The 72089-nt window shown below is 42.2% G+C and overlaps 2 protein-coding genes and 1 pseudogene across 5 annotated transcripts; 2 read left to right on the top strand and 1 right to left on the bottom strand.

Moving 5' to 3' along the window:
- The first annotated feature begins 21447 nt into the window (after positions 1–21447).
- Positions 21448–29021, top strand: PSMC4 (proteasome 26S subunit, ATPase 4). Its single transcript, XM_046683856.1, has 11 exons — positions 21448–21600; positions 22518–22616; positions 22741–22927; positions 24388–24534; positions 24617–24726; positions 24821–24914; positions 27724–27891; positions 27978–28054; positions 28197–28365; positions 28536–28591; positions 28779–29021. The coding sequence occupies exons 1-11, from the start codon at positions 21565–21567 to the stop codon at positions 28890–28892; spliced, it is 1257 nt and encodes a 418-aa protein (XP_046539812.1). The 5' UTR covers positions 21448–21564; the 3' UTR covers positions 28893–29021.
- A 6560-nt stretch (positions 29022–35581) lies between these two features.
- Positions 35582–51717, top strand: LOC124250901 (zinc finger protein 546). 4 transcript variants are annotated; one of them, XM_046683189.1, is made up of 5 exons: positions 35583–35656; positions 40074–40149; positions 41505–41631; positions 42711–42806; positions 46203–51717. In XM_046683189.1, exons 2-5 carry the CDS (start codon positions 40141–40143, stop codon positions 48317–48319), a joined length of 2349 nt encoding a protein of 782 aa, XP_046539145.1. In that variant the 5' UTR covers positions 35583–35656; positions 40074–40140; the 3' UTR covers positions 48320–51717. The 4 variants fall into 4 exon arrangements, with proteins under 4 accessions (XP_046539146.1, XP_046539145.1, XP_046539147.1 ...); XM_046683190.1 differs by lacking the exon at positions 40074–40149 and having other exon boundaries at positions 35582–35656; XM_046683191.1 differs by lacking the exons at positions 35583–35656; positions 40074–40149 and adding an exon at positions 44866–45018 and having other exon boundaries at positions 41613–41631.
- A 3696-nt stretch (positions 51718–55413) lies between these two features.
- Positions 55414–55907, bottom strand: LOC124249726 (thioredoxin, mitochondrial-like; annotated as a pseudogene).
- Positions 55908–72089: the final 16182 nt, after the last annotated feature.

The following is a 72089-nucleotide window of genomic DNA, read 5'->3' as shown; positions in this document are numbered from 1 at the left end:
GGACTGTGGTGGAAGTTGTCCTTCTCACAGCGATAGTGGAGTCGGGGCATAGACGCTTTGCAGAGGCAGAGTGGAAGAATTGGCTGCCCAGTGTGACTTCAATATACTATACTTTGAGTACATAGCTCTGATCAATGGTCTTTCCGTTGACCATTCCCTAGGCAAAGTGATGGCTGGCTATTTTCAGGCTCAGTCAAATTTTGCTCTGATGCACAACATACATGTATGAGCCAGATCTGAGTAAACACGGACCAGGGGACTGCATATCTGAAATTTACAGAAATATTTAAAGACAATAATACAAATGCCAGGGTGATTAAGAACCTAAGACCACCTAGCCAGCTAGTGTGGGAAAGGGAACTCCATCCAACTCTCTGGGCTCCAATTGCAGTGCTATTTCCACACTGTTACTGACTCACAAGCCCTTTTGAGGGGGGACATATCAAATATTACGGTTTTGCACGTTGATATTGGAAAAGTATTCCAAGAATTTTGAACCACTTAATTGTTGTAGTTCCCACTGCCTTCCAAGGCAGCCCAGGATCTACCTTGATGGACACCTATAAGGCGCCCTAAAAGCTTTTAAATTGCTTTCTTAGATTTGCAATAGTTATACGTGCTTGTTGAGCATTTTTCAATCAATGCAAAATTGTGGAGATCCAAAGTATAAGGATTGCCCACCCACCTTCCTCACTCCCCACCATTTCCCAGAGGGTAACCCCAGTTAGCAATTTGATGTGTACCATTCAGTCCTTTATCTGTTCATAGACACACACACCCAGTTATACACACATATGCATATGTGCACATGCATAGCTTTTCTAACAAGAAAAAATGAGATCATTGTTATGAGTTGAATTGTGTCCCCCCAAAATTCATATGTTGAAATTCTAACCGCCAATTCCTTAGAATGTAACCTTATTTGGAAAAAAAAGGTTGCTGTGGATGTAAGTAGATAGATGAGGTCATACCGGAGTAAGGTGTGCCCCTAATGCAATATGACTGGCGTCCTTATCAAAAGGGGAAATTTGGACACAGAGGTAAACATGCAAACAGAGAGAGCACCATGTGAAGATGAAGGGAGAGATTAGGGCGATGAATCATCTATAAGCCAAGGAATGCTAAAAATTGCCAGTAAACCGCCAGAAGCTAGGAGAGAGGCGTGGAACATATACTTGCTCACAGACCTGAGAAGGTGCCAACTCTTCTGACTGCCTGGTCTTGCCCGTCTGGCCTCCAGACAACACATTTCTGTTCTTCTAAGTAAAGAAAAAAAATTTTTTTCAGCATGCAGATCCTGAACATGTTCAGTTAGATTTATATCTAAATATTTTATTATTCTTTGGAGCTACTGTAAATCACCTTGTGTCTTAAATTTCGGATTCTACATTTTCATTGTTAGTGTATAGAAATGCATCTGATTTTTCTGTGCTAGTCTTCTATCCTGCAACCTTGCTGAATTCACTTATTAGTTCTAAGAGTTATCCTGGAGATTCTTTGGGATTTTCTGTGCAGACAATCATGTCATCTGAAAATAGGGACGATTTTATTTCTTTGCAATCAGTATTTTAAAAATATCTTTGTTTTGCTTTATTTAGCTGGCTAGAATTTCTAGTACTATGTTGAATAAGAATGGTGAGACTGAACATACTTGCCTTGTTCCTAATCAAGGGGAAAACATTCAGTCTTTCATCATTAGGTGTGATGCTAGCTGTAGTTTTTTGAAGATGCTGTTTCATCGGGTTGGGGCAGTTCCCTTCCATTCTTCGTTTGCTGAGAGTTTTTATCACAACTGGGTATTGATTATTGCCAAATGATTTTCCTATGTCGATTGATACACTCACATAATTTTTCTTCTTTAGCTTGTTAACATGGTGGATTACACTGATTTATTTTTGAATATGGAACCAGCCTTGCAGACCTGGAATAAAGCCTACTTGGTTATGGTATATAATTCTTTTTACACATTGCTGGATTTGTTTTGCTAATATTTTTGAGGACTTTTGAATCACAGTTCATGAGAGATACTGTCTAATTTTCTTTCTCTCTCTTCCTCTTCTTTGTCCCGCTCTTCCTCCTCCTCTTTCTTCTTTTCGTAATGTCTTTGTCTGGCTTTAGCGTCAAAGTAATGCTGGCCTCAAAGAAGGAGTTGGAGAGTGTTCCCTCTTCTATTTTCTGAAAGAGACTGCATAAAATTGGTGCTAATTCTTCTATAAATGTTTGGTAGAATTCTCTGGTGGGACTGCCTGGGTCTGGAGATTTCTTTCTCTAGAGCTTTTTAATTACAAGTTCAATTTCTTTCATGACTATTCAGATTATCTATTTCATATTGGCTGAGTTTTTATAGTTTGTGGTTTTTGAGGAATTGGTCTATTTCATCTAAGCTGTGAAATTTGTGAGCATAGAGTTGTTCATATTATCCCTTATTATTATCATTTTCATGGATATAGGGTCTGTAGTGATGTCCCATCTTTCATTCTTGATATTGGTAATTTGTGTTTTCTCTCTTTTTATCTTTGTCAGTTTTGCTAGATGTTTATTAATTTTATTGATCTTTTCAAATAACTAGCTTTTCGTTTCATTGATTTTTCTCTATTATGTTCCTTCTTTCAATTTTATTAGTCTTTGCTCTTTATTCTTTCCCCTTTCCTCTGATTGCTTTGTATTTATTTTGGTCTTCTTTTACTTGTTTCTTGAGTAGGAGCTTAGATTATTGGTTTGAGACTTTTCCTTTTTTCCCGTGTAAGCATTTAGTGCTATAAATTTTCCTTTCAGTACTGTTTAGCTGTCTCACACATATTTTGGTATGTTATAGTTTCATTTTCATTTAATTCTATGTATTTTAAAAACTTTCTTGAGACTTCCTCTTTGACCCATGGATTACTTAGATGTGAACTGTTTAAAATCCATGTGATTGGAGATTTTTCCTGTTGTCTTTCTGTTGTTGATTTCTAGCTTATTCCATCATGGTCAGAGAACATACTCTACATAATTTCAATTATTTTAATTTTGTTGTGGTTTGATTTATAGAGTCTATCTTGGTAAATGTTCCGTGAGTGCTTTGAAAGAATGTGCATACCGCTGTTCTTGGGTGTATGGTTCTATAAACGTCAATTCAATCCTGTGGATTGATGGTGTTATTCAGTTCTTCTGTACCTTTGCTTATTTTCTCTCCAGTAATTCTATGAATTGGTGAGAGTGAGGTCTTGAAGTCCCTAACTATAATTGTGGATTTGTCTGTTTCACCTTTCAGCTCTATCAGTTTTTGCCTTATGTATTTTGAATCTCTATTGTTTGGGGAGTATACATTTAGGATTACAATTTCTTCTTGGTGGAATAATCCTTTTATCACGATGTAAAGTCCCTCTTTGTTCTTAGCAATTTTCTTTGCTCTGAAGTCTACTTTTATATCTACTAGATAACATAGTAACTCCTGGCTTTTTAAGATAAATATCTGCATGGTATATCTTTTCACGTCCTTTTACTTTTATCCTACTTACGTCCTTATATTTGAAGCGAGCTGTTTTTGGAGATAGCGTATAGTTGAGTCATGTTTTTTAAATTCACTCTACCAAGCTCTGTCTTTTCTTGTGTATTTAGACAGATTCTTTACATCTAGAGTAATTATTGATAGATTTGGGCTTAAGTGTGACATTTTATTATTTATTTTCCATTTGTTCCCTCTGTTTCTCATTCCTCTATCTTTTTCCTGACATTCCTGTGGGTTTCACGATCATGTTTTAGAATTCCACTTTGATGTATATTCTTTTTGAGTATATTACTTTGGATAATTTTCTTGCCATTCACTCTAGGTATTACAACATGAATGTGTAACTGATCACTTACGTCTAGCATTGATATTTTACCACTTTGAGTGAAGCGCTGAAACTTTACTTCATGTAAGTCTTTTTACCTTCCTTGCTTTAAAAAATACAATTGTTTTAACTCTTTTCCTCTATCAACAGTGAGCACCACATCAGATGATGCTGTATTTTTTTCTTCAACCAAATATGATTTTAAAAACTCATGAGAAGGGTAGCCTATTATATTCACCCCTGTTTTTACCCATTTTGCTATTTCCTTCCTTTCTGAAGTTCTGGGGCTTCCTCTGTTATCATCTGGAGTTTGGAGAACTTCTTTTTAACCACCCTGTAAGGGTAGTTCTGCTGATGACAAAGTCTCTAGTTTTCCTTCATCTAAAAGCTTTTTATTTCCCCTTTGTTCCTGAGGGATGGTTTTACTGGATATAGGATTCACAGTTGACAGCTCTTTCCTTTTGGCACTTGAAAAATATTGTGACCTGTTTTCTTCTCCATGGTGTTAGATGAGAAATCCAATGTCATTTGATCAATATTTCCCCACAGGTAATGCATCATTTCTCTCTAGTTGTTTTCAAGATTTTTTTCTTGCCTTAGTTTTCGTAAGTTAATTATGCTGTATTTTGGTGTGTATTTCTTTGGATTTGTTCTCTTTAGCTTCTTGAATCTTTAGGTTTATGTCTTTTGCCAAATTTGGGAAGGTTGAGTCATTATTTCTTCAAAAATACTTTTCCAGCCCCAATCTCTTTCTTCTCTCTTTCTGTTACTCCTGTGACACAAATGTTAGATATTTTATAATTGTCCTGCAGGTTCTCTGAGGCTTCGTTTGTTTTTTTTCCCCAATTTTCTCTCTGATTTTTTTTAAGGATTGGCACCTGAGCTAACATCTGTTGCCAATCTTTTTTTTTTCTTTTTCTCTCCAAAGCCCCCCAGCACATGGTTGTATATTCTAGTTGTAGGTCCTTCTGATTCTGCTATGTGGGATGCCACCTCAGCATGGCTTCATGAGTGGTGCTAGGTCCATGCCCAGGATCTGAACTGGCAAAGCCCTGGGCTGCCAAAGTGGGGCGCATGAACTTAACCACTCAACCATGGGGCCAGACCCTCTCTGATTTTTTTTTGATTGAGTAATTTCTATTGTTCTATCTTCAGAGTCACTTATACTTTCCTCTGTCATATTTATTCTTTCTTGAGTCCTTCCAGTGAGTTTTTTATTTTAGCTACTGTAGTTTTCAGTTTTATCACTTCCATTTGGTTCTTTTTTATATTTTCTATTTCTTTGGTGAGATTTTTATTTTTTCATTTGTTTCAAGGGGATTTGTAATTGCTTGATGAAACACTTTTATGATAGTTAGCTTAGATGTTTGTCGGGTAATTCCAACATCTAATTCATCTCAGTATTGGCACCCGTTCATTGTCTTTTCTCATTCAAGGTTTGATTTTTCTGGCTTGTGGTATGATGTGTAATTATTTTGTTACATCCTGGACATCTTGGATGTTATGATAGGAGACTCTGGATCCTATTTAACTCCTCCATTTTAGCAGACAGTCACCCTGTTTACGTTTAGCATGCAGGTCCTGGCCTACTTTTGTGTGCTGTTCTTCCAATAACAATTTAGTTTTCAGAGCCCTTGAAGTGTTAGTCCGGTCTGCTTAATATGCCCAAGGCTGGCTGGGTTTGCACGCAATTCCTGTTGGTACCACCAATGGAAGCTGAAGGCATTTTCTTGGGCCCACATGGTGCTGCCATGTTAGGGGTAGGAGACACCGGCATGAAAGGGTGGAGAGCACTTTCCTGGACTGCCCAGTGCCACGGGGGCTCCTGCTTGATCTCTGCTGGTGCCACCCATTGGGGAGAAAAGCACCTACCTGGGTGCCTTCTGCTGCGGGATGGGGTTAGGGATCCACTGGGCCTGGGCCACCTCCTGTCATTGGGTGAGGAGTTGAGAGATGCTGGTTCACTGTGTTGTTTCTCAAGTCCTAAAGCCCCTAGCTAGATTGCCTTCTTCTTTCTATCTTTTGGAGTCCTCTTATGAATGTCTGTTGTATTATTTCCAGAGTTTTTCATTGTACTGAGCAGAGAGGAGCATGGAGAAATGAGTCTCTGCCATCTTTTCTGGAACCAGAAGTCACCACTTATTATTCTAAACATTTATTTGTAGGTTCTTATAGATTCTCTACATACAATCATATTGTTGATGAATAATGAGTTTAATTCCTTCCTTTCTCATCTTCTTTAGCCTCTCTAATACATCATTGAACAAAAGACGTGATGGGGTCATCCTAGTCTTTCCCCTGATCACAAAACAAAAGCTTTCAACATTTTGCTATTAAGTATGATGCTTACGTAATATTTTTGTAAGTACACATTATTACATTAAAGAAGTTTCCTTCTATTTTCAGATTTTTAATCATAAATGGATATTTAGTTTTACTAAATGATTCTTCTGCATCTACTCAATGATGTTAATATCCATTGTTGGTCAATACCTAGATCCAGGGCTGCCAGATAAAATACAGGACATTCAGTTACATTTGAATTTTAGATGAACAACAATTAGTTTTTAGTATAAGTATGTCCCATACAATTTTAGTATAATTTTGTAAGTATGTCCCATGCGATTTATTTGCTAAATCTAGCAACCTACAAAATTCATTATTTCATTAGAGGCTTTGCAAAATGGAGATTTCTAATTTATCATTCTTCATTTATTAGCTATTATACCAAGAAACATCTATACTCTACTATATACTATATACACAGATGACTATATAGAGAAACATCCCTCATTAATTCTTTGGTCGCCCTGAGTTGCAGTTATACAGAAAAAGCAACTAAAATGCTTCCGTTTTCAGATTTAGCCAGTTCTCTCTGAAGGTAAATAAACATTGTGTGTACATGCGTAATATCACTATGAATGCATGGATTTTAAACATTTTTGAAGTGTTTCAATCCACTGCAGTTCCTCCTGAGGCCAGTGGAAGCCCCCTTAATTTATGGTATGAAAAGGTGTTCCAGGCTCATCGTTGGACATTTCCTGACCACATCCAGAATCAACCGTTTCTCAAAAGAGCCTTAATTCCTATTATTACCACATTGTATTTAGAGACCATAATTTGGGCATGAGGGGAGGAACTGCCTTTTTGTTTATTTTTTAAAAATTCTATAAGACATTTGCATAGTTCCAAAGCCAAAACTTTATAATGAGGTAACTTCACAGAGGTTTAACTGCCATCTCTGTGCTCACCACCATGTTTTCTCTCTTCCCTTAGAAGTAATCATTTTTATGGTATTTTTATTCATCTTCCCATCATTTCTTTTTGAAAATATATGCAAATACATACATATGTGCGTATTTGCATTTCCCTTCTTTCTTACACAAAAGTTAGCATATCATATACACCGTCTTTCACTTTCCTTTTTTTTACTTAACACTTTATCATGGAAATCACACCATAACAATATGGAGAGATCTCCTCCATTCCTTATGAGTTGAATATTGCTCTACTTTATAAATATATCTTAAGTTTATTCAATCAGCCCACTACTGATGGATATTTGGGTTTCAAGCATTTTTCTATTACAAAAAGTCTACCACAAACAGCCTTGTGCATACATTATTTTGCATTTTCCCAGTGTATCTTTGTGATAGAATCCTAGACATGAGATTGCTGGGTCAAAGAGCATACATAATTTTTGTTAGAAGTGAGATTGTTAGGTAAAACGGCATATATGGATTTGCTGGAAATTGCCAGACCCTCCTCCATATGATTTGTACTATTTTTCATTCCCACCAGCAAAATGAGAGTGCCAGTTTCCCCAACAACCTTGCACCAGAATACGCTGTTAATCTGTTAGGTGACAAATGATATCTCAATGTAGTTTTATCTCACATTTATAGTATTATAAACAAGGTCAACCATCTGTTCATTTGTTTAAGGGCTCATGTTTTCTGTGAATTTTATCATTTTACTTTACTCATTGCGTTTTTCACCATGCAAAAATTTTAAATTATTATGTAGTCAAACATATCAATCTTTTCTTTTACGCTTCTTTATTTTGAGTCATAGAAAAATTTTGACTACTTCCAAGTTATAAAGGAACGCATTGTGCTTTCTTCTAGTACTTTTACACTTTCATTTTTTAAAATTTAGATCTCTGATCCCTTTAAAATTTATCTTGATATACGGTGTGAGGAATGGATTTAATTTTGTCTTTTTCCATAGAGTTATCCATTTACCCCAGTACCACTTATTGAAACGCCTTTCTTTTCTCCAATGGTTTGAGATCCAACCTTTATCATCTACTAAATTTCTATGTGCACTTGGGTCTGTTTCTCGATTTTCTATCCTGTTCCTTTGGTCTATCCATCCATGCGCTAATACCACAGTGTTTTAATTGTAAGGGTTTTATAATACATTTTAATATCTGGTAGGGCCCATGGTGTTTCCCTATCATGGTCTTCTTTCTCAGCTTCCCTGGCCATTCTTGTTTTTCTTTCAAATAAGTTTCATAATCAACGTTTCTAATTCTAGATAAAAACCTGATGGATTTGGGGGGATTACACTACATTTATAAACTAACTCTGAAAGAATTGGTATCTTTATTATATGAGTCTTCTATCTTTCCATTTGTTCATGTTTGCTTTTGTGCCTTCCAGAAGTATTCATAGTTTTCCTCATATATGTTTCGTACATTTCTTGTTAAGCTTATGTCTAGGTGTTTTATTATTATTAATATTTGCTCTTGTAAATAGGGTCTGCTCTTCTATTATTTCTTCTAACTAGATACTGTTGAAGGCTGTTGATTTCTGTATATTGATTTTATGTCATGCTCCTTAACTAAATTCTCTTATTTGTAGTTACTTTTCCATTGATTGTTTTATAATCATATAATCATCAAATGGAGATAGCCTCTACTTCCTATGCTTCTGCTTGGTATTGGTTAATAGTTCCAACACAAAGTTAAAGAGACTGAAGATAAAAGGCCCGCCCCCTAATTGGAATACTATTCTCCCTCTATGTCAAGACACTGGCTCCACCAATTAACCCCATTCTCTCAATTTCTGCTTCTGCACATCATCATATAATCGTGATCAAGTCTCTTTAAAAAAGAAAACACATGGACACATCTTCCTAACAACTCATTCTGCCATAACTGCAGCCCTTGTACTCCCCTCTCCATCAGAGTCAAGTTTCTTGAAAGGACTATGTACACTCAGTGACCCAGCTTTCTATACTCTTCCACAACCTACATTCATTCTTTCTACATTCTTTAGAGCCCTGAAGCCTACCTTCCACCCCACCGCTGCACTGAGTTTACACCAGCCAAGGTTTCCAATAGCCTCCTTGTAATTAAATCCAGAGGACATTTTCCTGCTCTCGTGTGATCTCACAAGCACCTCTTTGTTGAAGTCCCTCCTTCCATTGGCTTCTCTGACAGCACATACCTAGGTACACACACACACACCTAGTTTCCCTTCAACCCCTCCAACTCCACCTTTTCAAACTCCTTATTCTCCGTCACTTCTCATCTCCAAGCCTCTGTCATTGCTGCCTCTTCTTACATTCGACGCTCTTCCTAGGCCTTCTCAAATCCTTTTCTGGCTTCAGACACCCCAATAAAGTGACACCTGCCCTTGATGGTCCTAAAGGGCCTCTACTTTTTTAATATTTCTTATTGTAAATAAGGCCACCCACAGAAGTTACTGGTACTCATTGCTTACCACCATATAGTGGCCGATATCAAGGACTAAACCTGCTGGTGCTGGGCCAATGTCAACAAGAGCAATAAGGAACACGAAACGGTTACTCCTGATAGCCTAGGTTATGAGTTCAGAAGAAAAATCCATAATTATATACCAGGTGAGGATTTTGAAAATTGTAAGAACAGACACAGCTCTCCTTGGAGTTCCCCAGGGTGTGTCCAACTGCCCGCTTGATACCTATTGCATGTCTCAAAGGCACCTCGAACTCAGTATATCCCAAACCTTGCTATCTTCCCACACCTAACCCAGGTCTTTTTCTTGTTCTGAATCTCGGTGAACGATGCCACCATTGGCACCAGTTCTGCAAGCCAGAAACTCAAGAGTACTTTGCCTGTTTTATTTTTTAAGTTGACACACAGTAAAATCGCCATGTATGGATTTATGTTACCACTGCCACAATCAGGACACAGATCCATCATCCCCCAAAACTCCCTCATGCTTTCCTTTTGTAGGCACACCCTCCCTTTCCCCCTCACCCCTAGCAACCACTGATCTGTTCTCCGTTCTTATAGTTTTGTCTTTTTGAAGAATGTCTTATAAATGGAATCAGACAGTAAGTAACCTCCAGTCCCATCTCTTGATATAGGACATTTCCACTTGAATATCTTACGGGTAACTTAACTCAACATCATTACTCTCCTTCCACATCTGCCCCTCTCGTCATGTCTTCTCAGTGAACAATATGCCATCATCCAGCAGCCCAAGCTAGGAGCGTCATACTCGATCCCTCTCTCTTGCTTCGTCCTCACTTCTAATTAGTTCCTTAGTCTTATCACTTATACTTCCTTTGTAGATCTCAAGTTCATCTATTTATTTCCAAGTCCACGCCATTTTACCAATGGATTCAGACAACCATCTCTCACCTGGATTATTGTGCCAGCTCTCTGGGGTTTTGTTCAAAGTCTTATCCCCTTTGAATCCATATCTACATTGCAGTAAGAGAGATCATCCCAAACAAACACAAAATCCTGTTAAGTTATCCCCCCGCTTAAAACCCTTCAGTGGTTGCCTCTTATTCTTAGGATAAATTTTAAACTCCTTAGATGACAGTGAAGCCTTTCCATAATATGCCTCCTGCTCTCCTCTCCTCTCTCAGCCAATTATTCCTGACCTTACCCCATTATCCCTGGCCTTACCCTATATGTCTCCCATCCATCCTCTCACTTGCCCTGCGTCTTCTTTTGGTCTGGAATGCCCTTCTCCTCTCCTGATCTGGCTAATTCCCACTTGTTCTTCAGGTCTGTGTGGCTATAACCTCCCAGATGGGTTAAGCGCCATCTGTTTTTATTCCTACAGGAGAACCTGGAACTCTTCCGTTATCTTTACCCTGAGTAGAGTGGTTCTCAGAGTAAATCTGCAGACCCCTGCATGTCCCCCATCCTTTCAGAGGGTAGCTTTGGTCAAAATTTTCCTAATGGAACTAAAATGGTATTCAGATTTTTCATGTGTTGAAATTTACACTGATGGTGCAAAAACCATAGTGGGTAAAACTGCTGGCCTTCGTCCTAAACCAAGGCAGCAGCACTAAACGTTCTAGAAGGTGTATTCTTTACAACCACTTGCGCCCAGCAAAAAACAAGCATCAACAACAAAAACCAGTTTCACTTAAGAAGGTCCTCGATGAAGCAGTAAAAATATTAATTCCATTAAATCTTAGCCTCAAGTACATGTCATTTTAATATTCTGTGTGACAAAATGCAAGTATGCATAAAGCTGCATATCGATGCATGATGCCAAGAAAAACATTTGTTTGTTTGATTAAGTTATGAACTGTAACAGCAGCCTTTTTCATAGCATAACTTTTTTGTGTTTTTATTTATTTATTTATTTATTTTTGAGGAAGCTCAGCCCTGAGCTAACATCTGCTGCCAATCCTCCTCTGTTTGATGAGGAAGCCTGGCCCTGAGCTAACATCCGTGCCCATCTTCCTCTACTTTATATGTGGGATGCCTACCACAGCATGGCATGCCAAGCGGTGCCATGTCCACGCCCAGGATCCAAACCAGCAAACCTCCGGCCCCCGAAGTGGAACGTGCGCACTTAACCACTGCGCCCCTGGGCCGGCCCCCATAGCATAACCTTTTTTTTTTTTTTTTTTTTACATTGAAAGAACAATTAAAAAACTATAGTTATACAGAGGCAGATATTCCCTCAAAAATGAACAAAGTAAGCCTGTTGTTTTAAGAAAAATAACTGACAGAATTTGTTACAAATGAGTAAATCTGAGCCTTCAAGGGAAAAAGAACACATCTGCCACTAGCATTTGCTTGACAGCTTTCCAAATACAGCTTTTCTGATGAGATCCATGTGGATATTTGTAACTATGACTTTTTCCACATTATGTAATGAAATGTGTCAACATTTGGAAAGCTGAATAACTTAGTGAACCAATACTTTCTGAATGCATGATGTTATAAAACCATGAGGGGCCAGCCAGGCGGCGCAGTGGTTAAGTTCACACATTCCGCTTCTCAGCGGCCCGGGGTTTGCCAGTTTGATCCCAGGTGCGGACATGGCACCGCTTGGCAAAAGCCATGCTGTGGTAGGCGTCCCACGTATAAAGCAGAGGAAGATGGGCACGGATGTTAGCTAAGGGCCAGTCTTCCTCAGCAAAAAGAGGAGGATTGTCAGTAGTTAGCTCAGGGCTAATCTTCCTCAAAAAAAAAAGAGAAAAAACTATGAATAGGTAAAAGATCCATTCAAAGTGCAAGACAGACCAATGGATTTTAAAAAGTTTGTTGTTACGATTTCAGACTCCACATTGCAACTACCCTTTAAGAAATTATCATTTGTAGAGTTTTGGTGTAGTATTTTCCAAAAAAAGAAGTCCCACATTTATTTGAAAAGACTATTAAATACACTTCTATATTACAACTACTTATATGTGTGAGGCCCGATTTTCTTCGTATACTTCAACTAAAACAATATGTCATAACACATTGAATGCAGGAGCAGATATCAGAATCCAGTTATTTTCTATTAAGCTGAACGTTAAAGAGATTTGCAAAAGCTCAAAACAATGTCGCTCTCTGTGTGTGCTTACGGTTCTCATTCAGATCAATTAAGCCTACTTCTGTAGTCTCTCACTGATTACAACGGAAAGCCCTGGCCAGAAAACATAAAGTAACTACCTGAGGACACTGTAAAGCAATTGACAGCAGGCAGATTGGGGAGGGCAGTCAACATTTGAAGAGTGACCGATACAGTGGTAAAGTTTCTATTGTTTTTTTTTCCCTCCTGTATCTCCCCACCTTAACCAGAGGGCAATGCAAACACCAGCACTGGGCAGCAGATGCACATAGAAAAATTCTGAGAAACACTCCTTCTGGTCGGAGGAGTGGGAAGGAACACCTATAAAGAGAAAGTAGGGAGAAGGGGGTGAGGGAGAAGCCAATAGAGAAACTAAATGAAATAAAATTCAAGTCCAAAAGAAGGCAGAAAGGGGGCAAGAGAGGAACAAAACACAAGGGACAAACGGAAAACAAATAATGAAATGGTGGAACTAAATCCAACTTATCAATAATTCTATCACATGTAAATGATCTTAGCGTACCAATTTAAAGACAGAGATTGTCAGGTTAGATTAAAACTATATGCTGTTGGGGCCAGCCCAGTGGCATAGTCGTTAAGTTCATGCACTCTGCTTTGGTGGCCCAGGGTTCGCTGGTTCAAATCCCAGGCATGGACCTATGCATCACTTACCAAGCCATGCTTTGGCAGGAGTCCCACATATAAAGTAGAGGAAGGTGGGCACAGACGTTAGCTCAGGGCCAATCTTCCCTAGCTAAAAAGAGGAGGATTGGCGGTGGATGTTAGCTCAGGGCTAATCTTCCTCAAAAAAAAAAAAAAATATATATATATAATGATAATCATGGGTTAAAAATAAAGAGATGGAAAAAGATATACCACCTAAATATTAATCAAAAGAAAGCAAGAGTCATCCCATTAATTTCAGACACAGTAGATTTCAGAACAAGGAAAATTACCAGGGACATTATATGATGATACAAAAGTAAATTCACTAAGAAGATCTAACAACCCTAAATGTGTATGCACTAACAACAGAGTTTCAAATACATCCTTCAAAAACCTGATTAACTTAAAGGAGAAAGAGATAAATTCACAATTATAGTTGGAGACTTTAACGCGCCTCTCTCAGTAGTCAATAGTACAAGCAGACAAGAAATCAGCAAGAAAAGAGAAGATTTGAACACTGCTATCAAACAACTTGAGCTGAGCGATATTTCCAAAACATTACACCCAACAATAGCAGAAAACACATTGTTTTCAAGGACACATAAAACATTCACCAAGACAGACCATTTCCTGGGTCATAAAACAAACACTTTAAAAAAATTTAAAAGAATTGAAACCATACAAAATACGCGCGTACAAAGTATATTCTCCGACCACAATAGAATTGAAGTAGAAATTAGTAACAGAAAGATATCTGGGATATCCCCAAATATTTGGAAAACGATCACATACTTTTAAATAATCCATGAGTCAAAGAGGAAGTCTGAAGAGGAAACAGAAAACATTTTTAACTGAATGCAAAGAAAACATATCAAAATTTATGGGAGCAATGAAAGTAATTTTTAGAGATAAATTTATTGTAGTAAACACATATAAAAGAAGTTCTCAAATCTAATGTCCTACCTTAAGTTCCTAGAAAAAGAAGAGCAAATAAAACCCAAGCACTGAAGGAAAAAAATAAGAAAGAGCAGAAATCAATGAAATTGAGAAAGGAAAGACAGTAGAGAAAAATCAATGAAACTAAAAGCTGGCTTTTTGATAAACCTCTAACCAGACTGACTGAGGAAAAAAGAGAGAAGACAAAAAATTACCTTATATTAAGAATGAAAGAGGAGATATCACTGTAGAAACTACAGGCATTAAGAGGATAATTAGATAATACTACACAAAACTCAATGCCCATACATATGAAAACTTACATAAAATGGACCAATTCTTTGAAATACACTAACTACCAAACTCACCAGAGGTGAAAAAGATAATCCGAGAGGTCTTGCCACTATTAAAGGAATTGAATTTATAGTTAAACATCTTCAAAAAAAATCTCCAGGCCAATGAAGACTTCCTGGAGAATTCTATCAAATATAGAAGAAAACAAACCATGAATTTTTAAAAAATCTCTTCCAGAAAATAGAAGAGGAAGGAACACTTTCCAATTCATTTTATGAGACCAGCATTATCCTGATACCAGAAGCCAGACAAAGACATTATAAGAAAAGAAAACTACAAATCAATATCCTCCATGAACACAGATATGAAAATCCTTAACAAAATATCAGTGAATTGAATCCAACAATATATAAAAAGGATAGGATATAAAAAGGTCGGGTAGGGCTTACTCTGGGAATATAAAGTTCATGCAACATTCAAAAAGCAATTAATGAAATTCGTCATACTAATAGACTAACGAATAAACACACTGCCTGATCATCTCAATAGATACAGAAAAAACATTTGACAAAGTTTAACATCCATTTATGGTGGAAAAAAAATCTCAGCAAAATAGAAATAGAAGGAAACGTCCTTAATCCGCTAAAGGGCATCTGGAAAGATATCTAATGTTAAAAGTCTGAATGCTTTCCACCTAAGGTTGGGAACAAGAAAAGGATGTTTGCTTTCGCCACTCCTGTTAAATATTGTACTGGAAGTTTTGCCAGCGCAAGAAGGCAGGAAAAAGAAATAAAGGGCATATAGACTGAAAAGGAAGAAATAAAACTATCTCTATTCATTGATGACATGATATGTAAAAAATTCCAAGGGATCTACTAAAATACTCTTAAAACTAATGAGTGATTTTGACAAGGTTGCAGGAAAATGTGCAAAAGAAAATCAAATATCTATATGTTGGGTACCAAAAATTGGAAATACAAAAATTTTTAAATATCATTTATGAGATCATCAAATATGAAATACATAGGGATAAATCCAACAAAAGGTGTGCCAGAGCTGTAGACTGAAAACTGAAAAACAGTGCTGGGAGAAATTAAGGAATACCTAAATAAGTGGAGAAATATACCAGGTTCATAGACTGGAAAATTTAATGCCAAGATGTCAATTTTCTCCGAGTTAGTCTATAGATCCAGTGTATTCCTGAATACAAGCCCGTCATGATTTTTTATAAAAATTGAAAAGCTGATTTAAAAAATCTTATAGACATGCTAAGTACCTAGAATAGTGAAAATAATTTTGAGAAAGAAGGATAAAGTCGGAAGACTTCCACTACCAAATTTCAAGATTTCTAAAGCCACAGGAATTAAGACAATGTGGTCTTGATGACAAGATAGGAAAATAGATGAGGAGAACAAAGAGTCCACAAATAGATCCACGCATGCATAATCAACTGAATTTTGGCAAAGTTGCAGGGCAATTTGGTTGGAAAAGATAGTATTTTCAACATACGGTGCTGGAACAACTGGGTATTATATGCAAAAAGATGAACTTTGATAACACTTTTCCCTATATAAAAAACCCCTCAAAATGAATCATAGATCTAAATGTAAAATGTGAAACTACAAAACTTTTAGAAGAAAACGTAGTAGAAAGTCTTTGTGAATTTCCATTAGGCAAAGATTTTTTAGATACAACACCGACAGCATGATCCATGAAAAAAATTGATAAATTGGACTTAAAATCAAGAACTTCTGCTCTTCAAAGACACTAGTAGAGAATGAAAAGGCAAGCCATATATTGGGATGATATTTGTAAATAACATATCTGATAAAGGACTTGTATAAGTGTTATGAACTGGATGTTTGTGTCTCCCCTGCAAAATTCATATGTTGAAGCTCTAACCCCCAATGTTACTGTATTTGGAGACACGGCCTGTGAGGAGGGGAGAAGAGACTAGAGCTCTCTTTCTCCACTGTGTGAAGACACAGTGAGAAGGCAGCCAGCTATAAGCCAGGAAGAGAGTCCTCATGAAGCTCCAAATCATCCAGCACCTTGATCTTGGACTTCTCAGCCCACAGAACCGTGAGAAATAAATTTTCATTGTTTAAGCCACTCAATCTATGAAATTTTGTTATGACAACCCAAGCAGACCGAGATACCAGGAGAAATAAAGACTTTTGAAACTCAATAATAAGAAAGCAAATGACACAATTAAAAATGGGCAGACGATTTGAACAAACACTCCACCAAAGAAGATATTTGAATGGCAAATAAGCACAGGGAAAAAGGGTCAACACTATTCGTCATTAGGTAAATTCAGATTAAAACCACACCTATTCGAATACCTAAGATTGAAAAGACTGATTGGAAAGTCAGGGAGCGTTTGGTGAGGATGTGGAGTATCTAGACTTCTCTTACTGTGGATGGGAATGTAAAATGGTGCAACCACTCTGGGGATCAGTTTCGCAGTTTCTTAAAAAGTTAAACATACGCTCACCACATGACCCATCCCTTCCACGCCTAGGTATTTATCCAAGAGAAATAAAAGCACGTGTCCAACTTGGACGTGAATATTCACAGCAACTTTACCTGTAATAGCCAGAGACTATCAACCAATACAATGGAATCCTCAGCTCTAAAAACGAATGAGCTGTGGACACACGCAATAACATGGATAAATCTGAGAATAATCATTCTGAGGGAAAGAGGACCTGTTTATGATTCCATTTACATAAAAGTCTAAAAAATGAAAATGAATTTGAGTTTTCTGGGCCGGGGGCAAGGAGAGGCAGGAAGGAGAGAGTACAAAGGGACGTGAAGAAACTTTTGAGGGTTATAGATAGATTCTTGATTCTGCTGATGGCTTCATGTGTGTATACATATGCCCAAACTTAGCAAATTGTATACTTTAAGTACATGTGGCTTGTTGTGTATCAATTATACCTGTTTTTATAAAGGTAGTATTTGAAATAGCTTGAAAAATGAAATAGGTGTAAATCTACCAAAAGACGTGCAGAATCTGTATACTGAAAGGGACAAAACACTAAAAAGAAGGAAATCAAAACACCAAATAATGGAAAGACATACCACGTTCATGGATGAGAAGACTCATTATTGTTAAGATGCCAGTTTTGTCCAAATTGATCTAAAGATGTAATGCAATCCAGATGAAAATCCCAGCAGTGGTTTTTAAAGTATACATATATATAGCTAGACACATGTACAATATGTCTGTGCACACACACGTATGTAAGACTGCATGCATAGAGACAAAGAGAATGATAAAGCAAATGTGTTAAAATGTTAACATTTGGAGAATCTGGGCTAAGAGTAGGTATCATTCTTAAAAATTTTCTGCAACTGAAATTTCCAAATAGATTTTTTAAAAGGGTTTATACTTTATTGCTTTGTCATCTGTTTCTTCTCTTAGGTATTACACATTCTGCAAACACATTGCCTATCATTAAATACTCTCCATCGCTTTTAAAAATTATGTCATAGTCCATAATGGAGGGATGGTGCGAAGTTTATTTAACCCGTCAGCTATTGTTTGACATTTAAGTTTGTTTTTCCAGGAGGTTAATCCTTATTCTTCCCTTCCCTTGTATTCTTGCTGCTTTCAGAATGGGTCAGACCCCGCCCTCTGCTTTCACCCTGGGACTGAGGGAAGCTTTGCATTCTTTGGCCTTCGATAGCAATGCTGGGGACAGGCTGAACCTAGACCAGGGGTCATCTATCCACTGCATGAAGCCACAGATGGGTTTTGTTTGGCCTGAAGGGCGTTTTTAAGTGTTTGAATTCATTGTCAACATTTAAAAATTAGAAGATTTCACTTGACAATCTGGATTCTTGACTCCCCTTGAAACATCAGATCCGGGAACAATGGGCTCACCTTCCAGCGTGGCTCTCGTGGCTGGAGTTGAGTTTCAGCCACTGTCTGGATGGGGAATCCCTTCTCTGCCAGCCCAGCTGTCTTTACTTACTTGTGTGTTGTCACCTGTATTCACTCAGCCTCACCCAGGGCTCTAAAGGCCCAGATCTGGGAACACCCTCTCTCAAAACAAGAGCTGCTCAGGACTTCTGTTAGAAAGCAGTGGAGGCGAGAGGAAGAAAGCCCTGGGTCTGAACCCAGAAAGATGAATTTTAGTCAACGGAGCCGATCCTGGTTCTAGTTTGCCCATCTGTTAGATGAGTTAGATAGGTGGTTCTTAATTGGGAGATGGGAGGGAGAGTCATAATGACAGGGTACAAGTAAAGGTGGGTCTAGCTTGAAAAAACTCCCTAAATGATTTGACGTCCTCCTCCTTGAGAATGACTGACTGGCTTACCTGTGGAAGATCGTCTGCAAATCCAAGTGACAACCATCACAAGAGGTTAAGAGCTCAGGCTCTGGATCTGAATGCCAACTCTACCATTTACTTGCTGTGTGATCTTGGGCAAGTGACTTCACCTCTCTGAGACTGGTTTCTCACATACAACCTGAGAAAGGAGGAAGTCAGGCGACAGTTCCCACTTCAAATCCCACTTTGATATGAAATTAAATCGGATGATATGTATATAGCGCTTAAGATTGCGTAGCACAAAGTAAGGACTCTATATATATCGATTACTTTTACTACCCACTTCCTAAGGTCGTTTTGAGGATTAAATGAGATAATGAGGTAAAGTGCATAGCAAAGAACAGGGTACATAGTCAGTGTTCAGGAAATGGTTACTTACGATTATTATCCATAAAAATTCCAAAGGGATACACTGATTTATCCTTGCCAAAAGCGGCAGAGAGAACATGGTGATGATTTGACTGGGCGTGGGCAATAAAAGGCAAGGCACTCACAGAGGTTTGAGTCTGAAGTCTGGAAACTAGGAGGATAGAGAACAAGAAGCAAGGAGCAAGAGGATGGACTCTATTTTAAGCCATAGATTCTCAGACTCAAGTAGAAATCTGGCATACCTTTGGGGCGTTAGCTGGAGATCTAGAAGACAGAACCAAGAGTTGCCAATGCCGAGAAAAAAGGATGGATTTGTTGTTGTCATTGTTTTCCTTTTTTTGTGGAAATAAAAATACTGGGACCTTAAACAAGGAAGGCAGGACTCCGAGCTGGTTAACCTCCGGGTTCGCCTGGCATAGGGCCGGCACTGAGCGGTAACCACTAATTCTCTTTGTGGTTTACTGGAAGTGACTTTCCCCTGTCTGAGTCTCAATTTCCTCATCCGTAAAATCAGGAAAAGCAGACCTAGCTCTGAGGGTGTTGTAAGGATTTGAGGTCATGGGTTGGAAATTGCCTGGCTGCAAGTAAATGCATAAATGGGGTCTGGTGCGACAACCCACAACACACCCACCAGAATGGAAAAAAATATTTTAAAGACAGACAGTATCAAGTGTATGCACAATTGGCGGGACTATATGTAAGCAGTTTGACAGTGTCTGCTAAAGCTCAGCACATACCTGTCCCGTGACCGGCAATTCCACGCTTGAGTATATTCCCGTGTTTCTCAAAGAAATGTACCAGAATATTCACAGCACCAGTATAGCCCCAAACTGGGAAATATCCAGTTTCAAGCATATTTACACAACAGAAACCACACATAAATGAAAAGGAAAACTATTCTATTTTTTTTTTAAAGATTGGCACCTGAGCTAACAACTGTTGCCAATTGCCACTTTTTTTTCCTGCTTTTCTTTCTCCCCAAGTCCCCCCAGTACATAGTTGTATGTTTTAGTTGTGGGTCCTCCTAGTTGCAGCATGTGGGACGCCACCTCAACATGGCCTAACGATTGGTTCGGTGGCCGGGCCCAGGATCGGACCGTGGGTCCCTGAAGCTGAGCGCGAGAACTTAGCCACGCAGTCACGGGGTCGGCCGCAAGGAAAACTATTCTTACATGCCGTGTGAATCTCACAGACATATTGTTAAGCAAAAGAAGCCAAATACACAGTACACACTTTATGGGGCCATAGAGAGTTGGAAACAGACAAAAGTAACCCACGCTGTTAGAAATCAGGTAAGTGATAACTTTCAGAGGGAATGGGGGCGGCAGAAAGAGAGCTTGCGCCAAGGCTTCTGCGGGCTGCTAACGTTGGGTTTCTTGAGCTGAGTACTGGTTCCACGTGTGTTCACTTTGTGTAAAGCCGTTGAACTATACAGTAACGATTTGTACACGTCTTGAATAAAAAGTTTACTTAACAAAAACTGTAGCTGGTGTGATGAGCAGCAGTGTATCCTGGGGGCTAGATGCACAGGCTTTGGGGACAGACAGATCTGGGACCCGGTGCCCTGGCCCTTGAGAGTGGCAGTGGCTTGGCCGCTCTGAGCCTGTTTCCTTTCCGTAAAAGAGGGAACGTAGTGTCTGTTAAGATTCAAGAGGTGACGCACGTAAGACTTAAGCACAGGGCCTGGCACAGGTCTGCGTGTCTCCTGCGTGACCCAACTCCTGGCCCCACTGCCTCATTTCCTCCAGCCCCGACGCATGGGTTCTACCTGATTCGCTGCTAATGGTAACGCCGGCTTGGGGCCCCTCACCCTGGGGTGGAGCCCGGTACCGACTGTCACTCTCAGGAGCAGCCAGGGCCTCCACGTCCCTGCGCGGGGGCCAATCCTCAGGCACAGCCCACGTGGAGACCCCCTAAAACACCTCCTTTGCTGACCCCGGCCCACGGCATCTCCAGCCCTGCCACCGAACGAGTGCGAAGAGCACTTGGCCACCAATCTCTCCCTGACGGATTGGTGAGTTCCTTGGTCAAAAGAGCAATAGGGCAGCGCCGCCCACTGGCGAGAAAACTCCAGCCCGAGGGGGCTGCCCGAGATGGCGCCACTGCGCACGCGCAACGCCCCGGGCCCGCCCGCGCGATACGGAGAGCGCGTGAGCGAATCTTGGGGGCGGAGCCTAGGGAAAGGCCTTCCCTTCCCTCGTTCCTATGCGGCCTGTCTCGCCCGCTCTCAGCGACGTCTTAAACTACATTTCCCAGAATCCACTCAGGCCCAGGGCTTCCGGTAGCGTCAGCGGAAGCGGTGACTGGATCTGGCCCGGCTGCACAGAGACCGGCTTGGTCACTATGGAGGAGATAGGCATCCTGGGGGAGAAAACTCAGGTCCGGGGGCGCGTGGCTCGCGGGGAGAGGGCGGGGCGGGCCCGGGAGGGGTGCTGAATGACTGCGGGGGTCCCGGGCCGGGTCTGGGTGATTTCGGAGGCCTCGGTGGAGAGCTTGGTGCCGTCCCGAGGCCTGGCTGGGTGCCCGAGCGATGTTAGCCTGGCAGTGAGGCTGGGAAAGCGGGGCTGCGGGATGAGTGACGTTAGAGGTGCTTGGGACTGAGTGATTCCGAGGTCTAGCTGGGAGTGCCTCGTGCCATGGGTGGCCCGGCGGGCTTGGGGATGTGTCGGGGTGGGAGTGATGTTTGGGGCTCGGCCGTGGGGCTGAATGATGTCTGAGGCTGGGCTGGGGAGTTGACTGATGTTCGGCTAGGCCGGTGTGGGGTGCTAAGTAATATCTGTGGTCTGGCCGAGTGATGTTTGGAGGCTCCCTGGGGAGCTGGATGACATAAAGGGGCTCATGTGAGTTGGGGTTCTGTGACATGAGGGATCTTCCGGGGGAAACCCGGTAATGTTGGAACTGTCTGAAGGCATGGTGACTTCTCTCTATATGAGAGAGCCATATGACATTAGGAACCTGTTGAGGGGGGCTGGGGGCATTGGGGTCTGGTAAGGAGGTGATGTGAAATTTAGGCCCTAGTTGGGAGTTGGGTGACTTTGGGGACATGTTACAAGTGGCATATGATAGCAGAAGATCTGTTTGGGGGGGGCCAGTTGATAGAAGGGGCCTTTTAGGGGCTGGATGACAGTAGGAGACTATTTAGGGGGCTGAGAGGTTTCCAGGGTCTGTTTAGAGGGGCCAAATGGTGTCAGGAGTCTGTTAGAGGCTGAGTGATTCATGGTGAGTGGCGAGGGGGCTCTAGATTCTTTCATGAAGGGACCCTCTTCTTCCAACCTGAGTTTCTCCCCTTGTTCTAGGATGAGATGCCAGCCCTGTCTGTGTCACGGCCCCAGACTGGCCTGTCCTTCCTGGGACCCGAGCCAGAGGACCTGGAGGACCTGTACAGCCGCTACAAGGTACATTCAGCCCCAATCCAGATGGTGCACAGGACCCGACGTCCCGTCCTCCACCCACCGTCCACCGCTCTGTGGCTCAGCAAGGCCCGGAGCCGTCCCTCACCTCTCCGCTCTGTGCCCACAGAAGCTGCAGCAGGAGCTGGAGTTCCTGGAGGTACAGGAGGAGTACATCAAGGATGAGCAGAAGAACCTGAAGAAGGAGTTCCTCCACGCCCAGGAGGAGGTGAAGCGCATCCAGAGCATCCCGCTCGTCATCGGACAGTTTCTGGAGGCTGTGGATCAGAACACAGCCATCGTGGGCTCCACCACAGGTGCGCGGGTGGGTGGCGAGGGCGCGCCTCCTCCACTCATCTGTTCGTTCAATGACTGGTGACTGTTTTCTGCCACGTGCCAGGAACAGTGCTAGGGTCTTACAGCAGCAAACGAGGCAAGACTGTGTAAAGGGTGTTTTGCAAAATGTTTCACATTCTCTCTCTCTCTCCATACACGTGTGTATTTTTTATATATATGTATACATATATACATCTGTATACACTAAACATATACAATAAGTTTCACCAAATCATGTTTAGCCCTACTATGTGTGACACACTCTGATGTTTCCTGTTCTGCTTTAGTCTGTTTTTGTTTTAAACAATGTTCTGGCTATGACCCTATAAATTGACCTCATGACTACTACTGAGTTGGGACCTGCAGTTTGAAACCGTGGGTGAAGTGTTAAGAGATTGGGCTCTTGGAGGACTCAGTATGTGGTAGCTGCTGTTATTAGCATGGGTCCAGGCCTGCCCTTAGGATGCTCGTTGTCTCTGCATCTTCTCTGTCTTTTTTTTGCCTCTGGCCTCTGTTCCTTTGGTCCAAGCTCTGTTCTTATAAAGGTGGAGAAAGGGGTGTGACCAGACCTGGAATTGGACTGATGGGCTGGTGGTGAGGTGGTGAATGGTGGATACCCGGAATGAGGCCTGTGTCTTTGACCTGTAGGACTTAGGGGGACAGTGGGGCTATCCCTCAGATGGCGACACGGGCAGAGGAGGAGGTCTGGAGGGAGACAGCGAGGGCAGTCTAGGCCATCACAGGGAGGTGTCCGGCAGGCTGCTGGACCTGGACAGCCGGGCCTGAAGGTCAGGAGAGAGATTGAGACTGGAAAGAGATGTGTGTATCACCACCATATATGTAGAAGGTGGATCGGAGAGCTGGCACTGGAGGCTGGGTGAATAGGGCGGAGTCCGGTGCAGAGACCTGGACGGGAGAGGACAGGGCTGGATCAGGGCAGGGGCCACGGGGAGGAGAGGAGAGGGTGGTGGAGAGACATTCGGGAGGCTGGGTGGAAGGTCACAGCGACTGATGTACTGTGGTGGGAAGGAGAGAAAGGTCCAGCACGAGGCTTGCGGCTCTGCCTGGTGACCCGGGACTGTGGGCCTCCCTGAGCCAGACAGGAGGGGCAGCCCAATTTGGAGGACGATCCCGAGAACGCATTGGGATGTGGTGAACGAGAGAGAGACGGGTGATGTCCAGTGGGGGCATTCCAGGAGGCTGCTGGTCCCCCGGGGCTGGGCCTCAAGAGAGATTTGGAGCTAAAGATAGATGCTGCTGTTCATGTGGATGTGGGGAATGGACTGGAGGAGGCAAGACAGAGGCCAGGAGGGCCAGTTGGGGTCTGAGTGAGAGATACTGGTGGCCTGGAGGGTGCAACTGTGAGGTGGCGGGGAGGGATGAGTTTTGAGGCTCTGGCTCTTCTCATTTTCCCCTCTCCCTTCCTGTCGCCTTCCCAAAGGCTCCAACTACTACGTGCGCATCCTGAGCACCATTGACCGTGAGCTGCTCAAGCCCAACGCCTCCGTGGCCCTCCACAAGCACAGCAACGCCCTGGTGGACGTGCTGCCTCCTGAGGCCGACAGCAGCATAATGATGCTCACCTCAGGTAACGGGGCAGCCCAGGGCCGGGGAGGCCCGAAGGGACCCTGTGGGCCAGGCTGGGAGCCCCGGCTCTGCTCTCCCACCAGACCAGAAGCCAGACGTGATGTACGCCGACATCGGGGGCATGGACATCCAGAAGCAGGAGGTGCGGGAGGCCGTGGAGCTCCCGCTCACGCACTTCGAACTCTACAAGCAGGTGAGGTGCTGGGTGGCAGGGAAGGGAGAGGCCTCGCTGGAGTGGGTGACAGGACTCCCCGGCTCATCCTTCTTTCTCCACCTCTGCATTCCAGATCGGCATTGATCCTCCCCGAGGCGTCCTCATGTACGGCCCGCCTGGCTGCGGGAAGACCATGTTGGCAAAGGCCGTGGCCCATCACACGACAGGTGAGCCGCTCGGCGCCTCTCCCGAGCTCTGTCCTGGGCTCTTCCGAGGGCCTCGCCCCGTGTCTTTCATTCTGCCCTGGAACTGACACAGCACAGTGAGTAAGAACACGCGCCCTGGGGTCAGAGCCCCGGTGTGCGTCTTCCTTACTAGCTGTGCCGTCCTGGGGAGGTGACATCACCTCCTCGTGCCTCAGTTTCCTCATGTAATGGAGGACTCACTTTGCAGCCTGATTGTGAGGAGTGAATGAAATAACGCACTGTTCTTCCTCCGGTGCGTTGTGACCCGTTAGTAATAATGAATTCAAATTCATGAGTTGCCACCAGCATTTTAAAAAATGCAACAGAACCAGAAATGGCGGAATCTATCCCACATAGTAAGCACTCGTCTTGTTTTCTGAAACGTTGCACACACGTGGGCACACACATACATGCTTGTGGTTGTTTCTAAATGTATTTCTTAGTGTAGGTTCCAGACAGAAATGTCTGAAAGTCACTGTATTACTGTTTGTAAAGCCTGGGGACAGGCCTTGGCACATCTTAAAATCCTAATACCTGTGGGTCAGGGAGTTTGAAAGCTGGCTCCCCAGCACTGCTGAGTAAGTCAGTTCATGTGACCAACTTATGTAAGGAAGTCAGTTTATGTAACTGCTCAGTGAATTAGCCTCTCCGTGACTCCAATCCCTATTTTTCTGGGTTATTCAGAGGATTAAATCAATATAAAGCTTCTAGACCCATATGTGGCCCGAGGTAAGTGGACAGTAAATGTTAGCCACGGTCATGATCCATTTGCTTAGCAGTTCACTGGGCTTCTGCTCTCGCAGGCCCTGGGCTGGGAGACGGCGATGCGTCAGACGTGTCCCCTGCGTTGGAGAATCTCCCAGTGTGACTGGGGAAAGGACTGATACACACTTAGAACTCAGTCATTGAGAGGATATTTATTGAGCACCTAATATGTGCCAAGCTGTATTCTAGGAACAGCGAGGAGGCCCCTGCAGCTAAAGCCAAGTGGGCACGGGGGCTCACGGTTGGAGGGGAGGTCAAGTGGGGAGAGTCTGCAGAGTAGCAAATGCTCCAGGGAAGCAAGGAGGGTAGTGGGATTGCCCTAAAAGGAGAGTGTGTCAATCCACGCAGACTAGGCCTCTCTGATAGGGGTTCCCAGAGGAAGCGAGGTGTGAGGAGTTTGTCAGGCACACAGTTGGGAGAGGGCATCCAAGTCAGAGGGAATAGCATGTGTAAAGGCCCTGGGGTGGGAAAGAACTCAATTAGAGAATTGTGAGTACACCCTGACTAAACTCTACAGGTCAGGGACCTTGTGCATTGGTTCTTTTCTATGTTTCCAGGGCCCTCCCAGTAACTGAACTGTGGTAGGTACTGAGAAGATGTTTGTTGAATGGCTGGCTGAGGGAGGGGCTGTGCTTTGAAAGACTGTTCTGGCAGCTGGAGGTGAACTGGCAGGAGGAGAAATCTGGCAGCCAGTTAGAAGACTAGTGATCCGGAGGACAGATAAGGGTGGCCTTGGGTAGGGGCCTCGGGGATGGACTGAAGAGAGGTAGGGTTCAGGGGTAAGAGTGATAGGATTTACTTGTTGACCAGATGTGGTTGGCAAGAAGGGGGCGTTAGGAGCAAGTCCCGGTCTCGGGCTGGCGCCATCGAGTGCTGGTTGATGACCTTCACAGGGCTGGGGAACAACAGATTGGCGTAGGGGGAGCTGGAGTGGGACACGCTGCATTCCAGTGACCAGGAAACACTCACTGAGACGCACTGAGAGACCGGGAGGACAGGGAAGGCGAGCGTGGGGCGGGACTGCAATGATGGAGGGGCAGAGGCAGGCCGAGGGGCCAGGGTCAGATCTGGGAATCCCAGGATTTTCAGCTTGGACGCCTGCAGAGCAGCCAAGTAAATGTGGGGCCAAAAGCAAGGCGGTTGGGGTGCGTTTAGGGCAGGAAAAGTCAGAAAGCCCGAGATTTGGATGTTGAACGAGCCCTCAGGTGACGCAGGTCCTCGGGAGGAGGGACCCCTTGAGCCAGCTGTGAACTCTGAATTTTAGGGCGTGTCGAGGCAGGACCGCAATTTGCACAACTCCTAGTTTATGGCATTAAACCACCAGCTCTACACAGTGGCCTGTGTGACTCCCTCCTCTGTGGTGGCTGCACCGAGGGTCCCGGAGGTTGCTCTGGGCAACACAAAGCCACATCCAGTCACTAGCAAACCAGCTGAAATTTAAGAAACAGGTTACAAAAGAGAGGCCTGGAACAAACCTGTCTTCAGCCTCATTGCCACTTGCCGCTTACGCCAGAACATGTGTTTGGGGTCCCTGACTCTTGCATAATATTCACAAGTGGGTCCTTGTAGCCAACAGAACTCGGAGCCTTGCTGAGGCAGTATGATGCCCTAGTGTGTGGACAGCCTCTCTGTTTTCTTACTGATTTTTCAAGCCCTCTGGAAATCCAGATTTTTTTGTATCTTGGTTTCCACGAACGTCTCTAGCTCTTCTCCATACGCGCATGTTGGAGCACAGATGGATTTGTTTTTTCTTTTTTTAATATCCTGATTTTTTAATGTTGGGCCAAAAAACGACACGTGTGGGCAGGATTTGTGATTGGGCTGCTGGGTCGCTGTGGGGCACGAGCAGATGGCTGGTCTTCTGGCGGGATCTGGGACCCAGCCCAGCGCATGAGAGAATGACCTGGCTGCTTGGAGTGGGTGTCCAAAGAAAGGGCTGTCCTCAGGGGATCCTCAGTGTCCGTTAAAGCAGAATGGGCCCCACAGGGGGCCCATCCTCATCTAACCCCTGTCATCCTGCCGTCAGCTGCCTTCATCCGGGTTGTGGGGTCCGAGTTTGTACAGAAGTACCTGGGCGAAGGCCCCCGCATGGTCCGGGACGTGTTCCGCCTGGCCAAGGAGAACGCACCTGCCATCATCTTCATAGATGAGATTGATGCCATCGCCACCAAAAGATTCGACGCACAGACGGGGGGTGAGTGATGCCCAGACAGGACCTGGGGTCTTGGGCAGGCTTGTTGTACGGCATGCCATGGACTGACTGTGTTGCACGCTCTCCAGCGGACAGGGAGGTGCAGAGAATCCTGCTAGAGCTGCTGAATCAAATGGATGGATTCGACCAGAATGTCAACGTCAAGGTTTGGGGTTCGGGATGGGCAGGGGGAGGTGGAGTGTGGGAGTCAGGGAAGGAGGGAGGCTGGCATGGGAGGGGGCAGGCATCACGAAGGAAGGAGGGTGTAGTGCGGATGGAGGCCTGAGCCGGGCTGTCCCCAATGCCAGGTGATCATGGCCACGAACCGAGCAGACACGCTGGACCCGGCCCTGCTGCGGCCGGGACGCCTGGACCGGAAAATTGAATTTCCCCTCCCTGACCGCCGTCAGAAGAGATTGATTTTCTCCACGATCACCAGCAAGATGAATCTCTCCGAGGAGGTTGACTTGGAAGATTGTATCCTGCCCTGGACGTGAGGGAGGGTCCCAGCTGGGAAGGGGCGTGGATCTTCAGCTCCACCTCTGCCATCGCCACAGCCAGGGCGGGGGCTGGGGATGGAGAGCCCAAGGATGGCTTCCAGCTCTAGGCTTCCACCTAGAGTGCTTTCCTTAAGTCACACGCTGCAGATGTGGCCCGACCAGATAAGATTTCAGGAGCCGACATCAACTCCATCTGTCAGGAGGTGAGTGATGGCTTCTCTCTGGATCCGGGCAGGGGCCGTGTGAAGACCTTCCTCTTCGAGACCACTCTGCTGCAGTCCTTCGGCCCCTCATGGTCTCCCTGGGGTCTCGGGCCCCGTCTGTCTCTTCCTCCACCATCCCTAGGGTGGGGGGCACAGGGAGTAGATTGTAACTGTCATCCCTCAACAGAGCGGAATGTTGGCCGTCCGCGAGAACCGCTACATTGTTCTGGCCAAGGACTTCGAGAAGGCGTACAAGACGGTCATCAAGAAGGACGAGCAGGAGCATGAGTTTTACAAGTGACCCCTGTCCCCACTCCCAGGGGCCGGGGACTTCCCTCACCTCCCCAACCTCTGTCCCAAGACCTAGTTCTCATTTCTCTTTACCCGGGATTGGTTTATTCAATAAATATACAAAGTTGAATCGGTTTAATTTCCTTGTAGCAGTTTACCTCCTTCGGAGAACCTGGGCCTTGACTAGGATCCTCTGTGTGCCTCCTGCTCTCCTCACAGATGAGCTGCTGAGACACATGGCCTGGGTTACAGCTTGAGAGAGAAGCAAGAATTCCAACCAGATCATTTCAGAAACTTGGGGAAAGAGATGGAAAATGAACCTCAGTCCTCAGCCCTTGACCACAGAATAAAGCCCCATACGTCTCCCCAACCCCGTTTCCTACAGGTAGAAAACCATTTGAGTCTTTGGCAGTTCCTGCCTTTGTCACACTCAGAGGGAGTATCAAGGACAGAGAGCTGACCCTGCAGAGTCGCCAGAGCATGCTGAGGGCGGGGGAAGGTGGATGCCTGGGGTCCGCGAATGTCTCTGGCTCTGCTCCACACGGTCTCGTTGGGGCACAGACGCGTTTGGTTGGACCACTGCGCACTCTCTGTTGAGGTATGTCCGTTTAGACACCTCGGCAGGGGCAGCCTTCCCTGGTGCCCCAAGTGGGGCAGGAACTCTCCCCTGCGCCCCCCCAGCCCTGTGCACGTGCCCTGCTTGGCACTGCTCACGTCCCCTCCTCCAGAGCGGAGCCCCCTGTGGTCAGGGATCGTACCTTGATTCCAGTTCAGGTCCCAGCGCCTGCACATGGTGGACATTCAGCTAATGTTTCTGGAACAAATATCCAAATGTCATTATCTATTCAGAGTGAGATGGGAGGAAGATATAAGGAAAAACAGTCGGGGAGTCACAGGTCCTGGAAGGGCGGCGGTGATTCCTCCAGAGAAGCCTGGCAGGTTGAGCGGGGAATGAACTGCTCCCGCTCCTGGAACCTCACTGACACAGTAAGGAGGTAAGAGAGCGAGGCGTGAGTCACAAGGACAGGAGCAGAGGAGACGGCAGCAACACCCTTTTGCAAAGTGGCAGATGCCTGCTCACTGAGTAGCAGACCTGAGGAACACAGACCTGGACGGAGGGAAACCCAGGCAGGGTCCCATCAGAAGTGAGAAGTGCCCGGTTCTGGGGGTGAGGGCTGGAAGAGGAGGACTGGGTAAAAGAAAGGCTATCTACAAATCAGAGTTCCTACGTGCAGCGTGCTTGGAACCTGGTGTGCAGTCAATCCACGAGCTGTTGTTAGTCCGGGTCCTGTGACCGTCTCCGGCCTGGCTGAAGACCGCAGGTTTACCCTGGAAAGGCTGGACCGCGGTCTTGGCTGGGGCACGGAGCGAGAGGGTGCCGTGCTGAAGATGGGAGTAAGTGAGCTCAAGCAGGCAGGGCAAGGAGGAAAAAAGGGGGTAGTGAAGCCACCTCAAGTCATCTTTCACATTCAGTAGTTACTAATATCTAAAACTGATAAGTTGACAAAAGCCTATCACTTAGAAATAATGGAAGTAAATTTCCAAAGAAACAAGAACTGGAAGTAGTCGTCTCTTGGAAGTAGACAGAAATATGGGGCGGGGGTGCCACGGGAACGCTTCGGGTTTGTTACACACTTTCTACAATATCTGACCTTTTAGATACTTAAAAAAATGACAATAACAAAACCACGGGGGAAAAAAGAATCTTAAAGCCAGTAGACATTTGGAAGGGGGAGGGTAAAGGAGGGAAATTGCTGAAGTGTCGAAACACACCCTCAACATCAGTGATGGAGGGCGAAGAGACTTGGGAAAGAGAACAAAGCCACGTGCCCCAGAAGTGACAGCAAAGAAAATAATAGGGGGAGGGAGGGTAGCAAGCCCCGTGGCCAAGTGGTTGAGTTCGTGCGCTCCACCTCGGCGGCCCAGGTTTTGCTGGTTCGGATCCTGGGCGCGGACGTGGCACCGCTCGTCAGGCCGCGGTGAGGTGGCCTCCCACACAGCACAGCCAGAGGCACTCACAACTAGAATACACCACTATGTGCGGGGGGGCTTTGGGGAGAAGAATTAATAAAAGAAAAGAAAATTGGCAACAGTTGTTAGCTCAGGGGCCAATCTTTAAAAAAAAGAAAAGAAAAGAACGGGGCCAGGCGGGGGAGGCGGAGGTGGTGGGGGAGGCGACAGAATATTGCCACCACCTGAAAGGATCATCCGTCTTGGGGTCAGGATTGTGGGTTCCGGCAACTTGAAGCATCTGCCTTACACTCTGTCACTCAGAGTCCTCATCTGTTAAACAGGTGTCATGCCCCCGTCCCAAGAATGGCGGAGTGCGTGAAATACAGACATGAACAGCAGAAAGCACCAGCTAACGGGGAGGGAACCCCGCAGTCCTTCGCAAGAACTGTGAAGACCTCTCTGGCAAGATACCCTCTCTGAGTCCATAAAACAGACTGCTCCCTCAGCAGGACTGTAATCCGGTGCTTTGGTTGGTGTTGCCGCTGTTGGGACGTGTTCGCTCGCGCCCCCTTCCGTGGCCTCCATTCTGGAGGGAGTCACGTTTCAGAGCTGAATCAGACCCGGTCCCTTTGTCAAGGACCTCGTGGTGCAGAGCGGAGGCCGAGGAAGGAAACGCTGAAGTTCTATTCTAATGACGGGGTCGACTTTCTCTGCTTGACAGAGCTGGCCTTTAATCGTGGTCTCAGAAAAATATGAAGGAACCTGAAAGATGATTAGGACGGATTGTTCTCTAGGGTTTTCGAGTCATTTTTACATTTGCCCTGACCCCTCATCCAAGTTAAAGCTCCCGGAGAATCTTGGAGAAGATCTGGAGAGCCCGAGGCGGAGACCATTTGTTTTCTCTAACCATCCTCATGACACTTTACGGGGCCTTTCTCCATTTCCTTTAGGTCAAATGACCCCAAAAAACTAGGCAAGAGTGACCTTGGTTAATACAATTTCTCCAGGGGTTCAAGGCCTCCGGAGCAGCGCTCTGCATTTCAAAGTCACTTTCTGCATTTTGAAAGTAAGCAAGGGGCCGAGACCAGTGGGAGCAGAAGCTGCCACAAGAATAACGTTACAATTAACTACATGTGTTACGTCAGCGCCCTCCAGCCGCAGACCCCAGGAACACGCCTGTAGCTGAATAAACTGGGGTTAGTGCTTACAACAAGGAGGGACACACACCAGGGGAAACTGCTGGGCGTCTCAGGAAGAGGGTGTTAGAAAAGACTTATTCAAGTTTTTGGGGTTGTGTTAGGTGATTTGGGGCGAGTTTCAGGAAGCAGGACTTTGCTCTGGGTTGGATGCTGTCAGGAAGCAAGAGGAATTTTATGACGATCGGACAGTCATCAATCTTACCCATAGTGAAGGCAGACCAGAGTGAGGAGGCTAAAGCTGTGACTGGTAAGAAGCAGGGGCCACCCACATTAGTGGGGGGAGGGGGCTTGGGGTATATTGTGTGGGTTGTCCAGAGACCTTGTTTTTGTCTGTGCTTAGACAAAATTATGAAGTGGCCTTGCTTCCTCTCCCTTCATTATGGTCTCAGAGTGACCTTGATCTGAGAGTTCTGTGAGATCGTTTATGTCCAACAGGAGCATAACGTGACCTAAATGTGAGCACCAGGCCGGCTTTCAACACCACTGAGGCCTACCTGTAAGTGTCAGACCAGTTCCTAGATGTCAGGGTTTCCGTTCTCAATTATATACTACTGTGTAAAGCGATTTGCTGAACAGCCTGGGCACTCTTACATCTTAAAAGTGGAATCTTTTTTTTTTTGGTGAGGAGGATTGGCCCTGAGCTAACATCTGTTGCCAATCTTCCTCTTTGTTTTTTTTCTCCCCAAAGCCCAGGTACACGATTGTATATCCTTCCTAGTTCTTCTATGTGGGATGTCACCACAGTATGGCTTGAAGAGCAGTGTGTAGGTCCACACCCAGGATCCCAACTGGCAAACCCTGGGGCTGGCAAACTAGAGCGTGTGAACTTAACCACTACACCACGGGGCCAGCCCCTTAGACGTGGAATCTTTAAAGCAAGTATTTTCCTGCCAAGGGAAATACAGATCTCTTTCCTCTGTTCCACTCTGCAAAGAAGAGGGGAAGAAAAAATTTAAATATATGTAAACCTTTTTGTTTATTTGTTAATTGTAAAAAATAACACATATAAAGGTGCCCAAAATAGAAATGTATAATGTAACAACTTATTATAAGTATAACACTTGTGTAAACATTATCCAAGGACCAGGGGGAGGTTTCCACTGAAACAGAAATTCCTACACCACTGTCCGCCCATAGGCAGTGACGATCCATTTTCTGAAGATATGTTTGCGATCACTGCAATAAAGGTTGCCCCCTGGCTTTATGCAGCAACACTGTGGACACATGTCCATCATCTCTAGCATTTTTGCAGGTTTCACGATTCTTTAGTAATATTTCCTTTGGGTACTACCCAGGATCAGTAAGCCTGTGTCAGATGAGATGACAGCGTGTGTACCATTAGGCAGTTAAAAATGACTGTTGATTTCGGAGTACCAATGCAGCAACATGCCAAGTGTCACCACAGTCCGCAGAGACCAGAAGCCATGTCATGATGGCACGGATCACACCACAGCCATCCCAGATGACTCAAACACTGTCTTCCACGTCAGCCTCAGAGGAAGCGGAGGAGAATGATAACTTTCAGCCAGAAGAACGCCGTGCTCAATGTCCTGATGGCCACATCTTTTTTTCACTTGGCCTCACAAATTATCTCTAAACATTACTTGGACATTTCACCTTTTCTTCAGGATCTTAAGGTGCATATACTGTCTTACGTGATGGGATAGGTGGCCCAAGTGGAGTCGCTCAGCACAGTGACTCCCGCTGAAGCAGGAAGCCATCAGGCCAGGCAGATGCTGGAACCCAGACACCTGCAAGGGACAGCAGGGTGGCACAACCCCCAGAAATGAGCCTGGCGACCTGAGTGGCCCAGTACCTGCTTATATTTATATCTATCGATACAGATAATTGTGAGTTCATACCATTACATCTAGTTTCAACCTAACATCACAAGGTTCATTCTTATTTTCTCCTTTTCCACATCTGAATTCCTTGCTCCGACAGCGAAAAACCTGGCTCCCATTGCCCTTAGCATATTTACTTACTTGATCAGCCCCCCTGAGTGTAACAAACTCCCATCACAGCTGCCGCCCCTCCCCCACGCAGATACTTTCCTCCCCCTACTTGGGTTCTGACCCTCACCACCTCCTACCTGACCCACAGGAATGTCCCCAATGCCCCTGTTTGGGCGCCAACACTCGATGCTAGGCGGTTCTCATACCCAGATGCCCTCTTCACCCAGCTTGGGCTCTGAAGTCGCATGCAGGGCAGTGCTCCTGTGTGGACACTCTCCTTACCCTGCTGAGAGTGACACAGCCATGCTGGTCCATCCCACCACTTGGAATGCCCCCTCGTGAGCTCTGTCACCATGCACCAAGCCACCCTCTGCACGAACACCTCCTTATCCTGCTCAGGCCCCCAAACCCTGCTCTGAGCCCATCTTATGACATTAGGAGTGAATTGTGCAGAAAAGGAAGGGAAGAGGAAGAGCAAAATGTGTTATAATTTGAAATACAGCAAGCCATTCTCTGATGGACTAAATGTGCACGGCCTTACACATGTCCCTTGCCTTGATGAGCCCAGGTTTTGTCTTCAGAACGTAGGACTAACAAAAGTCTGACCCACAATTCAGGACAGCTGACGCTAGTCGTGGGCTCACTATTCTCTGGCACACTGCCTTTGCAAGCAGAAAGCGATTTCCTCAGCCCAAGATTCTCAAACGGGTCCACCAAAGACCCCTAACAGCAGAGAAGAGTGGAAAAAATTCTTTCATATTCTAGCAAAGGTACTATGATTTGCATTTTTCTCTCTGAAAAAATTCATTTGATTCTATATAAAAAGACAAAATTATTTGGCAGATAAATTGCAAATCTTTGGGCCAAGTCTTCCAATAAAGCTGATGCTGCAAGAAGATGCAACATATTCTCTTCCCGCAGCAGAAGCATAGGCCTGTGGTTGCACGTGATCATACACACAATTCTACCGGCACCCACGATGTTCCAACCCAAATACTCAAAATCCCACACCCCCGCCTTCCTACAGCCTTGCCTGCGCCCGGCCACTCAACGATCCCAGTGGCACAACGACCCACACGCCCACACCATCACACACATATCACCACGCTCACGGTCCAGCACAGCCACAATCTCCCACCGAGCCCGTCACCTCACTGCTCACAGCCACGCATCACACTCCCAGGGTACTTTCTGTGGCCTCCCTACCGTCAGATGCCATCTCGCACCCACAGCATTGCACACACGCAGAACAGCCAGAGAGGCGCAGTCAGTCCCCTCCCTCACAGTGACACACGCACGCTCTCAGGACAGGCACCTATTCTTTAAAATACACATATAAGGCTCCTGCTGTGTACCAGACGCCACCCAAGCGCCGGGACTACCTCAGGGGAAGAACTGGACCGCCGAGCCCGTCCCCGCGTGCGACCCCGAGGCCGAGCGCATGCGCTCTGGGGAGGCTGGCACAGCCGGTCCCTGGGAGCCGGGCTGGAGCCGCCAGTCCCGCGTGCGCATGCGCATTCGCAGCCCAAGTCCACTGGCTTCCGGCTACGGACTACATTTCCCAGAAGCCCCAGGGGCAGAGTTAGCCGCGACCCAGGGCCCTCTGCCTGTGTTCTGGGTGTTCAGCTGCCGCAGGTGAATTGGCCGCAGCCGCAGCGGGGGAAGAGGTGGGTGCTAGGTGAGGCGGCGCCCGCCTCGTGGGGGTGGAGGTGGGGACGGGCTGCTGCCCAAAGTCTGGAGCCCTGGGCGCGTCGTGCCTGGAGCCGCAGGCCTGTGTGCGCGTGAGGAGCAGACGAGGGGGAGTGTGTGATTGAGTGTGACGGGGGGCGGGTGTGTGTGTGATTGAGTGTGACAGGGGGTGTGTGTGTGATTGAGTGTGACAGGCGGGGTGTGTGTGTGGGATTGAATGTGACAGGCGGGGCGTGTGTGGGATTGAGTGTGACAGGCGGGGTGTGTGTGAGATTGAGTGTGACAGGCGAGTGTGTGTGGTTGTCCTACTGTTACCACATATGTTGAACCAGTTTGCTTCCAGATTTTAAAATATTTTAAAATTGGACTTAGATTTATTGTATACTTAAGACTATGGAATTAATGCTCATTTTTTGCAAAAAGCATCAGTTATTCAGTTATGTTGCATGAGAGACTTATGAAGAAGAAAGTTAAAAGAGCCTCAGCATCACTATTAATCTTTTGGGGAGGCGTAATTCAGCAGAATTTTTCTGTGCACCTCTATATGTATGGGGGGGGTGTGTGTTTCTGCAGAATAGAAATTGTACTAATTGTACTAATGGAACATACAAAGGACAGACACTTGCCAAATCCTGTTTAGAAAAAGTAATTCTACCTAACCATAGGTTTCTCATACTTCCATGAATATAGGAGGAAGAAGAAAGTGCCAATAAACCCCTGTAATTGGATAAACCTTCTCGGTATTTACCCCTTTTAGGGTTATACGAATCACTTGAGAGAATTATTATGGCAAAATTTATCAAATAAGATAGGCCTTCAAGATTACACTTTTTTTAGATTAAGGCTGCACTCACAGGACATAGCAATACCCTCTCCTACCCAAGTACCTTTTGAAGCTCCCTTATGCAAAGAACATTTTGTAAGACAGATTTGTAATACTAGAACGCAGAATAAGACGGTAATAACTGTAAATATTCATGTATTCATGCAAATCTTTCCATCGGACAGGAGAATAAGATTGAACCTCTTATTAAAGTTCTCCTTTTTGATGCCTCATTAGATCCTCTTGGCTAGTTTTATGTTGAAGAAGGGTGTCCTCTCTTTGACAACTGTGGAGACAAGGCGAGATTTCCTGCTTAGCTTTCTGAGAGTCTCTTTTGCCACTGTTAAAAATAATTTCACTTCCAAAGTTTGGCTCTAAAATATTTTAAATGTCATTATAAAACAGAGTAAACATGAGACTCAAATTTGATTGCAAAAAAAGAAGCAGTAAAAAATAATTTTATTTAGTAACAGTGGAATAAAGGACGTGGAATGTCCTTTATGTTAATAATACTATCTGACTCTTATTAAGGAATTACATGTCATTAAGCGGTATATATGTAATAACTCAGTCTTCGTGACAACTGGATGACATAGGTGCTGTTCTTAACCCTAGTTTATCAGTAAACTAACTGAAAAGTTAGTGGCTGTCGCATTCTGAAAGTCTAACAACAGAGTCCGGTATTAATGAAATTACAATCGCTCCCATAATCTTACATCTTTTTAAATTTGCCTGTATCAGTCAGTAATTCACCGTGAATGTCTTTCTCCAACAATAAATATGGGCCAATGTAATCCGTATGAATAAGGCCTTAGTGTGCCGTCATAACTGACCATAATTTGTATCACCTGTTGACTCCTGTGGCTGTTTATATTTGTAATATTTGCTTATTCTGAGTTGTTACATGATAAACATCTTATGTCTATATCTTAATGTGCTTTTATAGCCATTTCCTAAGAAAAACTGCCTAAAAATGGAATTTTAGTCAGATATCAGACATAAGGAGGGGCCGGCTAGGTGGCATAGTGGTTAAGTTTCTTCTGCACTCTGCTTTGGTGGCCTGGGGTTTGCAGGTTCGGATCCCGGACATGGACCTAGCACTGTTGGTCAAGCCATGCTGTGGCAGCATCCCACATAAAGTAGAGGAAGATTGGCACAGACGTCAGCTCAGTGACAATCTTCCTCACCAAAAAAAAAAAAAAAAAAAAAAATCAGACATAAGGACACATAGTATGCTGGGTCTTATGATAGAACTGTATTCTGAACTCAGGGGAACTCTGTGGCAATAAATGGATTTTATGCTTCATACCAGTGCTGCCATACCACATACAGATATATCTTCTCTATCTCTATTCTCCAGTATGGTAGCTGCTAGCCACATGAGGCTACTGAGCACCTGAAATGTGGCTAGTGCCACTGAGGAACTGAACTTTTAATTTTCTTTAATTTTCCTTAATTTCAATTTGGGTTTATCTAGCCCTGTGCGGCTCTTGGCCCTCATATTGGATAGCACAACTTCATACCTCGCAGTTTTTATTCTGACGATGTTAGATTGAAAGTGAGATTAATGGGACGAGATTATTCAGCAGCAGTTTGGAGGGTCTCGGCACTGAAAGAGCAGTTTCAGAGCAAAATAAACTGCCCGGAACACATCTGTCAGGAGCACGCGAAAGGAAGCCTCGTGGAGGCCAGGATCTGTCCCTACGAGACACTGCCGTACATTCATAGACAGGACGTATACAAAAAATCAGAGAGCAGTTCAGGTGGGAGGAGCTAACGGAGAAAAAGACGTTCAATAAAAATATAACAGCTGAGTTTAGATTGTCTTGAGCTTTTTCTCCAAGTTAAGAGAATTGTTTAAAAGAGGAAGAGCTTTCTCTGAAAAAAAAAAAATGAAAGAAATACATATATATGCCTCTGTGTATATTTAAAATTGTTTTAAAAATTATGGATTATACTTAAGCAAAAAGAATATCAAAAATATGTAGATCAGCAGTTTGGACATAGGGATATATAACTTTCTGGACTTTCTCTGTCTTGATGTCTGCCTGTCTGTCTTTCACTCTTTCTTTCTTTTTTTTTTTTAAAGATTTTATTTTTTTCCTTTTTCTCCCCAAAGCCCCCCGGTACATAGTTGTATATTCTTTGTTGTGGGTTCTTCTAGTTGTGGCATGTGGGACGCTGCCTCAGCGTGGTCTGATGAGCAGTGCCATGTCCGCGCCCAGGATTCGAACCAACAAAACACTGGGCCGCCTGCAGCGGAGCGCGCGAACTTAACCACTCGGCCACGGGGCCAGCCCCGTCTTTCACTCTTTCTTTCTATATACGTGTGTGTGTATTTTTCACAAATGTAATCATATTGTATATTCTGTTTTTTTAAGCTGATTTTTCTGTTTACAGTATATCCTGAATATTTTCTATATCCTTTAAATATTTTCTCCAGTTTAGCACAGTACTTAATATCTTCTTAATAGTTCATTACCTAGGTGGTCTGTCATTTACGTAACCAGTGAGCTAGTGCTGGACTCAGAATGCTGACCACTCCCTTCTCCGCATACATCTTAATACACATTTACAGTCATTTTCTTTGGACAGAGTCTCAGAAATAGGTTTGTATGGTTAAATTCCTTCACATTCTTCTATATGCCCTCCTGAAAGGTTGCACACATCCATACCAGCTACAAAATATCCATTTCCCCGGGACCTCGTTCATAAGGCATAGCATCAGTCTTCTAAATCTGCCAGTTTAAGAACTGTCAACTCATATTTCCTTATTTCTTTAACAAGTATCTCCCGAATGGCATTGAAACTTAGTAACTTTGGTGGAGGGTATGTTGTTATTTCTTAGCGCATTACCTGTGCTCAAGTTTCACTCAGAGGAAGAAATCCTGGGATTCAGAGGAAGAAGCCAGAGTTGAGAGAGAATTGGCTCGAATTCACACCTCTGCAGCCTTGATGTTGAGAGATGGGGGTGGTCGGTGACTTCCTGCAGGAAAGCAGACAGATGATCCTGCTTAGGAAATAGGAGTTGGTTGGGAACAGAGCCCAGAGGGTGCTGGGAGCTGTAGTTCTGGCCAGGGAAGGAGCTCACGTGGGCAAGTGCATTTTGCAGTGGGAAATGTCACCTGCTCTTTTCTGCCTGTGTGTCTGTGGAGTCCAGATACATACCTGAGCCATCAAAGACATTTGGACTTGGATGGGGCGGCCTCTTCTCGGCTCTAGAGGGTGGATGTGGATGGAAGAGGATCTGCTCAGGGCAGGACTTGACAGTTTGGTCCCAGCTACAGATCAGCATCATCAGAAATTGGGGTGGGCCAGAGACCCTTCTGCTGGAGTTCCTGGTCTGGCTTCATGCAGGAGGCCTCTGCTCTGTGTCTAGACTCGCACAGGTGGTTCTCCGTGGCCTAGGGAGGGTTTGGCTTTATCCAAACTCCCTCTTATCTCTCCTGATTGGTATATGAGGCACTGTGGGAATGGAAATAGAAAGAAGGCAAAACACAGTAATATTACCTTAAGTCGCTTTGGGATTTCTGAGACACGCCTGGTCTCAAAGCCTCTCGTCCCTCCCCCAGCCCTGGCTTCTCTGGACTCTGCTTCTCCTCCGGAGGAAGCCCAAAGAGGACTGACAGTTCTAGAACTATGGATCATGTAAGTTTGCATTTCTCCTCCTTGAAATGATGTGGTTTTGAGTTCCTGTGAGCATTTTCATGACCCTGAGACCTCTTTCCTGACACAACCCTATTGCGGAACCTGCTCCCTGTTGCTCCAGTCCAAGTGAAGGATGCCGCCCCACAACCTAGCATCCTCCTCGTTCACCCCTCTTGCCTCTTACCTGTGTTCACCTGCCCATCACCTCTGCATGTGCCCAGTCTCTCTCAGGAGCATTGATGGAGCAGTGAAAGGTGAAGTCCCTTGAGGGAACTATTTGAACTTCCCTCCTTAGAGTCATGATTCCGTGACGCAGAGATGATGGTCCCATTAGCCTCCTGAGTTTTGCAGGTTGATGAGATGGAAGTCAGTGTCGAGTGTCTGCATGTGGTGAGAGCATATACTTTGAGAGGCTTAGACACTGGATTGGAGTGTGAGGCCTGCATATGGGGACGTCAGGGATCGAGCCGGGGGGTCCCCAGAGGGACGAACAACCAGACCAAGTCGGTTTTGTGATTGGGGAGGTTATGCTGGTCTCCAATGATGTCATTGTCATTGTGGATCATCCTACATCAGCATCCTCTGGCTCAGGATCCAGACAAGTGTTCCTGAGGGACGATGGTGGGAGCAGGTAGGAAGACCCTCCGGATCCCTAATGAGGGATGAAAATAGGCTCACAGGATTGGGGGAGACCACAGACATTTTGTCCAACCTAAATGCCTAAAGATGAAAAAAGGATTAGTCTGATATATCCACAAGATGGATGACTAGCCAGCCAATAAATAAATTAGCTCAAGACTTTGTCACCTTACAACAAGGGAGAATGCTTGGGACGTTATCTTGCATAATGGTGAACCTGAGTTTTGATGAAATCAAATGTCAGTCAAGTCCTATTTTCTAAGACAGAGATTTCAGAGTAGTTTTGGGGAAAAACAATTCATTACTTCTCTTTTTTGAATTCCTTGAAAGGAAAAATAGAGTGGAACTCACATTTATTCAGAACTTAAAATGCAGGCAGAGTGCTTATTTAGATGGTTTCATTTCACTGGGAAACTTTGCTTATTTTATTCATTTATTCATTTTATTCATTTATTTTATTCATTTATTCATCCAGACCCTCGGATGATTATGGTATCCCACGGTATACAGACATTTTGTTTGTCCCAGCAGTGTTCTTTAAAAGCATGTAGGTACCCCACTTTAGAAAGACTAATTTCCTTATTCTTCCCTACATGTCACAGGCTTGACCCCCAGTTTACTTGCTATGTTGCCACTTTCCTGCAGTTTTCCACCTGGAAAATACAATTAAAATACATGTAAAACAATGTTTGTAATACGTGGGTCTGTCATTTCAGATGTCCTTGGCGTTCGGGGACGTGGCCATAGACCTCTCTCAGGAGGAGTGGGCGTGCCTGGACCCCGCGCAGAGGGCCTTGTACAGGGACGTGATGCTGGAGAACTACAGGAACCTGGCCTCGTTGGGTAAGGATGTCTGTGCAGATAATTCACAGTCTGCTTCTGGAATGTCAGTTTTCTCCTTTGTTGAATTTCAGAGGTCTGTTTTGAGAAACCAGCTGAATTTCTGCCCAGTTTGGAAAGAAATGGCTCGGGCATTATTGCACTGGAAATGGACACCTGCATTCAGCGCCTTCATCTTCCCCATCCCTGAGTGACTTTCGCTCTTCCCTCTGCCCCTTCCTGCAATTGCCTGTTTTTCCAAGTGATTCCCAGATTTGGGTTCTACAGCATTTTCAGAGAAGCCGGGTTTCATATAATGTCTACGCTCGGAATTTCTATAGCTGCTCTGGGTTCACGTCGGGCCCGTCTGCAGAGAGATGAGCTGGTCTCCGGGTTCTGGCTTTCTGTGATCATCAGAAGAGCCTCTGTGGTTTATATGGTGGTGGGTTGGGTTAACAATATCCACTTAAAATTCAGGCAAACACATCCCATTCTAGAAGAGACATGTTCCCTTTAACCTACTTTATGATTGAAAGTTCTAGTCTGTGAATTTTGCTTTGGCACTGAAAGAATTTTGAGGAAGAATCTGGATGTGTTTTGGGAAACTCAGTATTTTTCTTTCAACACAATAGTAACAACAACAAAAATAATACTATGTACTGGGTATCCTTTTAAATCCTTGCAAATATTGATTCATTTAATTCTCCTAACAGCTCTGTGAATTAGATAACATCAGCCGCATTTTTCATTTGATAAGAGTACAGCACACGGAGGGTAAGTGACTTTTCAAGGTCACACTGCTGGTAGGTGGCAGAGGATTTGAACCCAGGCTGAAAGGCTCCAGAGTCTGTTCTCAACCCTGGTCTATACGCCTTTAAAAGCAGAGCAGACCTTTGCCCTCCCCATCTGGCCTGTTTAGTCCTATGATCATGAGTCCATCTAAATGTCAATATTCTTCAGGGACCTTTTTCATTTCCTCAAGTACCATTTTGACCTACAGTTTAATATAAATATAACCAAATCTGAATTAAGTCATTTTGAGCTCACTGTTTTTAATTTTTGTTCTTGTTCTAAATCATGTGGCATTTCTGTCTTATGAGCAGGATGGTCCATTCCTAAGCCAGATGTGATCACTTTCCTGGAGCAAGACAAAGAGCCCTGGATGGTAATGAGGGAAGGGACAAGAAGCTGGTGCTCAGGTGAGTGGTGGCAGATCAGGCCGGGGGACGCCACCCCAGGTTAGAGCACACCACATCAGGGGAGGCACGCCCCTGAGAGGCTGTCTGCAGAGCTCCCTTCAAAGGCCCAAGGCCTGTGCAGAAAAGGCCTGAGACCTGGAAAACACTAAGGTCCTCTCAAGAGGAGCTACCAAAGGCACTTCCGCTTCACCCCTAGTGCTCTGCTCCTTGTTTCTCTTCTGTTTCCCTCCTCCCACTGCAAAGAGGGGACTGTTTTCTTTCATCCCCATTGACAACCATTTTACCTATCTTTCCAAGTCCTCTTGTACAGTTACACTTATATTCGTTTCTCCATTGCCTAAAATTATTGTATTCAACACAAATTTCCTGTTTAGTTGAAACCAGGCACTGTGCTAGAGTCTAGGCGCTATTGACACAGGTTCCCGCTGTCATGGAGGTGTCGATATTGTAGTAACGGGGACGCATAATTAACAAACAGACAGATAAGGTAATATTAGGTTGTGATATGTGTTGTGAAGAAAATTAAGCAGAGGAAGGAGACAGAATGCTGGAGGGTCATGGGGCTGATTGAGATGCTCTCAACAAAGGCTGTTCTGAGCAGAGACACAAAGTAAGGCCTCAGGCCACGTGAATGTTGAGGAGGAGCATTCCAGGCAGAGGAAACAGCCAGTGGAGAGGTGGAGATCATCTGTGTTTATTCCCCAACCATATTATACAGCCGATTTGAACATTCTTGTACCATCACTTGTGCGTTCGTATGTTTTCATTTCTCTCGGGAATATGTAGAAGTGGAATTGGTGAGTACAGGGCAGGTGCATTTTCTTAATCATATGTATTGAGGCATAATTTAGATAATATAAAATGCATCCATTTTCAGGGCCAAGTACGATAACTTTTTAAAAGTTTCATTAATGTATAAGTGGCATACAATAAACTGGACATATTTAAAGTGTACAGTTTGATAAGTTGACAGATGTATGTTGTGAAACTATTACACAATCAACATAATCAATAGATCCATCACCTGCAAAAATAGTTCCTTCCTCCTGCTGCTCTCCGCCCTCTCTGGGCAACCACCCGTCTGCTTTCTGTCACTGTGGATTAGTTTGCATTTTCTAGGATTTTGTATAAATGGAATCATACAGTGATTTTTTTGGTTTAGCTTCCTTCCCTCAGCATGATTATTTTAAGATTCATTCACGTTGTTGTATGTATCAATAGTTCATCCTTTTTTTATTGCCGAGTAGTATTTTATTGTGTGGATATGCCACAATTTGTTTATCTGTTTACCTGTTGATGGACATTGAATTATTTCCAGTTTGGGAGTATTATATAAATAAAGCTGATATAAACGTTCACCTACAAGTCTTTGTATAGATATATGCTTTCATTTATCTTGGGTAAATATCTGGGAAGGAATGGGTAGCCCATTCAGTAAATATATGTTTAAAGTTTTAAGAAACTGCCACACTGTTTTCCAAAGTGGTTGTACCATTTTACCTGCCCAGCAGAAGAAGAGGAGAATTCTGTTTCTTCCACATCCTTGCCAGCACTTGGTGTGGTCAGTCTTGTTAATTTTAGCAGTACTAATCGGTGTGCAGGGGTATCATATTGTGGTTTTGATTTTCATTTCTCGAATGCCTAATGATGTTGAGCAACTTTTCATGGCTTAATTTCTTCTCATTCATATATCTTCTTTGGTGAAGTTTATTAGAATCTTTTGCCCGTTTTCTAATTGAGTCATTCGTTTCCTTATTGTTGAGTTTTGAGAATCCCTTATGTATTCTGGGTACAAGTCCTTTATCAGATGTATGATTTGCAAATCTTTCCTCCCGTTATGTGGCTTGTCGTTTCATTCTCTGAACAGCGTCTTTTGAACGGCGTCAGCTCTTCATTTGATTAAGTCCAATTTCTCACTTTTTTCTTGTATGGATTGTGCTTTCAGTATCATATCTAAGGAATCTTTGCCAAACCCAAGGTTACAAAGCTATTCTCCTATGTTTTCTTGTAGAATTCTTATGGTTTTAGGTTTTTACATTTGTGTGTCAATTGTACACAGACTCTTCCAGAAACCTGAAGAGGAGGGAATATTTTCCAGCTCATTCTACAAGCCCAGCCTTACTCTGATACCAAAACCAGACAAAGACATTATGAGAAAAGAGACCTACAAATCAATATCCTTCATAAACACAGATGCGAAAATTCTAAACAGGTATAGGAAAATACACAGAACAACAAGTGAGAAAATTAGTGAGTCTGTGGCTGGGAAAAGCCACAGAACTAAGTGCTGGAATCTGGAGCCAAGAATGTGGACTGACTGAGATGTGGTCAGTCGGGCTGGCCTTTCTGAGGAAGTGACCTTTAACCTGAGGCCTGAAGAGTGAGAAGGAGCCGCCATACAAAGAACTAAAGTCAGAGAATTCCTGGGAGAGGGGGCAGCCTGTGAAAAGCCTTAAGATATAGAAAAAGTTGTGGCACATTATAGGATCCAAAAGGATGCATTGTGATAGGAGATTGAGAACAAAGATGACAGTGGCTTGAACAGGTCTTACAGATAAGCAAGATAATATGGTGGTAATATGTTTGTCTGTGGTAAGATGTTCAGATTTCATTCTAGGGGTAAAGAGAAACCTTTGGGAAAAGAATTAGGTACAGATCTGCATCAAAATCATCTGATGAAAAAGATTAAATATGCGGCTATCCAGGACTGTTTCTATAGATTTTGATTCTGTCTGTCTGGGTTGGTGCCTGAACAGCAGCATACGGAAGGAACTCCCCTAGGTCCATCCTAAGTTGGAGGACGCTGACTTGACTTGTTCCTCTAATCACCTGTTTTACCCTCTTTTAAAGTTACATCATTTTCTGAGGTCTTTCTGTCTTCTTTCAAATTGTATTACAATAACTTAGGGGTCTCTAAGCCAGGATCCAGCAAACGATGGCCTGGGGGCCAAGTATTTCACCATCACCTTTTGTATGGCTCACAGGCCAACACTGGGTTTTCTGTTTTTAAGTGGTTGAAAAAAAAATCAAAAGAAGAATATTTTTGTGATGCATAAACATTTTATGACATTCAAATTTCAGTGTCCATAAACAAAGTATTATAACACAACTACACTCGTTAAATTACATATTATCTATGGCTGCCTTTGTGCTGTAGCAGCAGGGCTGAGTAATTGTGACAAAGACCACATCCCCTACGAGGCCAGAAATTTTTACTATCTGGCCTTTCACAGAAAAAGTTTGCTGACTCCTGCTCTGTATCTTTACTTCTAATGTGTGTTATTTTTAGTTTATCTTTTATTTCTACTATGAGATGCAACTCCTCATTCCACCCCCACAGAGAAAAATTGCATTACAGCATTTGTTTCCTTTTTGCTTTTTTTTTTTTTTCCCCAGATTTGGAGTCTAAGTATGTCACTGAGAAGTTATTTCCAGACAAGGATGTTTGTGAAATATATCTATCTCAATTGCAGACAGTGGAAAAAGGTAAAACCTACATCCATGAGGACACCATTTTCAGAAATGCTTTGCAGTGTAAACGTGAATTTGAGAGACGAGAACATCATCAGATGGGATGCATCAGTCAAGTGATAATCCAAAAACATATATCTCTTCCTCTGCCTCAGAAAATTCATGCTGGAGAGAAATCGTATGAATGTAAGGAATGTAGGAAGGCTTTCAGACAACAGTCATACCTTATTCAACATCTGAGGATTCATACCGGTGAGAGACCCTATAAATGTAAGGAATGTGGGAAGGCCTTTTGTCGTGTGGGAGACCTTAGAGTACATCAGACAATTCACGCCGGGGAGAGACCCTATGAATGTAATGATTGTGGGAAGACCTTTAGACTTCATTACCACCTTACGGAACATCAGAGGATACATTCTGGTGTGAAACCCTATGAGTGTAAGGAATGTGGGAAGGCCTTTAGTCGTGTTAGAGACCTTAGAGTACATGAGACAATTCATGCTGGACAGAGGCCTTATGAATGTAAGGAATGCGGGAAGGCCTTTAGACTTCATTACCAACTGACTGAACATCAGAGAATTCACACTGGTGAGAGACCTTATGAATGTAAGATCTGTGGAAAGACCTTTAGGGTACAACGACATATTAGTCAACATCAGAAAATTCATACTGGTGTAAAACCCTATAAATGTAATGAATGTGGGAAGGCCTTTAGTCATGGCTCATACCTTGTTCAACATCAGAAAATTCACACTGGTGAGAAACCCTATGAATGTAAAGAATGTGGTAAGTCCTTTAGTTTTCATGCAGAACTTACTCGACATCATCGAATTCATACTGGTGAGAAACCCTATGAATGTAAAGAATGTGGCAAAGCCTTTCGTCTTCAAACAGAACTTACCCGGCATCATAGAATTCATACTGGTGAGAAGCCCTATGAATGTAAGGAATGTGGGAAGGCCTTTATTTGTGGCTATCAACTTACTTTACATCTGAGAGCTCATACTGGTGAGATCCCCTATGAATGTAAGGAATGTGGGAAAACCTTCAGCAGTCGCTATCATCTTACTCAACATCATAGAATTCATACTGGTGAGAAACCCTATGGATGTAAAGAATGTGGGAAAGCCTTTCGTCTTCAAGCAGAACTTACCCGACATCACAGAATTCATACTTGTGAGAAACCCTATGAATGTAAGGAATGTGGGAAGGCCTTTATTCGCAGCAACCAACTTATTTCACACCAGCGAATTCACACCAATGAGAATACTTACGAATGTAAGGAATGTGGGAAGATTTTCAGTCGTCGCTATAATCTCACTCAACATTATAAAATTCATACTGGAGAAAAACCCTATAAATGTAAAGAATGTGGAAAGGCCTTTCGCTTTCAAACAGAACTTACTCAGCATCACAGAATTCATACTGGCGAAAAACCCTATAAGTGTCAGGAATGTGGGAAAGCCTTTATTCGTAGCAATCATCTTACTCAACATCACAGAATTCATACTGGTGAGAAACCCTATGAATGTAAGGACTGTGGGAAGACCTTTAGTCGTCACTATCATCTTACTCAACACCACAGAATCCACACTGGTGAGAAACCCTACATATGTAATGAATGTGGGAATGCTTTCATTTGTAGTTATCAACTTACCTTACATCAAAGAATTCACACGGGTGAGATTCCATATGAATGTAAGGAATGTGGGAAGACCTTTAGTCGTCGGTATCATCTTACTCAACATTTTAGACTTCATACCGGTGAGAAACCTTACGGATGTAAAGAATGTGGGAACGCCTTTCGTCTTCAAGCAGAACTTACTCGACATCACACCATTCATACCGGTGAGAAACCCTATAAATGTAAAGAATGTGGGAAGGCCTTTAGTGTTAATTCAGAACTGACTCGACATCACAGAATTCATACCGGTGAGAAACCCTATAAATGTAAAGAATGTGGGAAGGCCTTTAATCGTAGTGATCAACTTACTTTACATCAGAGAAATCATATTAGTGAGGCTACTCTATGCGTAATGTGAAGAAGATAGAATGGCCCTTAGAAAATGCCTTTTATAACAGTGAACTCATCATTTAAGAAATTTTTGACTTGTTAGGGGAATCCCTTTTGTTTCATGCTCAAAACTTAACAGCAATAGTTTTATACTATATATATTGATTGAAAGGGTTGATAGCATCACCCAGTCTTGGTGAAACATTAGCAGACTGATATTGCTACAGTGCATCTCAGACCAAGGCAAAGGATCTTCTCCCACCCCAACTTGGTTGTTGACCAACACTTCTATAAAATGCAATAAAATTGGATTATCAGAAAAATGAAATGGAAAGAAAAACAGATACATAATGAAAGCCCCCATTTTTTAATTATTGAATTTAATGGACATGAATTCACTCTGTCAGATTGCTGGAAGGGTTTCTAAACATTTGCTCTCAGTATCTGTACCTTAACTCCTTGCAGACCAGAAGCAACCATCTGTGACCAGCCTCAGTACGTGGACCACACTTTGTCTAGCATTGTAGCAGAGAATAATTCTGTTAATTCAGGGAGTGTGGGAAAAGACTTTAGCCACGGCACAGCTTTACTATAATTCTCATAATTCCACCTCCACCTGTGTGATATCTGGCAAAACACTTCTCCCCTCCGTGCCTCAGTTTTAAAATGGTGATAATAATACCTACCTAATAGTATTTTTTGTGAGAATGAAATGTTAATAAAAAATCCTTTAGAAAAGTATGTGTTCGATAAATATTGTTATTTTTATCATTACTGATATTATTAATGATTCACGTGAGAGGAAGACCCTACGAGTGTAAGGAATTTGTAAAAGTCTTCCATGACCTTTTACTCTTTACTTAAATTGAGATAATTAATTGTGGATAAAACCCAGTAAAAAGAAGTAAAATTCCGTTTCTAAAATCAGAACTCATCTCTGAAAACTACTGTGAGAGAGAAATCTCTAGAGTTGATAAGTGTGAAAATTATGAGTCAAGCTTTTGAAGAATCAAGGAGAGCTGTAATGCTTTTTCTTTTCATAATCCAAAAAGCAGACAAGTTAGTCTTCTTTTTTTTTGCCCAAAATTCATGATAAATTAGAAACAACCAAAAGACCACTGTCCATTTGAAAACAATTAAAAAAAAAAAGTACAGTGAACACTGGGATGCCCTCTCTATATTCGGTGATTGTTAATATATTGTCACATTTGGTTTGCTTCTATATAGTTTTTTACATATTTTTTTGCTATGGTGTTTGCATATAAATTGTAGACATCATGATATTTCACCTCTCTGTATCTAATCATGCAACTCCTAAGAATAAAGGGGGCCTCCTACTCAGTCACTGTATAACTTCATACTTATAAGGAAATTAATAATAATTCCATAATCTGTAATATTACAGATAGATACCAGTGCCTTAACCCAGCATGTCTGAGAGAATGTCTCTGGGAACCATGGTATTTAATGGTACTTGAAAAATGTTCTGTGGTCACAGGCTTATGAAGTTTTGAATATTAAATTTCTTCTAAGAAAATAATGCTTATTCTCAGGCTGTCAAAAGACTTGAGGGTCCTACACTAAGAAAATTTTCTTGACTGTGTTTATCCCAGTGTATCTTAAACTTTACTAAGGAAGTCCCATTCACAATACCTAACGCCTTTGGGATGGGAACCCACCGGAAAGGCTGCCCTAACCCAGAAAGAGTGACCTTCAGCAAGGACAATTCAGATAAAACAGCAGATGCTCAGCTATGTTGAGAAAGGACATGCGTGGTGTATTCTCTGCTGCTCACGTCTTCCTCTGCACTCAGCTGCTTGCCCTCTCAATGTAGGGCCGATATTTTTCTACAAAATTAAAAACCCGTTGGGCCCAGCTTTTTATATGAACGTGCCATAATGTATTTAAACCTTCTCTTATTGTTTCATGTTCCAGTTTCAACAGTTTTTCCCTAGTTCAGATGTCCTTCAGTGAATATCCTTGTCTGTGGTCATTGGTTTGTGTTAGCTAGAATTTCTCTAATTGCATACATGTGGAAGTAGGATTGCTCATATGTCATCTATTCTGTCAGTTATGTTAGATAGTGCTAAACTGATCACAGGTTATATACACTTCCCATTCTGCTAGATATTGCCAAATTGTTCTCTTAGACTCCTGTCAATACTCAGTTTGACAGGAATCCCCCTACCAAATTGAGTATTCCCATAGCATCACTTTAGATATATGTTTTAATATATATTTTCATAAATTTCAATTTCAGTTGAGCATTTTTTCAAACATGTTTCTTGGCCAATCATCATTCCTTTACTTTGACTTTCCTAGTCTGGACTTTCTCCATTATTGTTGTTCTGGTTTTTCTTTTTTTTCCTAATCGACTTGCATGTCATTCTGGATTCTTCGTTCGCTATACTGATGCAATCATTTTCTCCTACATTCAATATAGCATTAGTTATCTATCTACCAAACACTCATTCTCTTTTTATGAGACAGATTTCTAGGTTATAAATTATATAACCTGAAAATAAAATTTTATTTATTTTCCAATATTCATTACTTTATTTACTTTTCTGATTGCAATAGCTAGACTCCTCAGAACAAGGTTGAATATTATGGTGATTCAGGCATCAATTTCTCCAAATTGAATGGAAAATTTTGTGATGTTTAATCATTTACTATAATGTCCACTCTTTATTTGAAGATAAATTCTCTTTGTTGCCTCTATATAATTTCCTTCAATATGCGTAGGGGAGTGGAGGATGCCTACCTGTCTTGTAGTGACTGCTGAATTTTGTCTAAGGCCATTTTGTTATCTGTTGGCCTAATCTTATATTTTTCTCCTTAAATTTATTGATATGTTGATTTGTACTTATTAATGTCTTGAACTTTAAATATTTTTTGTAATATACTGTGATTTTTGTCATATTTCTGTAGTCCATCTGGTAATATTTTAATTAGAATTTTTCCATCTGTGGTCCTAGGTGAGGCAGTATTATAGTTCCCCTTTTCTTTTATTGATAAGCTTTTAGAATTGTAATGAACTGTTCTTTGGAAACTAGAAACAACGTGTCTTTAAGATACAATGAATTTTTAAATATTAACTTTCTATTTTATGACCTTGCTAAATAAACTTAGTCCTAGAAGGATTTATTTTTTATAGATTATACTTAGAGTTTTCTATAAACACAATCAAGACATCTGTGAAGACAGTTCCTTTTTAATTTTTATTTCTTTTACTTGCCTTCTTGCACAAGCTAGGACAGCGTTGAACAGAAGCACTCAGAGAGGACCTTGTTTCTGACCTCAGGGAAAAGCATTCAGTGTTTTATCATAAAGTGTTATGTTAGCTGCTCATTTCCCATAAATATCCTTTGTCAGATTGGGAAAGTTGGTGTTGAATTTTGTCAAATACATAAAAAGCGACTACTGACGTGATCTTTTGGTTTCTTTCCTTCTTTAATGTGGTGAATTACTTTGATTAATTTTAGAATGTCACACCAGCCTTGCATTCCTGGGTTATGCCCCACTTGGTCATGACTATATTGTCCTTTATATATATTGCTGAATTCTGTTTGCTAATTATTTTTTGGAGATTTTTGTGTGTATGTTATTGATATTGGCCTAATTTTTAAAATATCTTTCTCAGGTTTTAGTATCAGTGTTAAGTTGATGTCATAAAGTGAGATGAGAAGTATTCCTTCTTTCTCTCTTTTCTGAAAGAGATATTGTAAAATTCATATTATTTCTTTCTTAAATCTTGGGTCAGACTGCCGTTGAAACCATCTGAACCTGGAGTTTTCTTTGTGGGAAGGACTTATAGTTTCAAGGACAATATACTCCCCTAAATTGAATTTTCATATCACAATTTGTTTACATCACAAACAAATGAAAATGAAATTTAAAAGAGAAAAGTTGCATTTATAAAGAACATAAAATATGTAGGAATAAATTTAACAAAACACATGCAGGACCGCTACCTGAAAATTACACAGTTTTACTGACAGAAGCCAGAGAATATCTGAATACCTAAATAAATAAATGGAAAGACAGGCCGTAATCATGGATGAGAAGACCCAACAATGTTTAGAAGTCAGTTCTCAAATTGATCTATACATTCAGTGGAATCTAATCAAAATCCCAAAAGACATTTGTGTAGAAATTGCTAAGTTGATTATAAAACGTGGAAATACAAAGGACTCAGAATAGCTTAGATGATACTTCAAAGGAATTACAAAGCTGAGGGACTCGCACTACCTGAATTCAAGATTTACTGTGAAGCTAATCAAGACAATGTGGTATTGGTATAAGGATAAACAAATAGATAAATTAAACAAAACCAAGAAACAGACCTACACTACTTGTACAGTCATTTGCTTTTCCTAAAAAATTCCGAGGCAGTTCAATGAGAGACAGGAAAGTTCTTTCAACAAATGGTGCTGGAATAACTGAATAAATGTAGGGGGAAAGTTAACCTCAACCTATACCTTACACGATACACAAAAATTAAATTGAGGTGGATCACAGATATAAACAACTATAAAACTTCTAGAAGGTGGAACTTCAGTAAAACTAAACACATCTCATCAAAAGATACCATTAAGACAATGAAAGAGAAGTCATAGGCTGAACTAAAATATTTGCAATACATATATCCAAAAAAAGACTTCTGTCTAGCCTATCTAAAGAACTCATACAACTTAACAGGATGAAAATTAAAAACAAATATGCGCAAAAGATGTGAACAGACACTTCACGAAAGAAGGTATACAAACAGCCAATAAACATGAGAAATCCACAGCTTGAGTGTTTCAACCGTGTTAGCTTGGGGTGAGGATGGGGATGCAGATCAAGAGAGATCCTGGAAAGCGTTTTTGTTTATTACACTCTCAGGTCCCTGAGGAGAACACAGCGGGCCACGCAGGGTCACTCGGGAAGCACCAGGGTCACACACAAGGCAGAGGGAGAGGAGAACTGTGGGCAAGAACCTTTACTGTAGTTTCTGTGGGAAGAAATGACGAGGCAAGGTAGGCAGCCTTAGGATTTCTACTTTGAATAATTTCAGCAAGTTCGGGGAGTGGCCTGTGCCTGGTTGTCTGGTGCCTGGCCTTAGGGGCAATCAGGGCAGGCGGCTAGTGGCCTGGAGTATGAGAGTCCAATAAGGGAGGTGGTTAGGGGTGTGAACTGAACCAGCTGCTCAAGAATAGGAACTGAACCGGCCTCTAGCCAGGGTCTAAATTCTGGGACAACATTTACAAAAACTAAATATTATTATGATGAGTCATCAAGAAAAATGCAAATTAAAATCACAATAAGCAATTACAACATACCTCCCAGAATGGTTAAAATTTAAAAGACTGGCAACATCAAACGTTCCCAAGGATGTGGAGCAAGTGGAACTTTCATATATTACTTATGGGAGGATAAAATGGTGTGACCAAATGAAAAACTATTTGGCAGTTCTTAGAAAGTTAAACATAGATCTACCCTAGGATCTAATAATTTCTCTCCTGGGTATTTGTGCAAGAGAATTAAAAATATACACCTACAGAAAACTTGTTCAAGAAGGTTTATAGGAATTTTATACACAACCACAACTCGATGATGAAAAGACCACTCCCGGCTAGTCCATAGGCAACCACTCATCTGCTTTCCATCTCTATAGATTTCCCCACTCTGCATTTTGATATGAATGCAATCATATAATGTGTGGTCTTTTGTAACTTTTTTTTCCCACTTAGCATAATATTTTTCAAGGTTTATCCCAGTCATAGCATGTATCACTACTTAACTCCTTTTTACGGCCAAATGATATCCCATTGTATGGATATTCCACTGTATTAGTTGCAAGAGCCGCCATGACAAAGCACCACAGACAGGTGGCGTAAAGACCAGACGTGGATTTTCTCACAGTTGTGGAGGCTAAATGTCCAAGATGAAGGAGTCAGCAGGTGTTCCTTCGGAGGCCTCTCCCCTCAGCTTGTAGATGGCCGTCTTCTCCCGTGGGCTTCACGCACTCTTCCTCCTGTCTATGTGTGTGTCCTAATGTCTTCTTCTAAGGACACCAGTCCTACTGAATTAGGGCCCACCTTCATGGCCTCGTTTAACCTTAACTAGCTCTTTAAAGACCCTACCTCCAAATACAATCACATGGCACGTATTAGGGGTTAGCACTTCCACATACGAATTTTGGGGAGACAAATTCAGCCCACAGCAGCCATTTGTTTATCCATCCAGTGATGGACATTTAGTTTGCTTCCACATTTTGGCCACTGTGGATAATGCTGTTATAAAGATCTATTTACAAGTTTTATTATCTTTTTTTTCTTGACAGTGCAAACTCTAGTTTTATTGGTCTGGCTTGTTCACAGTTAAGCCTCCTGCGCAGAGAACCAAAGGGCCAGCTAATGGTGAGGGAAGGCAGTGTGTCGAGCCTTCCAGAATCAAGGGTCTGCCAGGGCTGCCCCAGCCCAGTGCGTGTTCTCCACCCTCTTGCCTGGGAGGCAAGAAGGGAGGGGCTCTTGGGGCAGGGGGTGGCCACAGGGTCATTTCAGTGCAGAGCCTGGGGTCTGTCCTTCACAGCAGGAGGTAGAAGGGATCACACAAAGTTCCACAAAATCAACAAAAAATGAGAGAATTATATTACTCTCACTTGTTTGGATTTCTTTTTTTTCCCCTTATTTTTATTTATTTTACAAAAGAGCAAGAGAAAAGAAAAATGCAGGCGGCAGATGAGCCAGGCACCAGGGTTCAGATCAGAAGGGACCAGGGAGATGAGGACCAAGCTGTTCATGCCACAACAGTAGCCCTGCAGGCTGCCCCGGGTGCTCTCCAAGCATCTTGGGAGAATGTGACGAGCCCTAGAGGGAGCAGACAACAGTGGGAAGACGGCTGTCCCCAGATCAGCGGCAGCACCACTCCTCTCTCTGGTGGCCACCCTGGGCAGTCAGCTGGGTTGAAAACACTCAGGGCTCCCGTGTTTGGAGGCCTGGTCTCCAAAGCATGGGCCCACAAGGGCCAGACAAAAAGGCGAGAAGGGCCAGCACAGAAGAGCTGACTTCTATCAGGGTCCCTCCCTGGACGACAGGGGCCCAGGTGGGCAGCGAAATCAGGACTCTTGCCCGCTTGTCAGCCAATCGGCTTCTTCAGGGAGGCCTCCAGCTGGTCCTTGAAGCCCACAAACTTGTCCACCACGTCCCTATTCTTGATGGCTGGCACAGTGGGAAGAGCCAACACTTCATATTCCATAGCGAAGTCTGTGTGGCCATCAGTATCCACCTTGGCCATCACCACCTTTCTGTGCTGCTTGGCCACCATCTTCTCTAACCTCGGTCCCAGGATCCTGCAGGGGCCCCACCACTGTGCATGGAAATCTGCCACCACTGGTGACTCACTGTTGATAACTCGGTCTTGAAACTCAGGTCCACTCTGGACGTTAAAGGTCATTGTAGAGACTCTGGTGGTGTATATTAACCAGGCTGGAGCCAGGGTTACTATCAAGCCATGAGGACTGCACTGTGGGGTCTGCCGGGCCCTGGAGGTGTGGGGTGCCCACTGACTCTGAGGGGCTTCCTGGAGGTGACAGAGACCAGGCACCTCCTCAGCAGAAGTTGCTGAGCCATCTTCCTGCAGTGTGAGCAGGAGGTTGCCGAGCCCAGCCCTCCCTGCCCATCCAGGGCACTCCTCCATTTACAAGTTTTGGTGTGGACATGTGTTTTCATTTCTCTTGGGTGTATATCCAAAAGTGGAATTGCTGGGTGATATGGAAACACTATGTTTAATCACTTGAGGAACTGCCAGACTTATCGTAAGTAACTGCACCATTTCACATTCCCACCAGCAGTGTGCGAGGCTTCCAGTTTCTCCATATCCTCACCAACACTTATTTTTATCTATTTTTTTTGCTAAGGAAGATTTGCCCTGAGCTAACATCTGTGCCAATCTTCCTCTATTTTGTATGTGGGTCCCCACCATAGCATGGCTGTGGATGAGTGGTTAGGTCCATGCCTGGGACTGAACCCCGGCCACCAAAGTGGAGTGTGCTGAACTTAACCACTAGCCCGGGGACCCAGCACCATCTAACTTTTTTATTCTAGTCATCCTAATGGGTGTGAAATAGTAACTCATTGTGGTTTTGATTTGCATTTCCCTGCTGGCTAATGATGTCAACCATCTTTTCATTTGTTTCTTGACCGTTTGTATATCTTCCTTCGAGGAATATTTATTCAGAACCTTTGTTAATTTTTAAATTGGGCTATTTGTATTTTTATTATTGAGTTATAATAGTTCTTTCTATATTTTAGATACAAATTCTCTATGAGATATATGATTTGTAAATATTTTCTCCCATTCTGAGTTCCTTCACTTGTTTCCAAGTTTTGGTGATTATGAATAGAGCTGCTATGAACATCACTGTACAGGTTTTGGTGTGAACATAATTTTTCATTTCTCTAGAGTAAATACGTAGGAGTGGAATTGCTCAATCCTATGGTGTAGTAATTAGCTTTGTAAGAAACTGCCAAGAAGGGACTCCCAGAATGGTGGAGTGAGGACCTCAGTAAATCTGCTCCCCCTCACCAAAAAAAGCAACCAAACTACCATTTTAGAACACTGTAAATTAAGTGAAGTCACACCACAAACTAAAAAGCATTTATTGAAGAAAAAATACCAAACTGCAATAAGAACAGTGGGGTTTGTCACATTTTAACTTGGGGTTACTCCCTTTCGCCCCCAGCCAACACCAGAAATCGTGAAGTCTGGCAGCTTCACTCCCACCGGAGGGGAATCACCTGATTTGAAACTCTGGGTAGAGGGTCTAGCCTCAGGGCATTGTTGAAAACAATAGCAAGCAATCTCCGAAGGTCAGCGTTCCATGTGCCTAGGACTGTGGTACAGGTTAGGGTGAGCAAGAGATCAACCAAAAATGTGAAAGGGACAATAAGACAGCCATAGGTGACGTTGAAAAGGTCTGACGGATTCCTGGTGATATGAAGGCTGTGCTCAGGCACAGGGCTGTGCAAAGATTGAGAAAATACTGGAATGAGTCCCACTTACTTGTTGCTGGCTGACTGGGAGGCCCTGCATGAACAGGAAAGGAGAGCTAAGGCAGACTTGAAACTGTGAACTTTGAAGGCATGCCCCAACACACACAGGTTTCCTCAGCAATGGGTAGAAGGCTTATGGCTCAAAGCACTTAAGGAAGTCTTCTGATTAATCGCTGGGTGACCACTTAGCTATGCTGACATAGGGGCGACTCATAGGAAACAAGGTTTTAAAAAACACCACCACCACCATATAATAGCAGAGACATCTGTGGTCATACACTGCAGGAAATACAGCCTCTACAGAATTAGGCCAGGAAAGTCACTAAACAGACAACCAAGAACAAAAATACAGCAGTGACAACCACCCCTGGATGTGTATGGTGGGAGAGGCATGTGATCAGATTCCAGAGTTGCTACCATAATAGATATATATATATATATTTTGGTGAGGAAGATTGGCCCTGAGCTAACATCTGTTGCCAATCTTCCTCTTTTTGCTTGAGGAAGATTGTTGCTGAGCTGACATCTATGGCAATCTTCCTCTATTTTATATGTGGGACACTGCCATAGCATGGGTTGATGAGTGGTGCGTAGGTCTGTGCACAGGATCCAAACCCGCAAACCCTGGGATGTCAAGGTGGAGTGTGCAAACTTAACCTCTAAGCCACCGGGCTGGCCCTACCATATATTATCTTAAATGTCCAGTTTTCAATAACAACAAAGTAATGACATAATGTCCAGAAACAGGAAAGTAAAGCCATTCACGAGGGAAAAAAGCAGTCAGTAGAAAACTCTCTCTGAGGGAGCACAGATGTTGGATTTAGCAGGCAAAGATGTCAACACCCCAATACAAATATGTTCAAGGAACTGAAAGCCATGTGTAAAGAATTAAAGAAAAGTATGACAACAATGTCTATGCAAATAGTATCAGTAGAGAGACAGAGATTGTTATTTTAAAGAAAAAAGGAACCAAACAAATTCTGGAGTTAAAAAGTGCAATAACTGAAAGGAAAAATTCACTAGAGGGGCTCAATGGCAATTCTGAGCTGGAAAAAGAATGAATTAATGAACTTGAAAATAGGTAGAGACTATGCAGACTAAAAAAACAGAAAAAGAAGGAAGGAAAGTGAACAGAGCCTCAGAGACTTGTGGGGCACCATCAAGCATACCAACATACACATAACACGAGGGCCAGGAGTGGGGAGAGAGAGAAAGGAGCAAAATTTGAAGAAATAATGGTCCAACTCTTCCTAAATCTGATTACACACACACACAGACACACACAGACACACATTTAAACTCCAAGTGGGATAAAGTAGGATATGAACACTTAATCAAACTGTCTCTAAGAGAGCCACATCATAGTCAAACTGTTGGAAACCAAAAATAAAGCAAAAGCCTTGAAAGCAGCAAAAGAAAGATGACTCATCGTGTAAAAGAATTTTAGCTTATTTCTCACCAGAAACAATGGAGACCAGAAGTCAGGGGGATGACATTCAAAGTACTGAAAGAAAAAACTGTCAACCAAGAATTCTATATTCAGCAAACTCTCTCTCAAAATATAAGTGAAATAAAGACAATCCCAGATGAAGACTGAAAAATTCATTGCTACTAGACTTGCCTAAGAAGGAATATTAAAGAAAGTTCTTGAGGATGAAGGGAGGTGACATCAAATAGTAACTTGACTCCATTCAAAGAAATAGAGGACCTCACTTAGTACAAAAAAGACAACGTAAATGCGTTTTTACTCTTTTATTTTAACTGATATAAAATACAACTGCATGAAACAATAATCATAACACTGTATTGTTAGGCTCATAATTTATAAAGATGTAATATGTGTCACATTTGAATTGCAATGACAGCACAAAGGAGGAAGAAGAAGGGAGCTATATTGGAGCAAAGTTTCTACATACTATTGATATTAAGTTAGTAATAATCTCAATTAGATTTTTAAGCTAAAATGTATACTGTAATTTCTAGAGCAACTGTGAAGAAAATGTTTTTTTTAAAAGCTCTAAACAAAAAGAATTAAAATGGTACACTACAAAATACCAATTTTACACAAAAGAAGGCAATAAGGGAAGGAGGAACAGGGGAATACAAAAGACACGAGGCGTTATAGAAAACAAATAGCAAAATGGCAGACAAAATGAACCATTATCAATAGGCAGAAAATAAAAAGTGGGAAAAGATACACCATACAAGCAGTGATCAGAAGAAAGCACGAGTTGCTATACTAATATCAGGCAAAATACACTTTAAAAAGTTACTAGAGAAAAATACCGACATTACTTAATGATAAAAGAGTGAGTTGAGTTCATCAAGAATATATAACAATTATGAACATATATGCCCCTAACAACAGAACCCACAGACACACGAGACAAAAACTGACAAAACTGAAGGGAGAAATAGACAATTCAAAACAGTACACTCTCAATAACTGATATTCTAACTAGGCAGAAAATCAGTGAGGATACAGAAAACTTAAACAACGCTATCAACCAATTTGACTTTAATATTTATTGAACACTCTACCAAAAGAAGAATATATACTCTTTTCAAGATGACATGCCATATTCTCTCTAGGCTAAATAATATGCTAGACCATAAAACATCTTAATAAATTTTTAAAAATGAAATCATGCTAAGTATATTCTATGACCACAATGTTATTAAATTAGAAATCAACAACTAAGGAAATTTGGGATTCAAAAATATTTGAAGTTAATCAAGACATTTCTAAATACCCCATGGATCAAAGAAAAAAAATGTTAGAAAATATTTTGAAGTGAATGAAAATAAAAACAATAACTATCAAAATTTATGGGATGCGGCTGAAAAGATGTTTTTAGTGAGAAATGTGTATCTTTAATTGCCTATAGTACTAGAAAAGAATCAAGATCTAAAATTATTTGGTAGAATTCACCAATGAAGCTATTTTGTCTGGGGCTGTCTTTTGTTGGAAGGTATTGTATTACTGATTCAGTCTCCTTATTGTTATAGGGTATATGCAGATTTTCTATCTCTTCATGATTCAGTCTTAGTAGGTTGTGTGTTTCTAGGAATTTGTCCCTTTCATCTAGACTATTGAGTTTGTTGGCATAAAATTGTTCATCGTACTCTCTTAAAATCCTTATTTGTATAAAATCAGTAGTAATGTCACCTCTTTCATTTCTAATTTAGTTATTTAAGTCTCTTCTTTTTTCTTATTCAACCTAGCTAATGATTTATCAGTTTTGTTGATCTTTTTTGGAGAAACAACTCTTGGCTTCATTTCTCTATTGTTTTTCTATCCTCGATTTTATTGATCTCTGCTCTGATTTTATTTTCTTCCTCCACTAGCTATGGGTTTAGTTTGTTTTTCTTTTCTAGTTTCTTAAGGTATAAAGTTCAGTTGTTGATTTGAGATCTTTCTTTTTTAATATAGGCATTTACTGCTATAAACATCCCTCTTAGTACTGCTTTTGCTGCATCCCACAAGTTTTGGCAGGTTGTTATTTTGTTTTCACTTGTCTCGAGATATTTCTTAATTTCCTTTGTGATTTCTTCTTTGACTCAGTGGTCATTTAAGAATGTGTTGATTAATTTCCACACATTTCTCGATCCTCCAGTTTTCCTTGCGCCATCAAATTCTAGTTTCAGTCTTTTAAAATTTATTAAGACTTGTTCTGTGGCCTAACATATGGTCTATCCTGGAGAATATTCACTGTGCACTTGAAAAAGAAATGTATTCTGCTATTGTTGGGTGAAGTGTTCTGTTTACGTCTGTTAGGGCCAATTGGTCTAGACTGTTGTTCAGGTCCTCCGTTTTCTTATTGATCTTCTGTCTGGTTGTTCTATGTAATATTGAAAGTAAGGTATTGAAGTCTACTGTTACTATAGGAGTGCTTATTTCCCCTGTTCAACTCTGTCAATGTTTGCTCCGTATATTTCAGAGCTCTGATGTTTGCTGCATATGTTTGTAATTGGCACATCTTCTGGTAAACTGACTCCTTTATCATTCTGTAATGTCCTACTTTGTCTCTTGTAACAGTTTTTGACTTAGAGTCTACTTTGTGTATTATTATAGACACGCTCTCTTTTGGTTACTATTTGTGACATCTTTTTCCATCCTTTCAATTTCAACCCATATGTCCTTAGATCTAAAGTGAGTCTCTTACAGACAGCATGTAGTTGGGTTCTGTTTTGTTTTACATCCATTCGGCCAATCTGTGTCTTTTGGTTGGGGATTTTAACCCATTTACGTTTAAAGCAATTACTAGTAGGGAATGTCTTTCTTTTGCTGTTGTTTCCTATAAGTCTTATAGCTTTTTCATCCCCCATTTCCTCCGTTACTGTCTTCCTTTGTGTTTGGTTGATGTTTTGTGGTGACACATTTTTATTCTCTTCTCATTCACTAAATTTTTTTTTTTTTTTTGAGGAAGATTAGCCCTGAGCTAACTACTGCCAATCCTCCTCTTTTTGCGGAGGAAGGCTGGCCCTGAGCTGACATTCATGCCCATCTTCCTCTACTTTATATGTGGGATGCCTATCACAGCATGGCTTTTCCCAAGTGGTGCCATGTCCGCACCCGGGATCCGAACCAGCGAACACTGGGCTGCTGAGAAGTGGAACATGCGAACTTAACTGCTGTGCCACTGGGCCAGCCCCAATTTTTATTTTCTTAATGGTTGCTCTAAGGCTCACCATATACATCTTAATGTAGAATCGACTTCAGAGTTATATCAACTTAATTCCAGCGAGTTATATAAGTGTTACTCCTGTATAGTTCTAGTCCATCTTACCCATTTCTGTGCTATTATTGTTAAATATTGCATCTATGTATGCTACAAATCGAACAATACATTGTTACAATTAATTTATACAATTTTATGCCAATTAAAGAAGCTGAGAGAAGAAAAGAAAGCAAACATACACAGTTTTTAAATATTTAACTTCTTATTTTCTATCTCTGGTTCTCTTCATTTCTTCCTGTAGATTCTAGTTCCCATGATGTGTCATTTCCTTACTCCAATAAAATTCTTCTGTCACTCACTTCTTTTATGCTGTTATTGTCAAATATATTAATTTCCATGTTTTAAGCCAAACAGTACAATTATATAAATATTGTTTCACACAACTGCTTTTTAAATCTGCTAAGAAAGTAGAAGAAATACGTAGTCATACCTTCTTTAATACTTTTCCACTTTGCTTTATTTGGTTTTGAATTTTTGCCAAGAATTACTTAGTTCCAGCTTGAAGAATATTCTTTAGTATTTTTTTAAGGTAAGTCAGGTGGAAATGAATTCTCTGTTTTTGTTTAATGGGATTGTTTTTATTTTACCTTCATTTCTGAAAGATCATGTTGCTGGATATAAGATTATTGATGGACAGTTGCTTTTCTTTTGTGCACTTTGAATTTGTCATCCCCATCTTCTGGCCTCCACTGTTTCTGATGAGATGTATACTGTTTTTTCTCTTGCTGCTTTTTCGAGATTTTCTTCTAGTCTTTGACTTCTAGCATCTTTACCATGGTGTGTGTTTGTGGGTGTCTTTGCATGCATTCCACTTGCAGTTTGTTGAGCTTCTTGAGTGGGTAGATTAATGTTTGTCAAAAAATTTGGGATGGCTTTAGCTATTATTTCTTTGAATATTTTTTCTGCTCATTCTTCTTTCTCCTCTCCTTCTGGTATTCTCATTAAATGTATGGTGCACTAAAGGTGTCCCAAATTTCTCTGAAGGTCTGTTCATTCTTCTCATTCTGTTTTCTCTGTTCTTCAGATGGCATGATTTCTATTGATCTATCTTCAAGTTTTCTGATTTTTTGGCAGTTCAAATTTACTGTTTAGCTCTTAGGAATTTTTCATGTTGGTTATTGTACTCTTTTAACTCCAGATTTCCCAATTGGTTCTTTTTATCATTTCTATCTCCTTAATGATATTCTCTACTTGATGAGACATTGTCTTCATATCTTCATTTACTCTTGTCCTTTTTTCCTGTTGAAAACTGGACATATTAGGTAATATATTGTAGCAACTGCAGATACCAATCTCTCCTCCCTCCCCCAGACTTGTGTGGTTTTCTGCCTGTTGTGTGTTTTGGCTAGGCTACTTCAGTGAAATCTATTTCCCTTTGCAGTGTGAAGCCTTTAGTGTTGCTCCTCAGAGGGTGTAGGCTTGAGTGTGTGCAGCCACCCTGGGATGACAATTATTTAAGCAGGAGTTTCTTTGACTGTCTTCTTCCCTGATCTCTCTCTGAAGCTGTCTGCCTCATTTGCTATTATTCCCAGCCCATTAGGCTCCGCTAATTTCCTGCTGATTGCTCTGCTGTTTTCAACAGTTCCTTGGGGACATAAAATGCTCAGTAGCCTGATCCAATTTAATTTAAGGCAGGGCTAGTTTTTAAGGCCAGCCTTTGAGGTTTATCTTCACCTCAGGAAGGCTCTTATTAGCTCTTTACTTGGATCTGCCTGATGAAATAGCTAGCCTATGGTTTACACTATCATTTTTAATTAAGAGAGGCTATTTGTTTTCAACACTGCCTTTAGCCTTGAACTTTCCCACACTATTTCAACAGTTCCTTTAGAGACAGCTTCAGAGCTCTTGTGGATTGCCTCTTCCTCTGGGCAAAATCTCCGAAACACTCTTCTGGGCTTTGTGCCTGTTGGTAGCCCCTGTTCTTCTTGGCCTGCCTCTCTTGGTGTGGAAGCTGTGTTACAGGTGAGCTGCAATGAGGGCAGTCAGGGTCCCAGGATTCTGGGCTCACTGTGCCTACAGGTTGGGGCTGGGTGGAGGAAGGGAGCTCCCAACCTCTCAGCCATACTCATCAGGAGTTTAGCCTCTTTGGCTGCGTGTGGGTGGTGATGAGAAATGCTGGCAGCCTGCCTCTCACTTTGAGATGTGGTAACCCTTGACTGGGATCTGGAGGGAGAGGGAGCCCCATCTTCTCGGCCACACCTACCTAGAATGAAGCTTCTATCACGGTGAGCTGTAGACGGGAGGAAGGGCGAGGTCATGTCCTAAATGTCATAGACTTGCTGTTCTTTCCATGTTTTAGTAGGTTTTCTTGATAAATATTTCAATTGCTATATGCCCTTAGGACACATTTCAGACTCTAAATGGCTGGTGGTTGTTTTTATAGATGTTTTTTCCCCAGCTTTACTTGTTTAACTTGGGAATGGGTCTGAAGAGCCACCTCTTCACCCCACAACCCAGAAGGGGAACCTCATATATTCATTCAACAATAATTTAGTACCTTCTATCACCTCATTCTGAAGGATCCCTGATGTGGCAGAAATACACATTCTTGAAGGAAAAGTGAGTGTCTCCCTTACAGGTGCCATGATTTTAATTAGGTATGGGAGTAGATGACAACATACATGGGAGAGAGATTCGGTTCTCTACAGATTTGGGCCTTTGAGTTCGAGAAGACAGGCAGGAATACTGACTGTCTTTAGTTTCAATACGTGACAATCTGAATGTTTTGCTTGAGATTAAATTTGGTCGTGAGGAAAACACTAAGGCTGCCTTAAATAAAAGTGGATCAAACAAGATAAAAGTGAATTTCTCTATCACAAAATATGTATGTAGACAGTCTAAGCCTGGCATAGTGTCTCTGCTCCAAATACCTCATAAATGTTGCCATCCCTGGCATCAGAATGGAATGAAGCTTTCAGACTTACAGAAGACTTTCAAGAATAATACAAAAAATTTCTGGATAGTCTTCACCCAGATTCCTCAAATATTAATATATTAAGCCAGTTGTCTTTAAGAGAAGGTTCTGGAATTGTCAAAATATTCACTCACATTCCACTGGCCATAAGTTATATGACATAGCGACATCTTGGAGAAATAAATACAATCCTTATTCTGGAGAGTCATAATAAACTGCTAATAAAAATCAGTTGGTCTGTAACCATGGAAGCAGGATATAATGGACATGGGGGACTGATAAGTAGGCTCTCACTCACTGGAGAATGTAAGGGGATAGTTTCACTTTGACCAATAATAAGTAACCGCAGTGGAACCCTGGAGACCACGACTGGTGCAGAACTCAGTGAAATGAAATGGGATCCCGGAAATTAACACACACAGGTCCCTCGTCCTTTGCATCTCTAACTGGATTATTACAATACTCCATAAAAGGTTGACAGAAATCTTGTCTACAGTTTTTACTCTTTTCTGGGGATTCTATGCAACATTAAGTATATTATCCATGATTGAATTTTCTAAAACACAAGTCTCTCATGACACTCCTGAGAAATATCACAACACACTTGTATCAGACCAACATGTCCCACGATGGGCAAGCACATTAACTACTCTTCCAGGCAGGCGCCCCAGCAGGAGGTAAACCTTCCAGCTGTCACCATAACACTAAGTCTTTTGACCAAAGGCAAAAAAGAGCAAACTGCAAATCTAAGTTGAGAAAAACCATTGTGAACCTATGGCCTTAAAATGACCTTTTCAATTCTGACTCTACTAAAACTATTCTAACAGAAGCGGTAGCTCTTTTTCATACCTCCAACTATCACGGACATCTCTAAACTGAATTTTTGGTCTCTAATGGTCTTTACCTCTAAAGGGAACTAGGACTCCCTAAGAGGACAGTTGATTCTCTAACTCAGGACAAGGCAGGCAGGAAATATGAACCAAAGAACAAGGTCAGCCTGACGTATCTTCTTGAGGCCTGAAAAGAATTATCCCTTTAAGGAGAACAGGAATAATCAAAGGAACAAATGTAAATGGATTCCTACTGGCCAATCTGAGCATCACCCAATCATGATAATTAGTGCAATGGTTAACTGGAACAAGCAGAGTCTACTAAAAACCACTTCATATTGATACTCAAAAGATATCACTTGGGAAGACTCTAGGAGGACGGCAGAGTAGGAAGCACCAGGACTCTCTCTCCAGCTAGACAACTGCACTGGCAGAGTACATCTGATGTAACTATTTTGGAACTCTGGAGGCTACTGAGGCTTAAAACTCCCAGGGGAAGATTCAAACAGTGAGCTGCAGTTAATTTCACTCAATTTCAGCTCTTAGCACAGTAGCAGCTACTCAACCCCCACCCAGCCACATGGCAGGCAGCTGTGCATGTATTCCTAGAGCAGCGTGTGCACACCTTGCAGGAGCCAGGACAGGTAAAAAGTACCATCTTCCAAATATCAGAGATCTTTGGTCTGACTGCTGTTTCTTTTTTTCTTTCTTTTTTTTTTTTTGCCAAGGAAGATTCACCCTGAGCTAATATTCATTGCCAATATTCCTCTTTTTGCTTGAGGAATATTGGTCCTGAGCTAACATCTGTGCCAATCTTCCTCTATTTTGTATGTGGGTTGCTGCCACAGCATGGCTGATGAGTAGTGTAGGTTCACAGCGAGGATCCAAACCCACGAACCCAGGCCCCCCAAGTAGAGCATGCGAACTTACCCACTCTGGCTGGAGCTGGCCCCTGGCTGCTGTTTCTGATCACAGAGGTGCAGACAAAGAGGCAGGCAGCCACTGTTGTTGCATCTCCCGTCACGCTGTTGCAAGCCCCTCCCCCTCCAGCTACAGTGACTTCCAGGGTATTTAAAGGGTCAGCGCCCCTTTTCCCCCTTCATTTTTCACTTTTTCCTCTTTCAGGAGCTGGACATTAAAGACTAGGACCTTCAAAACCAACTCTATATACAGGGAAAAGCTCAGAAAAGACCTTATGTTCACACCTCAGGCTTACCCTTGGCACAGAGGACAGTCTACAACAAAAACAGTAACAAAAAAACCAGCAAATCTTGGGGAAAAGGGAGAATCTGATTTCTAGAGTTAACATATTATTAGATTCAGATGTCCAGTTTTCAAGAAAAAACTCACAAAGCATACAAATAGGAAAGTATGACCCATTCAAAGAAAATAAATCAACAGAAACTGTCACTGAAAAAGAACTAACGGCAGATATACCACAGACTTTAAAACAACTGTTTTAAAGATGCTCAAAGAACTAAAGGAAAACGTGGAGAAAGTCAAGAAAAAATGTCTGAACAAAACAGAAATATCAATATAAAGAGACAGAAGACCTAAAAAGAATTCAAAATGAAAATCTGGAGCTGAAAAGTACTGAAATGAAAACATTCACTAGAGGGATTCAAAGCCAGATTTGACCAGGCAGAAGGAAGACTCAGAGAACTTGAAGAAAGGACAATGGAAATTACTGAGTATGAGGAACAGAAACAAAAAATATTGAAGAAAAGCAAACAGAGCCTAAGGAGCCCATGGTACACCATCAGGTGGACCGACACACACATCAGGGGAGTCCAGGAAGGAGAGAGAAAAGGGCATAGAGAATATCTGAAGAAATAATGGCTGAAAACTTCCCAAATTTGATGAAAGATATAAAAATCCAACATGCTCAACAAACTCCCTATAAGAGGAACTCAGAGACTCCCACCAAGACACACTATAATCAAACTTTCAAAAGACAAAGACTCTTGAAAGTGACGAGAGAGAAGTGAATCATCACATATGAGGACGATCCTCAATAAGATTATATGCAGATTTCTCATCAGAAACTTAGAGGCCAGAAGACGGTGGGCCAGTATATTCAAAATGCTAAAAGAAAAAAAAAAATGTCAACCAAGAATCCTTTATCTGGAAAAACTGTCCTTCAAAAGTGAGGGAGAAATTAAGACATTCCCAGATAAAGAAAAGCTGAAGGAGTTCGTGACCACTGGATCTAACCCTGCAAGACATGCTCAAGGGAGCCCTGCAGAGTGAAATGAAGACACTCAGAAAGTAACTTGAAGCCATGCAGAGAAACAAAGATCTCAACAAAGGGAAATACATGGGCAATTATAAAAGCCAGTAAACAATGTTTTGTGGTTGTACTTTTTGTTTTCTACATGACTTGAGAGACTAATACATTTAAAGAAAAAAAACCCAATTATTAGTGTAAAGCTAGTGTAGTGTAGTGCCTGATATTGAGCGTTTGATTACGGAGGCACCCATTTCCAAAGACATCCATCTTGAATAAACACACTGCCAGCTGTTGACACAACTCCTAGGAAACAGCCAGATAAGGAATCAGGCTGCCCCCACCCCTGAAGCTCCCTCTTTCAGAAAGCCCCGGGGAACCTAGAAAACTGACCACTTGGGTGATCCTGCTTCTCTTCCAGCGCCCTAATTCCTGCTCTTGGGCTTTAATGAATAAAGAGTGAACTGGTGAAACCCTGGACACCCACCCTCAGTCCCTAATAAAGGCAGAGCCCCAGGTCTGCACGCTCTCCCTCTACCCGCAACCTCACCTCAATGTGACCCGTGGGGGTGCCATGTATCCTCCAGAACCTGTAAGTGATAAAAGCTGTTCTTCAGAGATCCCTCATGGTTGCTGCCGAGGTGCATCCTGCAGTCATAACAAAAACCACAAGGGCCAGTCCGGCCACAACGCTGGCCCCAGTGGTGGAAGTGTCTGAGCGCTCGCTACCAGGAATGTGGGCTTGGGCAAGTGCCTCAGGCATCCTTAGCTGATAGCATCACTATCAACAGGGTGGGAATGACATGACATTTAGTATTACTGTAACTTTGGCTTATAACTCCAAATCTTGTTTGCTACATAATTTAAGAGACTAATGCATTTTAAAAATTATTAGCTTATGTTTTGGGGCACACAATGTATAAAGAGATAATTATGTGGCATCAGCAATCAAAAGAGTGGAGACAGAGCGGTAAAGGACAAGAGTATTTGTATGTGATTGAAGTTAAGCTGGTATAAATCCAAATTAGGATGCTAAACGCAATTCCCGTGATAACCAGAAAGAAAACAGCTATAAAATATACACAACATGAAATAAGAAAGGAATTTAAACATTTCACTATAAAAAATCAACTAAACACAAAAGAAGACAGTAATGCAGGAAGTGAGTGACAAAAAACTATAAGGCATATAGAAAGCAAGTAGCACAATGACAGAAGTAAGTCCCTCCTTATCAATAATTACTTTAAATGTACATAAATCAAACTGTTCCAATCAAAAGACAGAGGCTGGCAGAATGGAGAAAAACACAGGATCCAACTATATGCTCTTTATAAGAGACTCACTTGAAATTCAAAGACACAAACAGGTTGAAAGTGAATGGATGGGAAAAAAAAGTCCACGCCAATAGTAACCAAAAGAGAGTGGGTGTAGCTATACTAATATCAGAAAAGATACACTTTAAATCAAAAAAGGTTACAAGAAACAAAGGACATTATATATATTAATAAAAGGCTCAATACAGAAAAAAGATATAACAGTTATAAACATTTATGCATCTAATGACAGACCATCAAAATATATGAAGCAAAAACTAACAGCGTTGAAGGGAGAAATAGGTCTGCGATAACAGCTGGAGACTTCAATACCCCACTCACAATAACGGACAGAACAAGACAGAAGATAAGTGAACAAACATAAGACTTAATGCAATAAACCAACGAGATCTAACAGACATATACAGAACATTATCCAACAAGAATACATATTCATCTGAAGCGCAAGGGGACATTTCCCAGGACGATCCTATGTTAGGTCACAAATTAAGTCTCAACAGACTTCACAAGATAGATATCATACAAAATATGTTCACTGACCACAACAAGATGAAGTTAGACACTAAAAACAAAAGGAAAATTGGAGAATTCACAAAACTGTGGAAATCAAACAACTCACTTTTAAACAACAAATGGATCAAAGAGGAAATCATAAGGGAAATTAGAAAATACTTAGACATGAATGAAAACAAAAAACACACCAAAACTTTTGAGGCACAGCAAAAGCAGTGCTAAGTGAGAAATTTATAGCTATAAATACTTACATTAGAAAACAAGAAAGATGACAAATCAACAACCTAACTTTATTAAGGAACCAGAAAAAGAATAAACTAAATCTAAAGCTAGCAGAAGGAAGGAAATAATAAAAATTAAAGTAGAGACAAACAAAATAGAGAATAGAAAAACAATAGAGAAAATCAATGAAACTAAAGTTGGTTCTTTGAAAAGTGCAACAAAATTTATAAACCTTTAACTAGATAGACTAAGGGAAAAAAGAGAGAAGACTAAACTCAGAAATGAAAGTGATTAAATTGATTACTTTGATTACACTACTACTGATTAAAGAGAAATAGAGAGGATCATAACAGAGTATATGAACAACGGTATGCCAACAAACTGGATAACCTTGATGAAACAGACACACTCTTAGAAACTTACAACCTACCAAGACTGAATCATGAAGAAATAGAAAACCTGAACAGATCAATAACAAGGAGATTAAATCAGTAATCAAAGGTCTCCCAATAAAGAAAAGCCCCAGACCTGACGGTTTCACTTGTGAATTTTACCAAACATTTAAAGAAGAATTAATACGAATACTTCTTAAACTCCTCCAAAAACAGAGAGGAAGGAACACTCCCAAACTCATTTCACAGGGCCAGCATTACCAATACCAAAGCCAGATAAAGATACTACAAGATAACTACAGGCCAGTATCCCTGATGAATATAGATGCAAATATTCTTAACAAAATACTAGCAAACAGAATTCAACAGCACATTAAAAGGATCCCACACTACAATCAAGCGGTACTCAGCCCTGGAATGCAAGGATAGTTCAATATATGCAAATCAATAAATGGGATACACTACATTAAGATTAAAAGATAAAAATTATATGCAGAAAAGCATTTTACAAAATTCAACATCCTTTCTTGATGAAAACTTTCAACAAATTCCATAGAGAAGAAACATACCTTGATATAATAAAGGCCATTCATGACAAGCCCACAGCAAACATCATACTCAGTGGTGAAAGGCTGAAAGCTTTTCTTCTAAGATCAGAAACAAGACAAAGATGCCCACTCTCACCACTCCTATTCAACGTAGTCCTGGAAGTCCTAGCCAGAGCAATCAGGCAAGAAAAAGAAATAAAAGGCATCCAAATAGGAAAGGAGGAAGTCAAATTGTCTCTATATGCATATAAATGATCTTTTTGAGAGAGAACCCTAAAGACTCCACCAAAAAACTGTTAGATCTAATCAATGAATTCAGGAATGTTGCAGGATATGAAATTGACATACAAAAAGCAGTAGTGTTTTCATATGCTAAAAACAAATTACCTGACAAAGAAATAAAGAAAACAGTCCTATTTATAACAGCATCAAAGAACAACAAAATAGTTAGGAATAAATTTAACCAAGCATATGAAAGATCTGTACACTGAAAACTATAAGACATTCATGAAAAAAATTGAAGACACAAATAAATGGAAAGATATCCTGTATTCACGGATTGAAAGAATTAATACTGGTAAAATGTCCTAAAATTCATATGGAACCACAAAAGACCAAGAGTAGCCAAAGTAATCCTGAAACAAAAGAATAAAGCTGGAGGCATCACACTTTCTGATTTCAAACTATGTTATAAAGCTATAATAAGCAAAACAGTATTGTATTGGCATAAAACCAGACATATAGAACAATGGGAAAAAACTGAGAGCCCAGAAATAAACCCATACATATATAGTCAAGTAGTATTTGATAAGGGAGCCAAGAACAGTCAATAGAGAAAAGACAATGTCTGCAATAAATGGTGCTGGGAAAATGGGGTCTTCACATGCAGAAGAATGAAACCAGACTCCTCTCTTACACCACTCACAAAAATGAACTTAAAATGGATTAAAGACCTAAATGTAAGACCTGAAACCATAAAACTCCTGGAAGAAAACATAGGGGAAAATCTCCCTCCCCAAGACACTGGTCTTGGCAGTG

Source organism: Equus quagga, chromosome 13, assembly GCF_021613505.1.
Source record: "Equus quagga isolate Etosha38 chromosome 13, UCLA_HA_Equagga_1.0, whole genome shotgun sequence".
NCBI classification, from domain to species: Eukaryota; Metazoa; Chordata; class Mammalia; order Perissodactyla; family Equidae; genus Equus; species Equus quagga.
Note: the sequence above shows the minus strand (reverse complement) of the source record. Positions and strands in the feature narration are given on the sequence as shown.

Bases quoted from the DNA above. Each gene is read 5' to 3' on its own strand.
- PSMC4 (XM_046683856.1), top strand. From the start codon at position 21,565: ATGGAGGAGATAGGCATCCTGGGGGAGAAAACTCAG. The intron at 22,928-24,387 runs GTGCGCGGGTGG...GCCTTCCCAAAG, and splicing joins CATCGTGGGCTCCACCACAG to GCTCCAACTACTACGTGCGC. The intron at 27,892-27,977 runs GTGAGTGATGCC...CACGCTCTCCAG, and splicing joins ATTCGACGCACAGACGGGGG to CGGACAGGGAGGTGCAGAGA.
- LOC124250901 (XM_046683189.1), top strand. The intron at 41,632-42,710 runs GTAAGGATGTCT...TCTTATGAGCAG, and splicing joins CAGGAACCTGGCCTCGTTGG to GATGGTCCATTCCTAAGCCA. The intron at 42,807-46,202 runs GTGAGTGGTGGC...TTTTTTCCCCAG, and splicing joins GACAAGAAGCTGGTGCTCAG to ATTTGGAGTCTAAGTATGTC.